This window comes from Ranitomeya imitator, chromosome 10 (assembly GCF_032444005.1).
Source record: "Ranitomeya imitator isolate aRanImi1 chromosome 10, aRanImi1.pri, whole genome shotgun sequence".
Classification (NCBI taxonomy): Eukaryota; Metazoa; Chordata; class Amphibia; order Anura; family Dendrobatidae; genus Ranitomeya; species Ranitomeya imitator.
This window is the reverse complement of record NC_091291.1, coordinates 49,534,095-49,606,183: the sequence shown is the minus strand read 5'-3', so window position 1 is coordinate 49,606,183 and position 72,089 is coordinate 49,534,095.

Genomic DNA, 72,089 nt, shown 5'->3' with positions numbered 1-72,089 from the left:
AGTGCTCAATATGCATCTAGATAAGTTCCTTGGGGGGTCTAGTTTCCAAAATGGGGTCACTTGTGGGGGAGATCCAATGTTTAGGCACACAGGGGCTCTCCAAACGCGACATGGTGTCCGCTAACAATTGGAGCTAATTTTCCATTCAAAAAGTCAAATGGCGCGCCTTCCCTTCCGAGCCCTGCCGAGTGCCCAAACAGTGGTTTACCCCCACATATGAGGTCTCGACGTACTCGGGAGAAATTGCCCAACAAATTTTATGATCCATTTTATCCTACTGCCCATGTGAAAATGAAAAAATTGAGGTGAAAAGAATTTTTTTGTGAAAAAAAAGTACTTTTTCATTTTTACAGATCAATTTGTGAAGCACCTGAGGGTTTAAAGTGCTCACTAGGCAACTAAATAAGTTCCTTGGGGGGTCTAGTTTCCAAAATGGGGTCACTTGTGGGGGAGCGCCAATGTTTAGGCACACAGGAGCTATCCAAACGCGACATGGTGTCCGCTAACGATGGAAATAATTTTTCATTCAAAAAGTCAAATGGCGCTCCTTCCCTTCCAAGCCCTGCCGTGCGCCCAAACAGTGGTTTACCCCCACATATGAGGTATCAGCGTACTCAGGACAAATTGGACAACAACTTTTGTGGTTCAGTTTCTCCGTTTACCATTGGGAAAATAAAAAAATTGTTGCTAAAAATTAATTTTTGTGACTAAAAAGTTAAATGTTCATTTTTTCCTTCCATGTTGCTTCTGCTGCTGTGAAGCACCTGAAGGGTTAATAAACTTCTTGAATGTGGTTTTGAGTACCTTGAGGGGTGCAGTTTTTAGAATGGTGTCACTTTTGGGTATTTTCAGCCATATAGACCCCTCAAACTGACTTCAAATGTGAGGTGGTCCCTAAAAAAAATGGTTTTGTAAATTTCGTTGTAAAAATGAGAAATCGCTGGTCAAATTTTACCCCTTATAACTTCCTAACAAAAAAAAATTTTGTTTCCAAAATTGTGCTGATGTAAAGTAAACATGTGGGAAATGTTATTTATTAACTATTTTGTGTCACATATCTCTCTGGTTTAACAGAATAAAAATTCAAAATGTGAAAATTGCGAAATTTTCGCCAAATTTCCGTTTTTATCACAAATAAACGCAGAATTTATTGACCTAAATTTACCACTAACATGAAGCCCAATATGTCACGAAAAAACAATCTCAGAACCGCTAGGATCCGTTGAAGCGTTCCTGAGTTATTACCTCATAAAGGGACACTGGTCAGAATTGCAAAAAACGGCAAGGTCTTTAAGGTCAAAATAGGCTGGGTCATGAAGGGGTTAAGACAAGGTTGTCCTAGTGGGAGACAATCCCTTTAAGCAGTGGACTCTTTATTAGCCCATATTCTCGGCCCTATTCTCGGAGTCTACCGCACACACACAGGGAACCGTGGAATTACCGGGGCTCTGGCCTGTCACAAAATGGCATCGCCGGACACCCACGCAGCACTGCTGGCCACCGGAGACACCGGCAGCACCGGCCAGCAACCGCCAGGCACCCAGAGACACCCGGCAGCAGCACCGGACATGCACCAGCACAAGTCCCCCCACACCATCACACCGCACATCAGAGCCCTCCTCATCCTGGCCTGCAGCATCACCCCACTCCTGCCTCCTCCAGCAACGACCCTGAGACCCCCCTTCACTGCACCCACAACCCCAGGTAAGCAATAAGACACATGGATTGTAAGAAGCATCACCATTTTATTAAAAAAAAAAAATTTCTTATTTTTCTCCTCAAAATTTGGGGTGCGTCTTATAACCCGGAGCGTCTTATAATCCAAAAAAATAAGAGTGTGTAAAATTATATATATATATATATATATATATATATATATATATATATATATATATATACATATTGTAGGGATTTCACTCACTCGGGTGCGACGTCTGAGACTCAGGAGGCACGTTTCTTGAAAAGTTCATAGGGTTTATTGCATCATAAACCACGTGGCGAAATAACAGAAAACAAATAGCCTTTGGCTCAGGAAAAGAAAAACAAATGTCCAGTCCTTCCGGCTCAGTCCTGGAGCCTTGACACACACAGGAGGGTTTCACCTCCTCACATATCTATCTGTGTTAAGCATTAGGCTTTCTTTTATATGTCTAACCACACCCAGAACCCATCACATGACCAGACATGTGGTTGTGACATCACCACAGGTCCTGAAACACATATAGGTAGCTATGGTTACATCACAGCAGCAAGCCATCTATAAGACACATATCTCCCATCGATTAGACATCCTTTAGCCACGCTACATACCTCCCCCCTCTGCCTAAAGCCGTGGGGCTTGGCACTTTCCCCCACTAGACAAGGGATTCTTGACAGGGCATCAGCATTACCGTGCAGCTTTCCGGCCCTATGTTCCACATGGAAACAGAAGTCCTGCAGGGCTAAGTACCAACGGGTGACCCTAGCATTTCTAGCCTTCGTTTCCCTCATCCACCTAAGTGGGGCATGGTCGGATATCAGTCTAAATTTACGTCCCAGCAAATAGTACTGTAATGTGTCGACTGCCCATTTTATGGCCAAGCACTCCTTTTCAACGACAGAGTAGTTCTTTTCAGACGAGGACAGCTTCCTACTCAAATAGAGAACAGGATGCTCCTCTCCATGTAGTTCTTGGGAAAGGACTGCTCCCACCCCAACATCTGAGGCATCTGTCTGAAGAATAAACTCTTTCTTGAAGTTTGGGGCCATCAGAACGGGTTGCTTACATAAAGCCTCTTTCATTTCTTGGAAGGCTGAATCTGTTTCTTCGGACCACTTAACCATTACTGATTTTGTCCCTTTTAGCAGGTCAGTCAGAGGCGCCGCCATTGTGGCGAAGTTTGGGATGAACCTCCTGTAATATCCCACGATTCCCAGGAAGGCTTTAACTTGCTTCTTGGAAACTGGTTTTGGCCATGTTTGAATTGCCTCCACTTTACTGATTTGGGGTTTTATTTCTCCATGACCCACTATGTATCCAAGGTACTTAGCCTCTTCTTTACCCAATGCACACTTCTTCGGGTTTATTGTAAATCCGGCCTCTCTTATAGCATCAAACACCGCTTGGACTTTCTCCAGATGACTCTCCCAGTCCGGGCTAAAGATGACGATATCATCTAGGTACGCAGCAGCGTATGCCTTGTGGGGTGCAAGGACTCTATCCATAGCCCTTTGGAAAGTGGCCGGAGCTCCCTGTAGGCCAAATGGCATCCGGACATACTGGAAGCATCCATCTGGTGTAGAAAACGCCGTCTTCTCCTTGGCTTCCTGTGCCATGGGGATCTGCCAATACCCCTTCGTCAAATCCAAGGTGGTTATGTACCTGGCGGGCCCAAGCCTTTCGATGAGCTCATCAACGCGGGGCATGGGATATGCGTCGAACTTGGAGACCTCATTCAACTTCCGATAGTCGTTGCAAAATCTCCACTCCCCATCAGGTTTTGGGACCAGGACAATTGGGCTCGACCAACCGCTCTTGGATTCCTCAATGACTCCAAGCTTCAACATACGCTCCACTTCCTTGGAGACTATTTCTCGATGGGCCTCAGGAATTCTATAGGGCTTCACGTTCACGCGCACATGGGGCTCTGTCAGGACCTCATGCTCTATGACCTTCGTGTACCAAGGCAACTCGGAAAACAGGTCCCTCTTTTTCTGGAGTAACTCCCGGCATTGCTGTTTCTGGGACTCCGATAGCGTCTCCGCTATAGTAACCGCTCCAACCTCATCTTCTGGGTTGCTTAACAACGATGGAGTTACTGTCGGCTCTCTATCTTGCCACGGCTTGATAAGGTTGACATGGTATACTTGGAATGGTTTCCGTCGTCCTGGTTGGTGAATTTTATAGTTTACTTCACCAAGTTTCTATATGACCTCATATGGCCCTTGCCATTTGGCCAAGAACTTACTTTCCACCGTCGGAACCAACACAAGAACTCGGTCTCCCGGATTGAACTGCCTCACTCTTGCAGACCGGTTGTAGACCCTGGCCTGAGCTTCTTGTGCCTGGAGGAGGTGCTCTTTCACGATAGGCATCACCTTTGCAATCCTCTGCTGCATCAGGGCCACATGCTCAATGACGCTTCTGTGGGGCGTGACTTCGGCTTCCCAGGTTTCCTTGGCTATATCCAGGAGTCCTCGCGGATGTCGGCCATATAGAAGCTCAAATGGTGAGAACCCTGTGGAGGCCTGTGGAACTTCACGAATGGAAAACATCAGATAGGGTAAGAGACAATCCCAGTCTCTACCGTCTTTCTCAATAGCTTTTCTCAACATGCTCTTCAGAGTCTTGTTAAATCTCTCAACAAGGCCATCTGACTGGGGATGGTACACCGAGGTCCTCAACTGGGAGATTTTCAGGGCTTTGCATAACTCCCTCATCACCTTGCTCATGAAAGGTGTACCCTGGTCAGTCAGGATCTCCTTCGGCAGACCTGTCCGGGAAAAGACATGGACCAACTCGCGGGCTATGCTCTTTGAGGAAGAATTTCTCAAGGGAATTGCCTCAGGATAGCGTGTGGCATAGTCCAGGATGACTAATATATACTGATGGCCCCGAGCTGATTTAACTAAGGGACCGACCAAGTCCATGGCAATTCTCTCGAACGGTACCTCAATAATGGGCAGTGGCACAAGGGGGTTCCGGAAATGAGGAGTGGGAGCAGTTAGCTGACATGTAGGGCAGGACCTGCAATAGTTCACTATTTCCCGGTGACACCCAGGCCAATAGAACCTCTGCACAACCCGTTCCTGCGTTTTTTCCACCCCTAGGTGTCCACCCAAGATGTGTGAATGGGCCATGTCCAACACCTTCCGTCTATACGGACCCGGCACTACCAACTGCTCTACCAACTCCTCCCTTATTTTCGTGACTCGGTACAACAACTCCCCACTCATCAGAAAATGGGGAAATCTTGTGTCTGCACCCTGGCCATAGGGTAGTCCTTTGCATCACCATGTATGCATCGCACTCCGACCTTCTTTCCTGGGAGCAGGTGGAGAGGAAAAGTGGCCCTCACCAGGGTCACTAGGCTCCCCGAGTCTAACAGTGCCGTTACTGCTCGACCATTCACCTTTACGGGACACGCTTGAGGTCCCTCGTTGGATGGAGAGTTCACACTACAGGCTGGATACGCATAGTATGATTAACGGCGTCCCATGCTGCAGTCCATCTGCTCAGTGGTCTGGGAACAACGGGCAGCTATATGTCCCGGCCCGTGGCACCTCCAACAAATAATATCACCCGTAGGGACCTTGGGCACCACCTCCCCCGCCCTTTGTGACCTTGGACGCACCACCCCTTTTTGGGACTCAGCTCCCTTCTGGGACCCCCAGTACGGCATGGGCTGCCTCCCGAAGGAGCCTTCCAACCCTTGGTATCTCTCAACCAGTCCGATCAGCTCGTCGGCATTCTCGGGATCACCCTGGGCAACCCAAGACTGTATAGGCCTTGGGAGGGAATGGACAAACCGATCCATCATCACCCGTTCTACCATCTGTGCAGGTGTAGATGACTCTGGCTGCAGCCATTTCTGGACCAGGTGCAACACATCAAACATTTGGGAACGAGGTGGTTTGTCCCGGTGATAGGCCCAGCAGTGAACTCGCTTTGCCCTGACAGTGTCACCCCCAAACGTGCGAGAATCTCGGCTTTCAATTTGTGATACTCCTTGGCATCCTGCAAGGTCAAATCATAGTACGCCTTCTGGGGTTCTCCCGTCAGGTATGGCGCCAGTACCTCTGCCCACTGCTCTGGCGGAAGTTTTTCCCGCTCAGCGACCCTCTCAAACACCGTCAGGAAGGCCTCAACATCATCCCCGGGAGTCATTTTTTTGCAACGCGCGTCTTACCGTCTTCCGAACGTGGGTGTCATCAGCCAGACCTGGGGTTGGGGCGCTCGTCTTGCCCTGGATGGCGGTTACCAGAAGCTGCATCTGCTGCCGTTGCTCCTGCTGGCTCTGTTGTATCTGCTGCGTCAACAGCCTGTTGCTCTCTTGCTGCGACTGGAGCAAGTGTTTCAGCAGGTCCTCCATTTTCCCCGGCAAAGCTTGCTGGCTTACCACAGACTTGACCCAGGACATCCAATAACAGACTCTTCGTCTCCGCTGGGAACGCTGCCCGCACGTCTACCGCCAATTGTAGGGATTTCACTCACTCAGGTGCGACGTCTGAGACTCAGGAGGCACGTTTCTTGAAAAGTTCATAGGGTTTATTGCATCATAAACCACGTGGCGAAATAACAGAAAACAAATAGCCTTTGGCTCAGGAAAAGAAAAACAAATGTCCAGTCCTTCCGGCTCAGTCCTGGAGCCTTGACACACACAGGAGGGTTTCACCTCCTCACATATCTATCTGTGTTAAGCATTAGGCTTTCTTTTATATGTCTAACCACACCCAGAACCCATCACATGACCAGACATGTGGTTGTGACATCACCACAGGTCCTGAAACACATATAGGTAGCTATGGTTACATCACAGCAGCAAGCCATCTATAAGACACATATCTCCCATCGATTAGACATCCTTTAGCCACGCTACAATATATATATATATACAGTGGGGCAAAAAAGTATTTAGTCAGTCAGCAATAGTGCAAGTTCCACCACTTAAAAAGATGAGAGGCGTCTGTAATTTACATCATAGGTAGACCTCAACTATGGGAGACAAACTGAGAAAAAAAAATCCAGAAAATCACATTGTCTGTTTTTTTATCATTTTTTTTGCATATTATGGTGGAAAATAAGTATTTGGTCAGAAACAAACAATCAAGATTTCTGGCTCTCACAGACCTGTAACTTCTTCTTTAAGAGTCTCCTCTTTCCTCCACTCATTACCTGTAGTAATGGCACCTGTTTAAACTTGTTATCAGTATAAAAAGACACCTGTGCACACCCTCAAACAGTCTGACTCCAAACTCCACTGTGGTGAAGACCAAAGAGCTGTCAAAGGACACCAGAAACAAAATTGTAGCCCTGCACCAGGCTGGGAAGACTGAATCTGCAATAGCCAACCAGCTTGGAGTGAAGAAATCAACAGTGGGAGCAATAATTAGAAAATGGAAGACATACAAGACCACTGATAATCTCCCTTGATCTGGGGCTCCACGCAAAATCCCACCCCGTGGGGTCAGAATGATCACAAGAACGATGAGCAAAAATCCCAGAACCACGCGGGGGGACCTAATGAATGAACTGCAGAGAGCTGGGACCAATGTAACAAGGCCTACCATAAGTAACACACTACGCCACCATGGACTCAGATCCTGCAGTGCCAGACGTGTCCCACTGCTTAAGCCAGTACATGTTCGGGCCCGTCTGAAGTTTGCTAGAGAGCATTTGGATGATCCAGAGGAGTTTTGGGAGAATGTCCTATGGTCTGATGAAACCAAACTTGAACTGTTTGGTAGAAACACAACTTGTCGTGTTTGGAGGAAAAAGAATACTGAGTTGCATCCATCAAACACCATACCTACTGTAAAGCATGGTGGTGGAAACATCATGCTTTGGGGCTGTTTCTCTGCAAAGGGGCCAGGACGACTGATCCGGGTACATGAAAGAATGAATGGGGCCATGTATGGTGAGATTTTGAGTGCAAACCTCCTTGCATCAGCAAGGGCATTGAAGATGAAACGTGGCTGGGTCTTTCAACATGACAATGATCCAAAGCACACCGCCAGGGCAACGAAGGAGTGGCTTCGTAAGAAGCATTTCAAGGTCCTGGAGTGGCCTAGCCAGTCTCCAGATCTCAACCCTATAGAAAACCTTTGGAGGGAGTTGAAAGTCCGTGTTGCCAAGCGAAAAGCCAAAAACATCACTGCTCTAGAGGAGATCTGCATGGAGGAATGGGCCAACATACCAACAACAGTGTGTGGCAACCTTGTGAAGACCTACAGAAAATGTTTGACCTCTGTCATTGCCAACAAAGGATATATTACAAAGTATTGAGATGAAATTTTGTTTCTGACCAAATACTTATTTTTCACCATAATATGCAAATAAAATGTTAAAAAAACAGACAATGTGATTTTCTGGATTTTTTTTTCTCAGTTTGTCTCCCATAGTTGAGGTCTACCTATGATGTAAATTACAGATGCCGCTCATCTTTTTAAGTGGTGGAACTTGCACTATTGCTGACTGACTAAATACTTTTTTGCCCCACTGTATATATATATACATACATACACACACACACACACACACACACACATAGACATACACACATACATAGACACAGACACATATATATGTATATATAGACAAACACATACATACATAGACACACATACATACATGCGCACACACACACATACTGTATATATACACATACACACATACATGCACACACACATTTTATATATATATATATATATATATATATATACACACATACATAAGGACACAGACACACATACATACATGCACACACACACACACACACACTCTCTCACACATTATATAGGTGGAACTGCGACTGCGGTACGTACATTATATAGGTGATACCACTGTGTGTTTAATATACTGTGACCGCTATGTATAGCCCATATAGGCCAGGTGCTGTGTGTGTATGTGTATATATATATATATATATATATATATATATATATATACACACATACACTGTGGCTGACCTACATGGGCTATACATAGCGGTCGCAGTACATTACACACAATGGTTTATAGAAAAGATGTAGCGGCGCTAGTGAAAAAGCATAAAAAAGCAGCAAGTAAAATCCTTACCACATAGGGGGAAAAGTGTACGATGTAATTGCATTCTTATTACACACAATGGTATCACCTATATAATGTATGTACCGCAGTTTCACCTATATAATGTATATAGACTGCTGTACATACATTATATAGGTGATACTGCTACTGCGGTATATAATCGCAGTATCACTTATATATTGTATATACAATAGTCTATATATACATTAGACAGGTCAAACTGCAAATGCTGCATATATATAAAAAAGTTTTCATCTTGGTTCTCACCTGAGATAGGGGAGGATGAGGAGGGTCCACTGTCCAGCCAGCATCGTAGGTGCTGAGGATGTGGGGCGGATGCCGGCCGGGGATTGGTGAGGAGAGCACTGTTCTCTGATGCTGGTTCTGGCCAGCGTCAGACACAGTGAGGCTCGGGCGTCTGTGCACACAGTGGCGGCCTTTTCAAACCTTTGCACAGGCCCTGGTGCGTGCGCTCTCATGTTTGCCTTCACTGACAAAGGCTGCAGCTGTGTACGCAAGCACGCACGAGGGCCGTGCTCATGTGGGCCGCCACGGCCTTGGTCAGCGCGTTTACCAAGAGAGCACGCACCAGGGCCTGTGGAGAGGATTTTAAGGGTCCGGTGGCCCATTTTGTAGCTCAGCAGCCCATTTTGTAGCTCAGCGTGCTTAGGGGCCCCTTAGCACTCCGGGCCCTGCTGCAACCTCTGTAGTTACGCCCCTGATAGTGGTATACCATAGGCACAGATACAGGTCCTTCTCAAAAAATTAGCATATAGTGTTAAATTTCATTATTTACCATAATGTAATGATTACAATTAAACTTTCATATATTATAGATTCATTATCCACCAACTGAAATTTGTCAGGTCTTTTATTGTTTTAATACTGATGATTTTGGCATACAACTCCTGATAACCCAAAAAACCTGTCTCAATAAATTAGCATATCAAGAAAAGGTTCTCTAAACGACCTATTACCCTAATCTTCTGAATCAACTAATTAACTCTAAACACATGCAAAAGATACCTGAGGCTTTTATAAACTCCCTGCCTGGTTCATTACTCAAAACCCCCATCATGGGTAAGACTAGCGACCTGACAGATGTCAAGAAGGCCATCATTGACACCCTCAAGCAAGAGGGTAAGACCCAGAAAGAAATTTTTCAACAAATAGGCTGTTCCCAGAGTGCTGTATCAAGGCACCTCAATGGTAAGTCTGTTGGAAGGAAACAATGTGGCAGAAAACGCTGTACAACGAGAAGAGGAGACCGGACCCTGAGGAAGATTGTGGAGAAGGACCGATTCCAGACCTTGGGGAACCTGAGGAAGCAGTGGACTGAGTCTGGTGTGGAAACATCCAGAGCCACCGTGCACAGGCGTGTGCAGGAAATGGGCTACAGGTGCCGCATTCCCCAGGTAAAGCCACTTTTGAGCTACAGAGAAGCAGCACTGGACTGTTGCTAAGTGGTCCCAAGTACTTTTTTCTGATGAAAGCAAATTTTGCATGTCATTCGGAAATCAAGGTGCCAGAGTCTGGAGGAAGACTGGGGAGAAGGAAATGCCAAAATGCCTGAAGTCCAGTGTCAAGTACCCACAGTCAGTGATGGTGTGGGGTGCCATGTCAGCTGCTGGTGTTGGTCCACTGTGTTTCATCAAGGGCAGGGTCAATGCAGCTAGCTATCAGGAGATTTTGGAGCACTTCATGCTTCCATCGGCTGAAATGCTTTATGGAGATGAAGATTTCATTTTTCAGCACGACCTGGCACCTGCTCACAGTGCCAAAACCACTGGTAAATGGTTTACTGACCATGGTATTACTGTGCTCAATTGGCCTGCCAACTCTCCTGACCTGAACCCCATAGAGAATCTGTGGGATATTGTGAAGAGAAAGTTGAGAGACGCAAGACCCAACACTCTGGATGAGCTTAAGGCCGCTATTGAAGCATCCTGGGCCTCCATAACATCTCAGCAGTGTCACAGGCTGATTGCCTCCATGCCACGCCGCATTGAAGCAGTCATTTCTGCCAAAGGATTCCCGACCAAGTATTGAGTGCATAACTGAACATTATTATTTGTTGTTTTTTTTGTTTGTTATTAAAAAACACTTTTATTTGATTGGATGGGTGAAATATGCTAATTTATTGAGACAGGTTTTTTGGGTTATCAGGAGTTGTATGCCAAAATCATCAGTATTAAAACAATAAAAGACCTGACAAATTTCAGTTGGTGGATAATGAATCTATAATATATGAAAGTTTAATTGTAATCATTACATTATGGTAAATAATGAAATTTAACACTATATGCTAATTTTTTGAGAAGGACCTGTATACAATGTTATATAAACTGGATGGATCAATCCTGCACCTGGCCCAGGACATACATGCACTGTATATATACAGGGCCATGTATATAGCATGTGATGTCTGGTCACCAGGTTCAGGCTTGATCACTCCAGTGCTGGATTCTGTAGACAGTCTGTGCTCACTCTCGGTATAGGGAGATTTATTGCAGGAGACTGAACTTTCCTGCAGTCTGGTGACCCTGGAGCCGATGACCTGGCACTGACAGGGTGACAGTTCAGACTCCTGCAATAAATCTGTGAGCATCAGCAGAGCGGCTACTAATACTATAGAGGGACAGGGCCCTGGACTAATCGGGAGGTGAGCAGCAGCGTCTGCCTCCTCACCGCACACAGAGCTGAAGGTACTCACTGATGTCTGGGCCAACCAAATGCAGATCTCCAGCAGTTACATTCAGCAGTGTTCCCTCTACCTCTGCAGCCCGCCGCACACAGGGAGCAGGGGGCGTGTCTGCAGCTCCACTGTGAGGCAGATGCCAGGACATAGAGAACACAGCGCCGGACACCAGCAGCGCGAATCAGCTGCTGGGTGACTGGCCCGGGGGGCACATGCCCCTTTGCCACCTGGCCCAGCCCGCCCCTGGTGAGGACCTTATCTGAAGCCAGACAGTAAGGGTCTACAACACTACGGCGCTAGAGGAAGGCTTTGATTTCCACCTGGATAAGGGGACTCCTAACTTACCTCCAAGCCGGCCGGACCCTGCCTGCCCTGCGATCTGGTGCCCTGGACTGTGGTTGCCTGAAGTCTTCAGTAAACAAGGTAAAGAGACTGAAACCTTGTGTCCTCATTCTTTACTGCGTCATTCACCATCTTTCATCTACACACCGGGAGATCTGGGAATACACTTCACCTGTTGGAAGTTATACCATCTAGCTGCCATAACATCACCCCAGAGAACCCTTTAAAGCAGCGTCAGTCCCAACTGACCGAATACCATAGGTGGCGTCACAAACATAAACTTTATCCCTTTAAAGACCTTTCCCCTTTTACATGGGCACCCAGGGCCATGGACCGGGTTGCAGCCACCGTGACATCTCCCTGTGAACACAGGACCCGGTACCAAGTACCCCATGGCCCTGGCGGGCGACTCATGCATGCACGGAGGTAATGCAAAGGGGGAGAAAAATAGACAGAGACAAAAAAAAAGTTATGGAAAACGGCGAGCACGGATGTTGAACAGTGATTTGCCAAAAATCAAGCAATCAAGTACTGACCAGTGCTCGGCGGCAGAGGATGATGGGGAAGTGGTAGACTGGTACAGGGGCTAATTGGGAAAGGGTATTGGAGGGGATGAAGAGAGATCAGGAATTCTTTTTACTTTATATTTCTTTCTTTGTTCTTCAGCAGCTATGCACAGGCAGCAGCAGTAGCAGGATCTCTGATGTCACAGGCAATGGACAGAGTGACCGCCCTGTATAAATCTGAAGCTAGAATGAGGAATTACAGGGCAGTCACAAAAAGGTCAGATTGCGTCTATGCTCTCTGGTTGGTGGGATCGATGTCATCGTCGATCGCACCGATCAGAGCTGGCCCTGGTGATTCTGGCAATGCCATGCAACAGCCTATAATCAGTGCTCTTACAGCACTGATCCTAGGCTGTACATCAGTATTTCAGACAATCTGATTGCCTGAAACACCAAGAAATGCTGCGATTGGCTGTTCAAAATTGAACATGCAATCACAGCGATCACAGTAGTGGAGTGCATTGCAAATGCAGCGCCCCAGAGTCCTGGTCGTTGCAGTAATATCGTTCTCCCACCAGGGGGAGTGATGTTACTTCTGATGGCACCAAAGGAGTTTACCCTGCCAGGTATCACAGCCACACACACACTTCACACGCCGACCACAAGGGGGAGCAAAAGGTTCTATCTATTAGGCCACTCCTCACACTTGGGTAAAACGGGGGGTTGGTTAGGAAGTCAGACAGTTGGAGCCAGAAGGAGAGGAGAGGAGCAGACTGGGCTCGGCCCAGGAAAGGGAAAGAAGGACAATGGAGCTGCGCCTGCAACCCATGCGGCAGCCTCCTAAGAAAGGACAAGAGAGGAAGTGTGCTGAAGTGAGTGAGCACAGAAGTCATAGCAACAGGAGTAAAACATCAGTGGGAGACCAGCTAGAAGCAGGCTGCCTCCCTCTGAGCGCAGATCCGGTGGCCGGAACACCGTGGGAGTAATAGACTCTACACTTTACTTCAAAGACCGGTAGGGCAGTCGATTCCAAGTTGGCTGTCCGACCTAAGAACCTAAGCAGACAAGGTGGCAACACAGAGGAGGGGCGACACTAGGGTCCCTATAAAATAGCCTCAGGCCACCCCCGTCATACAGGTTATGTCCTATCCATCTGGGGGACAGAGAGAGAGAAGTAACAAGAGTGAGGACCTTATGGTAGCTAATGCAAGTAGGGACCTACTACGTTACTGTGTGCAAGGGGAAGGCTACTGATTTCCACCTGGATAAGGGGACTCTGGAATTGCCATCAGACCAGCCGGACCCTGCCTACCCTGTCATCCGGCAAGCTGGACTGTGGATGCTGAAGCCTTCAGTAAAGGTAAAGAGACTGCACCCATTGTGTCCTCGTTATTCACCGCGGCTTGCACCATCCACCATCACCGTCTACACTTCTGGGAAACCCTGGGGACATACTTCACCTGTGGGAAGGTACACCATCTAGCTGCCATACCATCACCCCAGCGGACCCCTAAGCAGCGTCGGTCACCCTGACCGAATACCACAGGTGGTGTCACGAACACTACCGTTATCTAGGAACTCTGCCTTTTATTGGTCGCCCCTCATAGGCCGGGTTTGGCCACCGTGACATCCTCGCTGAGGGAACTGAAGGACCCGGTACCGAGTACCCCATTGCCCTTACGGGTGGGCGATCCACAAACCCCCTGAGATCACAACTCCACGTACCCTGAGGTAAGATGGCGTCGGAACTTTAATCCCTTCCCGACATGTGCCGTACATGCATACCTCCCAACTTTTGAAGAAGGGAAAGAGGGACAAAGGTTGCCCCCAAACACACCCATTTAGCACTGCTGATCACACTGTTTCATAAACAATAATTCTAAACAGAAAAAAAATAAATGTATTTACAAGTAATGAATTAAAGTACATGCTACGCCCCCACAGTTTCTATTCTATGCCCATTCACTTTTCTCCCCCATACTGACTCCTCACACTATTCCCCTTCCTCTGTACATATACCCTCTACACCAGGGGTGTCAAACTGCATTCCTCGAGGGCTGCAAACAGGTCATGTTTTCAGGAATTCCTTGTACTGCACAGGTGATAATTTAATCACCAACTCATTATTTGTGCAGGTGATTAAATTATCACCTGTGCAGTACAAGGAAATCCTGAAAACATGACCTGTTTGCAGCCCTCGAGGAATGCAGTTTGACAACCCTGCTCTACACTATATATAAAACTACTACTCCCAGCATGCCACGTCCATAATCTGTGGTAAAGCTACTACTCCCAGCATGCTGTGCTTGTAATACATGATAAAACTACTACTCCCAGCATGTTATGTCAGTATTCTGTGGTAAAGCTACCACTCCCAGCATGCTAGGTCAGTAATCTGTGGTAAAGCTACTACTCCCAACATGCTGTGCTTGTAAACCATGATAAAACTACTACTCCCAGCATGCTATATCAGTAATCTGTTGTAAAACTACTACTCCCAGCATGCTAGGCCAGCAATCTGTGGTAAAGCTACAACTCCCAGCATGCTCTGCTTGTAAACCATGATAATATTACTACTCCCAGCATGCAGGCTCAGTAATCTGTGATAAAGCTACTACTCCCTGAGTAGTTTTACCATGCTGTGAATTGTAGTTTTATCATGTATTACAAGCACTGCATTCTGGGTGTAGTAGCTTTACCACAGATTACTGACCCTGCATGCTGGGAGTAGTAGTTTTACCACAGATTACTGACACTGCATGCTGGGAGTAGTAGTTTTACCACAGATTACTGACACTGCATGCTGGGAGTAGTAGATTTATCACAGATTACTGACACTGCATGTGAGTCGCCCCACGGGCTAGGGGTTACTCGGTACTGGGTCCTGCTGTTCACAGGGGGATGTCACAGTGGCTGCAAGCCGGTCCGTGGCCCTGGACACCGATGTAAAAGGGAAAGGTCTTTAAAGGGATAAAGTTTATGTTCATGATGCCACCTGTGGTGTTTGGTCAGGGTGACCGACGCTGCTTTAAGGGGTCCACTGGGGTGATATTATAGCAGCTAGATGGTATATCTTCCCACAGGTGAAGTATATCACCAGGGCTCCCGATGTGTAAATGGTGATATGGTGAGAGGTGCAGTGAAGAACGAGGACACAAGGTTGCAGTCTCTTTACCTTGTTTACTGTTGGCTTCAGCAGCCACAGTCCAGGGCACCAGACCACAGGGCAGGCAGAGTCCAGTCGGCTTAGAGGCAACTTAGGCGTCCCCTTTGGCCAGTTGAAAATATAAGCCTTCCTTTGCGCTGTAATGGTGTAGTTCCTTACTGCTTAGCTTCAAAAAAGGTCCTCACAGCTGTTATCTCTCTCTCTCTGTCCCCCGTATAGGATAGGGCAAAACCCGTATGACTGGTGACTTGAACCTGTTTATTGGGTCTCTTAGATAACCCGGCTATGTGGGGTGTCACCGTGCCTCCTGGGTGTAGGTGCGGACAGGTAATGTGCAATTAGCTGTCCTGCCGGTCTCTGAAGTAAGGCGTAGAGGTCCTTACTACCTCGGTGTTCTGGTTACCGGTTATCTGCGTCTCAGAAGGAGGCAGCCTGCTCGGGGATGGTCCCCTTCTGGTATCCTCTCCTGTTCTTTTCTTTCCTTCACGCTCACTGCAATCAATTCTGCTTTCAAAATGTCTCTTTCTGGGAACTGCAGCCCTGGGGGCATGCTCAGCTCCGTTAACCCTCTGTCCTCCTCAGACGGATGTCTGGAACTAACTAACTTTCCCTACAGACTGCCAGTTATATATATATGGGGAGTCACGGTCACCTAGTAAATAGGATCAAATGCTCCTCATGGTGGCCTGGAGTGTGACTGTGCTGCATGTTTGTGGTACCTGGATGAAGTTATCCTTCCTTGCCTCCAAACGTAGCATCACTCTCCCCTGCAGGAAAGCAATACCACTGTGACGACCAGGATCCTGAGGCGCCATACATGCTGGGAGTAGTAGATTTATCACAGATTACTGACACTGCATGCTGGGAGTAGTAGTGAACCACAGATTATTTACACTCCATGCTGTGCTAGTAATCTGTGGTAAAACAACACTGATGTTTACAACACGAGACCCCAGACATGCCCACATACCTCACTCCAGGTTGTAAGCTTCTTCTTTGCAGGTGGAAGCGCGTCAGGAGTGGCTCCAGTAACTACACAGAACCCCTGGTAACAGAGACAAATGCCACAGGATGGGCAGACCAGGCACCGTGTGAGGAGAATGAAGACTCCTCTTCAGTGACTCTGAGCTTCTGTAGCTTCCAGATGTGGTGGAAATAGGTGAGTGATGTCACTAGAGGGGACGGTGTTCAGGTTCCCGACTAGACAAGTTCTGATTAATTGCAGTCTGACTCATGTGACCCATGTGTTCGTGCGCACTGCGCTGCTTCTGTAGTTTCTCCTGAGGCTGGTACAACCTCAGTGCACTGCGGGAAAAGTAAGATCCCGGCCCAGACCGTGGGACAGAGTCTCAAAATCGGGACTCATATAATAAGTAAATAACTTGGCACTCAACTAAGTGGATAGTGATAATAAAGAAAATTATTTTATTACTTGAATAGCAGCCCAGTATAAACGTTTTGGTCAAACATTTAGACCTTCTTCAGTAAACCAACTGCTGGTATAATGGTGAGTATGGGGCCAAGTTATTTACTTATTATATGATAACTGGTGTGGGAAACCTTTCTTGAGCACCGACACAGTTGTGCCACGATATACTTCACTACTCAAAATCGGGACTGTCCCGCTGGATCTGGGATGGTTGGGAGGTCTGCATACATGTACTGCTCTGTGGGAGGTGCCTTCCCGCAAAGAGCAGTACATGTATGGCCGCACAATTGCGAGGTCTCACACTGAGCACTGCGGCGATCGTGTGCATGTGTCAGCATGTGTCAGCTCTGTGTGAGAGCTGACATCCCACAGCAATGTCCACGATCAGTGCTAGCACCAATTGTGGGCATTTAACCCATCTGATGTCATTGTCCCTGCGCGCTTCCATCAGGACAACACAATGAAATCGTGTTGTCCTGATGGTCTCCATAGAGACCCCCGGTCCCAAGATGGTCACGGATCCTTCCGGGTCCTGCAGGGAAGGTGGCTTCCCAGTGACAGGACCTGAGAAGCATCCTTCCCTGCCTGTCAGTCGCTGCTCTGATGTTCTGCAGTGCAGATGCAATACAGAACATCAGATCAACGATATGATGTACTACAGTGATGTTCCAGGATAGGACAATGTAAAAAAGTAAAAAGAAAAAATATTAACAAGTGTTAAAATATTTTTCACAAAATCCCCAATAAAGAAAAAAAAATAAAATATTTTTTCAAATAAATACATTTATGTATATAAATAAAAATAGAAACAATAAAAGTACACATATTTGGTATTGCCACGTCCGTAAAGACCTGCTCTAGAAAACTATAGTTTGCCCCTTCAGTAAACAACATAAAAAATATATTAAAAAAAGAGGAAAAAACAATGCTTTATCATCATACTGCTGAACAAAAAGTGTAATAAAACGCAATCAAAAAGACGAATGTAAGTAAAAATGGTACCGCTGAAAACGTCATCTTGTCCCACAAAAAACAAGCCATCACACTGCTCCGTTAGCAGAAGAATAAATAAGTTATAGCTCCCAGAATAAAGTGATGCAAAAATATTTTTTTCTATACAATAGTTTTATTGTGTAAAAATGCCAAAACATAAAAACATATAACTATGGTATCACTATAATAGTATAATAGTAATAGAATAAAACTGCCTTACCAATTTTACCACAAGCGGAACGGTATTAAAAAAAAACAACCAAAAATCAATTCCTGAATTGCTGGTTTTTGTTCATTCTGTCCCCAAAAATCAGAATAGAAAGAGATCAAAAAATATCATGTGCCTGAAAATGGTACCAATAAAAACGTCAGCTCGTGCCGTAAAAAACAAGCCAAAACATGACACTGTTGGCCGAATTAGGGAAAAATTGTAGCTCTCAAAATATGGTGATTAGTGTTGAGCATTCCGATACCGCAAGTATACTTTTGTGGTATCGGGTATCGGTATCGGATCAATAGGGATGTGTAAAATAAAGAATTAAAATAAAAAATATTGATATGCTCACCTCTCCGGCGGCCCCTGGACATCACGCTGGTAACCGGCCGGCTTCTTTGTTTAAAATGAGCGCGTTTAGGACCTGCGAATGACGTCGCGGCTTCTGATTGGTCGCGTGCCGCTCATGTGACCGCCACGCGACCAATCAAGCCGCGACGTCATTCTCATTCACTAAACTCCTAATTCTAGGAATTTAGGACCTGCGAATGACGTCACGGCTTCTGATTGGTCGCGTGGCGGTCACATGAGTGGCACGCGACCAATCAGAAGCCGCGACGTCATTCGCAGGTCCTAAACGCGCTCATTTTAAACAAAGAAGCTGGCCGGTTACCAGAGTGATGTCCAGGGGCCGCCGGAGAGGTGGGCATATCAATATTTTTTATTTTAATTCTTTATTTTACACCTCACTATGGATCCCAGGGCCTGAAGGAGAGTTTCCTCTCCTTCAGACCCTGGGAACCATCAGGATACATTCCGATACTTGATGTCCCATTGACTTGTATTGGTATCGGATATCGGTATCGGCGATATCCGATATTTTTCGGGTATCGGCCGATACTATCCGATACCGATACTTTCAAGTAACGGACGGTATCGCTCAACACTAGTGGTGATACAAAAACTAGTTTTCACCATCAAAAGCATCTATTAGTATGTGACAGAAGCCAAACATAAACATTGTCAGGACTTTGAATATTTTTGATTACTTTTTGGGCATTTTTGCCCTCTTTCAAGATGGTGTCCTTCGCCTCATACGCTTTTTGTCTTCCTGCTTTATAACTCCACCACAGCCTCTAGTCAGTGCTAGAGTATTCTGCCTGTGCCCTGTTCCTGGTTTCCTGTCTGCTCCTGCAAACCTGTGAGGCTATCCAGTTTTCCCTCCCTCAGAGATTCTGCTGTATACACCTGTTACCAATATTCCTTCTGCTTCTGGCTGCTCATGCTGCTCGCTCCGTGCCTCTGACCCCACCTGCATTTGCTAAGCATGTAAGCTAGTTACTACTCTGACTCTTCCTTCTACTAAAGTAGATGCAGAACACTATGCTGTCCTGCACTATCTGAGACTTCCTACCCAGGCCTTCCTGGATTATCTGCTATACTATATGGACTTATTTCTTAAGCTTGTTAATTTTAATTTGCTTTATAATAATAGTTAGGCATTGAAAACAGGGGGTCATTTGGCTAAAGTTGTGGGGGTTTAGGGCTGGCTCAAGATTTTCGTGGGCCCAGGAAATGTGGAATATGTCATTTTGGGGGAGCAGGGAGAGGTAAGTATTTCAACTTTGCAAGTGCTGTGATCCTGAGCAAGCAGTGGGGGCCCACTCGTTGGCACTTGGCACTGGCACAGGGCCCCTCATAGTACGGCGGTGTGTTTGATGGCGGGTGGCGTCTCCCTGTGCCAGAGACACTTTTGCTTACTATGAGGGGCCCTGTGCCAGTGATGTCGCCAACGAGTATACCCCCCCACCTGATGAAGGAACCTGCACTTTCATCTGCACCTTCCTCTTTGTCCCCGTGTAAGGTGGTATAGTATGCGGGAAGGGGAACCTGACTTTCAGCAGGGTCAGATTCAGGCTTTGTAGAGTGCAAGGGAAATGTAGTGGTCTGGGTCAATGTACCAGCAGACTCATCTAGCAGTGGCTGGGCAATGGGCAGGATGAGGAGGAAACACAGATATAGGCCCAGATAATAGAGTGGGCTAAATGCAGTTCAAAATTGGTAACAGGACTAAACAGGCGGCATAGCTTTGTTCAGTGGAGGACAACTGTAATGAGTGGTGCAGACACAGTTAGTAGGCTAAAATAAAAAAAGTAGGCTAAAAGCAGTTCAAAATTGGTAACAGGACTAAACAGGTGGCCTAGCTTTGTTCAGTGGAGTACAACTGTAATGAGTGGCGCAGACAGTTAGTAGACCCTAAATAAAAAAGTAGGCTAAATGCAGTTCAAAATTGGTAACAGGACTAAACAGGCGGCATAGCTTTGTTCAGTGGAGGACAACTGTAATCAGTGGCACAGACACAGTTAGTAGGCCCAAAATAAAAAAGTAGGCTAAAAGCAGGTCAAAATTGGTAGCAGGACTAAACAGGCGGCATTGCTTTGTTCAGTGGAGGACAACTGTAATGAGTGGCGCAGACACAGTTAGTAGGCCCAAAATAAAAAAGTAGGCTAAATGCAGTTCAAAATTGGTAACAGGACTAAACAGGCAGCCTAGCTTTGTTCAGTGGAGGACAACAGTAATGGTTGGCTGAGACACATTTAGTAGGCCCAAAATAAAAAAGTAGGCTAAAAGCAGTTCAAATTTTGTAACAGGACTAAACAGGCGGCATTGCTTTGTTCAGTGGAGGACAACTGTAATGAGTGGCTCAGACACGGTTAGTAGGCCCAAATACAAAAGTAGGCTAAAAGCAGTTCAAAATTGGTAACATGACTAAACAGGCGGCATAGCTAGGTACTGGGGTGGGCTCCTCTGCTGAGTAGCAGACAGTGGTAGTAGGCGCAAAGTATTAACTGGTCAAAATGGAGGCCAGGGCCCCTGTATATTTTAACTATCATCTATTATTTCAACAAATTTGTATTGGCAGTGCTATTGAAGGATTTAACAGCACAGACTACACAGTGGTGGAGCAGGGAGACGTAAGTATTGCAAGTGGTAGAGCACTGTTCGAGCTGGGGGGAAATACTCACACGTGGGCGGCGGTACTGGCACAGGGCCCCTCATATTATGATGGTGTGTCTGACGTTGGTTGTGCACCACCACCGTCTGAGACACTTCATTGTACTATGAGGGACCCTGTGCCAGTGCCGTCGCCCAAGAGTGGGCGCACCCACCTGTCCAGGCAAATGGCACTCGCACGGGTGCTTGCGCCAGGTGGTGACCACGGCCCTGTGGGGGGAGTCAGCCCATTTAGGGATGTATAAAAATGGCCTACGATGGACATTCAGCAGCTGCAAATGGCGGAATTGGAGAAGTCAGTAAGAATAGGCCAAAAGCAAGACATTTTTCCGGCAAGCTACGTGTCAGCAGGAGAAGGTGGGGCAAAATAATTTGAAATCCATGATTGGTTCATTTTAATGAAGGTTAGATCATCAACATTCTGGGTAGCCAGACGTGTCCTTTTTTCGGTCAGTATTGAAACAACAGCACTGAAGACTCTTTCTGATAGCACACTAGAAGCAGGGCAAGCGAGCTCCTGTAATGCATATTCTGCCAATTCAGGCCAGGTGTCTATTTTAGATGCCCAGTAATCAAAGGGGAATGACCTGTGAGTGAGAACATCGATAAGGGAGGAAAAGTAGTTCGTAACCATACTGGACAAATGCTGTCTCCTGTCACTTTGAATCGATACAGCACAACCTGTCGTGTCTGCAGTCATTGCGAAATCACTCCACAACATGGTCATAAAACTCCTCTGTCCAACGCCACTTCCGATTTGTGCTCCTCTAACACCTCTGGAATGTTGCCCCCTACGGCTCGTGTGAGAACCATCACCGCCGCTGTGTGCTGAGAATTCCTGAACCAAACGGTCTACAAGAGTTGCTTGTTTGGTAGCCAATATTTGCTCAAGGTTCTCATGTGGAATGATATTTTGTAATTTTCCTTTATATCATGGATCCAGGAGGCTGGCCACCCAGTAATCGTCATCGGTCATCATTTTGATAATGCGGGGTCCCTTTTTAGGATACGCAATGCATACTCAGCCATGTGGGCCAATGTTCCAGGTGTCAATTGACTGCTTGTGCTGGGTTGAGGAGCACTTTCTTGCAAATCAACATCACTTGTGTCCCGCAAAAACCCTGTACCTGACCTTGCAACGCCACCAGTTTCTATTGCCCTCTTTGAAGCATCCTCCTCCCATAAATATTCATCCCCATCATCCTCCTCCTCCTCCTCTTCATCCGCCACCTCGTCCAGGAGAGTTCCCTGAGCAGACAATGGCTGACTGTCATCAAGACTTCCCTCCTCCTCGGCTGCAGACGCCAGCTCCTTAATGTGCATCAAACTTTGCATCAGCAAACGCACTAGTCGGATTCTCATGCTTATGATGGCGTCATCTGCACTTACCAGCCGTGTGCATTCCTCAAAACACTGAAGGACTTGACAGAGGTCTTGGAGCTTCGACCACTGCACACCCGACAAGTCCATTTCTGCCATCCAAGTGCTTGCCCGTGTATGTGAATCCTCCCGCAAATTAATTACAGCACGCCTCTGTTCGCACAGCCTCTGAACCATGTGCAGTGTGGAGTTCCACCTTGTTGCAACGTCGATTATTAGGCAGTGCTGGGGAAGATTCAGCAATCGCTGATGGTTCAGCATACGGCTGGAGTGTACGGGCGACCGGCGGATGTGCGAGCAAAGTCTTCGCACCTTCAGGAGCAGGGCTGGTAACTTAGGATAATTTTTCAGGAAGCACTGCACCACCAGGTTCAAGGTGTGAGCCAGGCAAGGTATGTGTTTCAGTTCTGAAAGGGCTATGGCAGCCATAAAATTCCTTCCATTATCACTCACTACCTTGCCTGCCTCAAGATGTACACTGCTCAGCCATGACTGAGATTGTTGCTGCAAGTACTCGGCCAGTACTTCCGCGGTGTGTCTGTTGTTGCCCAAACACTTCATTTCTAACACAGACTGCTGACGCTTACCACTAGCTGTTTGATAATGAGATACCTCGTGTGCAACACTGGCAGCTGCGGATGGAGTGGTCATGCAACTGCGCTCTGTGGATGAGCTTTTGCTTCTGGAGGAGGAGGAGGAGGAGGAGGGGTGGCGAACGCCTACAGCTAACTGTTTCCTAGACTGTGGGCTAGGCAGAACTGTCCCACTATGGCTGTCCCCTGTGGACCCTGCATCCACCACATTAACAAAGTGTGCCATGATGCACACGTAACGTCCCTGGCCATGCCTTCTGGTCCATGCATCTGTTGTGAGGTGCACCTTTCTACTGACTGATTGCCTCAGTGCATGGACAATGCAGTCTTTGAAATGCTGGTGGAGGGCTGGGATGGCTTTTCTCGCAAAGAAATGTTGATGGGGTAGGTCATAGCGTGGTACTGCGTAGGCCATCAGGGCTTTGAAAGCTTCGCTTTCAACCAACCGGTAGGACATCATCTCTAACGAGATTAGTATAGCAATGTGGGAGTTCAAACCCTGTGCACACGGATGAGAGGATGAGTACTTTCTTTCCCTAACGAGAGTCTCTTGTAGGGTGAACTGGACTGGAGAACTGGATATGGTGGAACTAGCGGTGTTGGTGGTTGGACATGGTGGATTGAGAGAGGGTTGGTGAGGGTATTCTTGATGTTGGCCTACATACAGTGTTTCCTACCAAAAACCTTGTGATTCCCTGACTGCTTTGGCCTTGCGACGATAACTCCAACTTTGCTGCTGGTGGTGTCCTAACCGGTGGGCTTACAGTGAGGAAAGCAATGTAGCGTTGCTGACTACCTTCATTCTGAGCAGGTGCACCAACGGTACGGGACATTTGGTAGTTAGTCCAGGCTTGCAAGTGCATGCTGGTTAAATGTCTAAGCATGCACGTTGTGTTTAAATTTTGAAGATTCTTCCCTCTGCGAAAGGTCTTTGAGCATTTCTTACAGATAACTTTTGACTGATCATTTGGATCTTGGTTAAAAAAATTGCCACACTGCACTCTTCCTACTATGGAATACCTTTTCAGGCATTGCACGTTGTGCTACTTTCACCGGATGGCCACGCTGTCCTAAAACTGTTTTTGTTTTTGACAAATGTTTTTGGTCTGATACGGGCTTTCCAGATGACAGCTGTTGCAATGTAGATAGCTGCTATGGATCATCCTCCTCCGCTTCTGAGCTACTGGCAGCGGCACCCTCTTCCCCCAATAGCTGCCAATCTGTGTCAACAACTGGGTCATCTATCACCTCCTCTTTAATTTCATGTGCACCTTCCTCTGTGTCACCGTGTAAGGTGCTATAACGCTCGGGACGGGGTACCATAGTCTCATCAGGGTCTGATTCTGGCTTAGTACGCTGTGAGGGCAATGTAGTGATCTGAGTCAATGGAACAGCATAATAATCTAGCTGTGGCTGTGCATCAGTGCACTCCATGTCCGGTTCATTTTGTAATGGGCAGTTAACAATTTCCCTTTCTAACCCTGGCACGATATGTGTAAAGAGCTCCATGGAGTAACCTGTAGTGTCGCCTGACGCATCCTTCACTTTTGGTTTGGGTGAAGGACACAAGGAAACGTCTTGTTCCTGACCGAGAGCATCCACTGACGACTCGCTGCTTTTATATTTGGAACTTTCTGAAGAGGATGCGAAAGAGCTAGAGGCTGAGTCAGCAATGAAAGCCAAAACTTTTTCCTGCTGCTCCAACCTTAAAAGCTGTTTTCCTACTCCCAGATAAGGGAGCCTTCGAGGCCTTGTGTAGCCAGACGATGACGCTGTCTCAACATCTCCAGCCTTAGGTGCTATTGTGCTTTTGCCACTACCACCAGATGCACAACCACCATCACCATCGGTACCAGCTGCCAACCACCGCCCATGGGCTCTTCCACCAGACTTCCTCATTTTTTGGAAAATCTAACCAAAATAACAACCGTTATATGGTACTGTAAAACAAGGTAATCTCTTTATTTTTTAATAATCTTTATTAAGGTGTATATAAACTTGTTAAGAATTTAAATCTCCCTTTTTTTGGGGAGAGACTGAACCAAAACTCAGGCCCAGTGTATATAACAATGCAATCTAAGTTGCAGAAAGTGGCTGGCTGACATATGACAAACTAACAGGACTGAAGTATATCCACTTTGTGACAATTTGAATCTCACTTTTTGGGGGGAGACTGAACAATAACACAGGCCCTGTGCATAAAACAACACAATGTAAGGCTGCTGTCACACTAGCAGTATTTGGTCAGTATTTTACATCAGTATTTGTAAGCCAAAACCAGAAGTGGAACAATTAGAGGAAAAGTATAACAGAAACATATGCACCACTTCTGCATTTATCACCCACTCCTGGTTTTGGCTTACAAATACTGATGTAAAATACTGACCAAATACCGCTAGTGTGATGGCAGCCTAAGTGGCAGAAAGTGGCTGGCTGATATACCACAAACTAACAGGACTGAAATAGATCTACTTTATGATAATTTTAATCTCATTTTTTTTTTTTTTGGGGGGGGGGGGAGACTAAACCAAACCTCAGGCCTGTGCATTAAAAAAAAACACAATGTAAGTGGCAGAAAGTGGCTGGCTGATATACCACAAACTAACAGGACTGCAGTATATCCACTTTGTGATAATTTGAATCTCACTTTTTTTGGGGGGAGACTGAACCAAACCTCAGACCCTGTGCATAAAACAACACAATGTAAGTGGCAGAAAGTGGCTGGCTGATATACCACAAACTAACAGGACTGCAGTATATCCACTTTGTGATGATTTGAATCTCACTTTTTTTGGGGGGGAGACTAAACCAAACCTCAGACCCTGTGCATAAAACAACACAATGTAAGTGGCAGAAAGTGGCTGGAAGATATATGAAAAAATTCAATGACTGTAGTACAATTTCAATCTCCCTACAATGATTTCAGGACAAGTGTTGCAGCAATAAAAAGGACTGCTGCACACACAAGTGTGGACAAATAAGCAAGATAACTGTGCAGAAAGGAGCAACAGGATTTTTGCTTTTAAAAAAGCAGTTGGTTTGCACAGCGGCGTGCAAACAGCAATGCAGCTATCAGGGAGCCTTATAAGGCAGCCTAATAAGCTACAGAGCTGATGCACACAAATATATAGCCACCACTGTCCCTGCAAACAAATGGTGGTGTTGGACAGTGGAAATCGCTACAGCACAAGCAGTTTCGGGGTTAATCTTCCCTCCCTAACTATATCCCTTCTTCTGATGAAGCTGCAGCAACCTCTCCCTATGCTACGATCGGCAGAAGTAAGATGGCGGTCGGCGTGCACGCCCCTTTATAGCCCCTGTGATGCCGCAGAAAGCAAGCCAATCACTATCATGCCCTTCTCTAAGATGTTGGGGACCGAGACCTATGTCAACACGCTGCCCACACTGTGCGTCCTCCTTCATTGGCTCAAAAATGGCGCTGAGAGCGTCATACGAAATGCGACTTTGGCGCGAAGATCACCGACCTCATGGCCGATCCCACATCAGGATCGGGTCGGGTTTCATGAAACCCGACTTTGCCGAAAGTCGGCGATTTTTGAATTTGTTCGATCCGTTTCGCTTAACCCTATTCAAGGACTTACTTGCTTCATTCATCCTCAAGTAAACTGCGCTTCACAGACTGCTCCGCTGTTTGCATTTTTCTCGGAGGTTTCCAACAGACTTTGTTAAGTTTTCATTCAATATTAACACTGAGTTTTTATGGACTTTGAGTTTTCCTCTGCACTTGTTTTGCAACACGGTGTGTTTATAATAAAGATTTTCTCACCTTTAAAATGTGTTCTGTAGTGTCTTTGCTCCACGCAAGAAGACTCCTGGCCCTGGGTCATCCATTATAATTTTTATAAAACCCAATATAAATCTGGTATCGCTGTAATCGCACCGACCCAAAGAATAAAGTCATCTAATCATTTAACCACATGAGGAACGGAGTAAAAAAAGGAAAACCAATTCTTGACATGCTGTTGATTTTTTCATTCTGCCTCCCAGAGATCGCAGTATGGCTCGGCGCACATTTAACCTGCTCTCTCCGCTGAGTGCTTACACCCGTTTCTGTGTAAATCTCTGCAATACGTATAAAATTCTGTGAAACACCTGTGGTGTCAATATAATCACTGCACCTCTTGATTAATACATTGAGAGGTTTAGTTTGTAAACTGGGGTCACTTATGGAGGTTCTGCTGTTCTGGCACCTCAGGGGCTCTGCTAATAAGACATTGCACCCCCAAACTAGTGCAGCAAAATCTGCACTGTAATATGGCGTTTCTTCCCTTCTGAGCTTTGCACTGTGCCTCAAAACTAATGTTCAACTACATTTGGGATATCAGTGAACTCAAGGAGAAATTGCAAAACAATTTTTGGGGTCCATTTTCTCCTGTTCCCCTTGTGAAATTAAAAAATTTGGAGCTGAAAAATATATTTGCGGGAAAAATGTGATTTTCTAATTTTCACGGCTTAACGTTATACAGTGTGGGCAATTTATATGGATACACCTAAATAAAATGGGAATGTTTGGTGATATCAACTTCCTGTTTGTGGTACATCAGTATATGGGAGGGGGAAAACTTTTCAAGATGGGTGGTGACCATGGCGGCCATTTTCAAGTCGGACATTTTGGATCCAACTTTATTTTTTTCAATGTGAAGAGGGTCATGTGACACATCAAACTTATTGAGAATTTCACAAGAAAAACAATGGTGTTCTTGGTTTTAACGTAACTTTATTATTTCATGAGTTCTTTACAAGTTTATGACCACTTGTAAAATGTGTTCAAAGTGCTGCCCATTGTGTTGGATTGTCAATGCAACTCTCTTCTCCCACTCTTGACACACTGATAGCAACACCGCAGAAGAAATGCTAGCACAGGCTTCCATTATCCCTTGTTTCAGATGCTGCACATCTCGTATCTTCACAGCATAGACAATTGCATTCAGATGACCCCAAAGATAAAAGTCTAAGGGGGTCAGATCGGGATACCTTGGTGGCCATTCAACTGGCCCACGATGACCAATCCACTTTCCAGGAAATTGTTCATGTAGGAATGCTCGGACCTGACACCACCACATCCAATACTTTTACAATGATAACCTATCATTAGGATAGATCATCAATGTCTGATCGTCCGAGATCGGACATCCAACACCCCCATCGATAAGTTGTTATCAGTGTCGGCGGCGGACAGAAGTACTCACTTGCCAAGCTTCTCTGTCTACTTGTAGTGGCTGCCACGGGCTACTAAACATCCATCTGCTATTGATTTGAAAAGGAGGCAGATGTGTAGTACCCTGCCATGGCCAAACCAAGCAGAAGGAGCAGCTTGGCAAGTGCGTACTTCCGTCATCCACCGACACTGATAATAGCTGATTGTTGGGGATGCCAAGTGTCAGACCCTGCTATCACTTAACCCGTTGTCACTGCTCGGGATTCCTTTGCACTGTTGCTGCCTTTTACACCTACTGCAGGAGCACATAATACACATAAAGGATCACATATCTCCTATTTGTGCTCATGCATCATACACGGTAAACTATAATTCAGCATCTGCAAAAACTAAGTCACAGCTATGGACAGTGGAAACAATAATGCACGTTTGGATATTATATGTCTTCTCTTTCTCTTCTAATTTCACTTGGATAATGAAACCATAGATCACTATATTCGCACTGCTTCTTAGGAAAGCGAACTAGTTCCTGACAAAGAGGGATAATTGATAAATTATCTATCTGCATGTTTTACATTCGCTTAACACACTATAATAGAAACTATATAATCCCTTTAAATCTGTACGAAAGGCATAAAAAGAATCACAAGCCTTCCCTGCTAAGCTTCTGTAGTAGTAAGTGCATTGTAGGAAAGACTTCCGGCTTGCTACTTTTGTCTTTAGTAGAGGAATGCTTGCTCTGTCTCCTGGCATCAGATTCAAGTCTTTTGCGGCTGTAACATAATGCTATAAAAGGAGGTACAAATGAAGAGTCAAAGGCCACTCTGAGACATTTACTGGATGCAATTGTAATAACTAGCTCCGCTTTGATAAAACATTGTGCAGACTTCTATTTGGCTTTTATTATGGTTATGTTACATGTCATTCCATGAATACCTTTCCTGCAGAGTTGATTCTTCTTGTGGATTACGACCCAATTACAGTAATTCTTAAATATTTTACTAATAGCTTTGTTTTCAATCAAAATGTCTCTAGTTTTTTTCCAATAATCATTTTCTACTAATCAAGTGTCATATGGCATTTGAGCAATAAATTGGACCATATCAATATGATGTCAATGTGAATTTGATGTTAAATAAGGGACTGTCAATGTCATTTATCATCACTATGTAAATTGTCTCAAATGCATTTTGGAATTGGTTCAAAAATATAGTTTTGTGATGAGATAATTAGGGATGGGCGAACCCGAATGTTAATGTTCAGGGTCCGTGCCGAACACCTAGTGTAGGGGAACGTACCCCGAACATGGACTTCTCACTGTAGTCAATGTTGTTGTTCGAGTTCGTCAGAGCACTGCAGTTCTCAAACTGTCATGCAGAAGCTAGCGTGTAAGCCAGCAGCTGTGACCGGCGGTAAAAAGGTTACCGCCAGTCACAGCGCTATGGTTCCCATGCTGTCATACAGATGACAGCATGTGAGCCGACAGCTTTGACTGGTCGTAAAAAGGTTACTTCTGGTCACAGGCGTCAGCTGATGAGAGTACTGACAGCACCGAGAGAAAGCGTATGATCATAATAATAATAATAATAATAATTTTTATTTATATAGCGCCAACATATTCCGCAGCGCTTTACAAATTATAGAGGGGACTTGTACAGACAATAGACATTACAGCATAACAGAAATACAGTTCAAAACAGATACCAGGAGGAGTGAGGGCCCTGCTCGCAAGCTTACAAACTATGGGGAAAAGGGGAGACACGAGAGGTGGATGGTAACAATTGCTTTAGTTATTTGGACCAGCTATAGTGTAAGGCTCAGGTGTTCATGTAAAGCTGCATGAACCAGTATGTAGCAGTACAGACACAGAGGGCTAATACTGCATAAAGTGTATGAGAACATGATGCGAGGAACCTTTTTTTTTTTTTTTTATTATAAATAGGCCACACAGGGATCTTTAGGTTAATGCATTGAGGCGGTAGGCCAGTCTGAACAAATGAATTTTTAGGGTACGCTTAAAACTGTGGGGATTGGGGATTAATCGTATTAACCTAGGTAGTGCATTCCAAAGAATCGGCGCAGCACGTGTAAAGTCTTGGAGACGGGAGTGGGAGGTTCTGATTATTGAGGATGCTAACCTGAGGTCATTAGCGGAGCGGAGGGCACGGGTAGGGTGGTAGACTGATACCAGGGAGGAGATGTAGGGTGGTGCTGAGCCATGGAGTGCTTTGTGGATGAGGGTAGTAGTTTTGTACTGGATTCTGGAGTGGATGGGTAGCCAGTGTAATGACTGGCACAGGGTAGAGGCATCGGTGTAACGGTTGGTGAAGAATATGATCCTGGCTGCAGCATTCAGGACAGATTGGAGCGGGGAGAGTTTTGCAAGAGGGAGGCCGATTAGTAGAGAGTTACAATAGTCCAGACGAGAATGAATAAGTGAAACAGTCAGAGTTTTTGCAGAGTCGAAAGTAAGAAAAGGGCGAATTGTAGAAATGTTTTTGAGATGCAGGTAAGAAGAGCGAGCCAGTGATCGGATGTAGGGGGTGAATGAAAGGTCAGAATCAAGGATGACCCCAAGGCAGCGGGCATGTTGCTTTGGAGTAATGGTGGAACCGCACACGGAGATGGCAATGTCAGGCAAAGGTAGGTTAGTAGAGGGAGAGAACACGAGGAGTTCAGTTTTTGACAGGTTTAGTTTCAGATAGAAGGAGGACATGATGTTAGAGACAGCGGTAAGACAATCACTGGTGTTTTCTAAAAAGGTCGGTGTGATATCAGGAGCAGAAGTGTATAATTGGGTGTCGTCAGCATAGAGATGGTACTGGAAACCAAATCTACTGATTGTTTGTCCAATAGGGGCAGTATACAACGAGAAGAGTAGGGAGCCTAGGACTGATCCTTGAGGAACCCCAACAGTAAGGGGAAGGTGAGAGGAGGAGGAACCAGCAAAACATACAGTGAAGGATCGGTCAGAGAGATAGGAGGAGAACCAGGAGAGAACGGTGTCCTTGAGGCCGATGGAGCGGAGCATAGTGAGGAGGAGCTGATGATCCACAGTGTCGAATGCTGCAGAGAGATCCAAGAGAATTAGCATGGAGTAGTGAGCATTAGATTTAGCTGTTAGTAGGTCATTAGAGACTTTAGTGAGGGCAGTTTCAGTAGAGTGTAAAGAGCGGAAGCCAGATTGAAGAGGGTCGAGAAGAGAGTTATCTGAGAGATAGCGGGTAAGACGGGAGTGGACCAGGCGTTCGAGGAATTTAGAGATGAAGGGAAGATTAGAGACAGGTCTATAATTAGCGGCACAGTTTTGATCGAGGGATGGTTTTTTAAGTAATGGATGTATGATGGCATGCTTAAATGAGGAGGGAAAAATACCGGAAGTGAGGGAAAGGTTGAATATTTTTGTTAGGTGAGAGGTGACAGCCGGGGAAAGGGACTGGAGGAGATGTGATGGAATGGGGTCACTGGTGCAAGTGGTCGGGCGAGAAGATGCAAGGAGCCTGCTTACTTCTTCTTCTGTAACTGCTTCAAAGTCAGAGAGTGAACTAGATGCAGTGGGGGAGGGAGGACAGTGCATGGTATGAAGAGATTGGGAGATGATTTCCTGTCGAATGTGATCAATTTTTTCTTTGAAGTAATTGGCCAGATCGTCAGCACGGAGATCCGTGGTTGGGGCCTGCTCTCTTGGGTTGAGTAGGGACTGGAACGTGTCAAAGAGACGTTTAGGGTTATTGGACAGGGAGGTGATGAGGGTGTTGAAGTAGGTTTGTTTGGAGAAGTGAAGGGCAGAATTGTATGTCTTTAGCATGAACTTATAATGGATGAAATCTTCGGGTAGATTAGATTTTCTCCACAGACGTTCTGCGCACCTGGAGTACCGCTGCAGGAAACGTGTTTGCAGCGTGTGCCACGGTTGTTGCCGTCTGTGCCGAGTTGTTTTATATATAGGAGGAGCAGCTTCATCCAGAGCACTTTGCAGGGTTTCATTGTAATGCTTCAGAGCAGAATCAGGACATGAGATGGAGGAGATAGGGGCCAATGAGGACTGCAAGTTCTTCATAAGTTTCTGGGTGTTAATGGCCTGTATGTTTCTATAAGTGTGGAAAGTGGGGGTGACTTGAGCGGGATGGCAGTTCTTGATAGAGAATGAAAGAAGGTTGTGGTCAGAGAGCGGGAGAGGGGAGTTTGTGAAATAATCCACTGATCAAAGTCGGGAGAAGACCAAGTCAAGGGAGTTTTCATCTTCATGTGTTGGAGAGTTAGTATGCTGCGAGAGGCCAAAAGAGGAGGATAGCGATAAAAGGTGAGAAGCAGATGGGGAGAGGGGAGAGGCAATGGGGATGTTGAAATCACCCATGATAAGGGTGGGGGTGTCACAGGAGAGAAATTGTGGAAGCCAGGTGGCAAAGTGATCAAGGAACTGATGAGAGGGGCCGGGAGGACGATACACCACCGCCACTCGCATGGAGAAGGGGACGTAGAGTCTGACCACATGGACCTCAAAGGAAGGGAAGACAAGTGAGGGTACTTGGGGGATAACTTGGAAAGTACATTTGGGTGAAAGGAGCAGGCCAACGCCTCCACCTGCTCTGTTGTCTGATCTTGGGGTATGAGAAAAGTGTAGTCCACCATATGAAAGAGCAGCAGCAGTAGTGGTGTCTGACTGCTGGATCCAGGTTTCAGTAAGAGCCAGGAGATTAAGAGAATTAGAAAGGAAGAAGTCATGAATGAAGGAGAGTTTATTACACACAGAGCGAGAATTCCAAAGGGCACAATTGAAAGAGACAGAAGGCATGCAGGGAATATTAATAAGGTTAGAGGGGTTTCTGGGTGTAGCAATTGGGAGGTTTGACTGGCTATAACATGGGGGGCCGGGGTTTGGAGATATGTCTCCAGCGACTAGGAGAAGGAGGATCGAAAGAGTGAGCAGATGGTTAAGTGATTTGTGAGAGCGTCTCTTGTGTTGGATGGTGGGACTGAATGGATCTGTGCTGTTAAGCAATGTGAATAGAGCATGAGTGCTATACATAGGAGAGGCAAGGACAGAGGGGCCGATATGGATGGAGTGTAGAGAGTTAATGCGAGGGCGGTGAATGTGAGTGAATGCAGCAGCCAGAATATAGATTATACAAATAAATATGGTGAGTATTTGTGCTGTTTCAAGTGAATATGGATTAGATTTAGATTGTCTTACCTGTCTCCTGCCCTGTCTAACTGCCATGTTATAACTGTTATAACTGCCGAGTACTTAGAAAAAAAAAGTACTTTGAATAAAAAAAACACGAATAACAGTGCACGAATGCACCCCTGCACGAATGCATCCCCAAGCTAAAGATCATGAGAATATTCGTCAGCCAACACCTGTACAATAAATAAAATAAAAAATTGTTGTGGGATTTCCTCTATTTTTGCTAATCAGTGCAGGCAAAAGTGACATCTGCGGGCTACAGGTATTAGCTGTCAGAGTTATTTAGCTGGTTATCTAAAATAGAGGGCTCCCACCAGCCAGACGGTTTTCTGGCTGTGTCTTTATTGCAATAAGGTTAGCAATGGTGCCCTCTTATTGACGCCTCTCCATTACTAGCCTCAGGGTTTGATATCAGCTGGAATGTCAAAGCTGACATCAACCCCACAAATATTTCCCCACTTGCCATCATAAAAGGGCAAGTGGGAAGAGCAAGGCTAGAAGCTAGAATTGATGCATCTAATGCATGTGCCATATCTGGGTAGGTTGAGGGCTTATGTTATTAATCTGGGAGGGTGACAATATCCATGGCCCTTTCCTAAGCTATTAATATCAACCTGTAATGGTTTGTTTCCCTTTTCTGGTTATTTAATATGGGCGGATTCTACATCATTTTTGTTGGGGGGTCTCCCCTATGATTACCAGTAACGGCTAAGCAAACAGCTGTGAGCTGATATTAATAGCCTGGGAACCTATATAGATATCTGCCTTTTCTCAGAATATTAACATCAGCCCCCTGGCTATCAGCTTTCTATCAGCTGGTTATTAAAAATAAGAGGGAGCCCATATTTTGTTTCCATTTATTTATTTATATTAGCAAGAAATAAATGAAAAAAAGTTGTAGATTTCCCCCTAATAACCAGCTAAAGGAAAGCAGACATCTGAGAGCAGCAGCCCTGCAGCCTCAAATTATTATTTTTTTTAAATCCTTTTACATTTTGCCTTATATAAAAGTTACCATACAGGAAAAAATGTTTCTTAACATGTGTTTTTTTCCTGTAAACTCCAAGTTCTCTTCAATTTTTAATGTTTTATTGTCTGTTCTTAAAGTGGCGTAAAAGTGTGACACCATTATTCTCAACAATGATCTAGGAGTCAGGGATGCTTCCATGGGCCTTTCTCATGCTGTTCTCTAACTATTTTGCACTTTTTCCATTGTAGTGCAGCGGGGTTGGTGGAGTGTGACAAATAGGCAGGGACCCCAGGAAAGTTCACAGCAAATGTGTTCAAACAACTCATACAGTGAACAGCACAAGGTATCCTACGGATCAAAGCCGGGACATTGCAACAGTCCGTACACAAGACCGGTTGCCGAGGGTGACTGCACCACCATATCATGCTGCAGTGTGCCAGGCATTCGCTGCTCTTGGCTCTGTGCTATCTCACACAGGCTGGACGCCGCAGAGCCACCTGCTCTGCTACTTGCAAACAAACACTGACACACACAAACCCCATACTGCAAGGTTTTTAACTGGAATCTGTGTCCATGGGCCACTTCTGCGACTTGGCTTGGAGGAAGTGCACCATCCCAGTACCATCCTGTAGTCCGCTTCAAAAATAAAAACCCTTACCGGGTTTTCCTGAACATTACCTTGGCCAAATAGTTTGACCATGTCCACATTTACTTTTACTTTACCTTGTGACTCACAGGTATCCTGCTGTGAATACAAGGCACTCCAGCAGGCTAATAGGCCTCTGTCTACATCCTGGAGGATACATATCAACCCTCACATATGATCCCCGTCACTGCCTCACATATTCCCCCCTCTGTCCCTCAACATACAGGGGATCCGTAACAGGGCATCCGCATTTCCCTGTGATTTCCCCTCCCGATGTTCAACATAAAATTAAAATTCTGCAGGGATAGAAACCATCTGGTGACCCGAGCATTCCTCTCCTTGGCAGTCCTCATCCATACCAAGGGTAAATGACCTATTACCACGCGAAACGGTCGACCGAGTAAATAATAGCATAGGGACTCCAAGGCCCACTTAAAGGCAAGGTACTCCTTCTCCACTATGCTATACTTTTTCTCGGCCGGAGTGAGTTTCCTGCTTAGGTAGATGACTGGATGTTCCTCCCTGTTCACCTTGTGTGACAAGACCACTCCTAGGCCCACGTTAGAGGCATCCATCTGTACGATGAAGCATTTCTGGAAGTTGGGGCTAATGAGGATGGGCTGTCCGCACAGCGCCATCTTCATGGATTGGTACGCTTTCTCCACCTGGGGGTTCCACCGAACCATGACCGATTTCTTTCCCTTGAGGAGATTGGTTATGAGTGTTGTTCTCCCCAATAAAGTAGGTTTAAACATCAGGTAATACCTCACGAAGCCTAGAAACACTTTCACCTGTTTGGTGGTAACAGGTCGTTGCCAGTTTTGAATAGCCTCAATTTTATTTATTTGGGGGTTTGATAATCCCACAGCCAATGATGTATCACAAGTACTGGGCTTCCTCGAGCCCTACCGCACATGAGCTCTGAGCTATAATCTATTACCGCTTGCACCTTGGACAAATGGGTATGCCAGTCAGTACAAAAGATGATGATGTCATCCAAGAACGCTGATGGATACTTCCGATGGGGTTGCAGCACTAAGTCCATCAGCCTCTGGAACATGGCTGGGGCCCCATGTTGTCCAAAAGGCAAGACGACATAGTGGTACAGACCCTCTGGTGTTATGAAGGCGGTCTTTTTCTTTGCCGACTTGCCAACAATAACCCTTGGTCAGCTCGAGCGTGGTAAAGTAATGGGCCTGAACTAGACACTCGATCAGCTCGTCCACCTGGGGCATTGGGTACAGGTCGAACTTCGGCACCTCATTTACAGAAGTCATTACAGAATCATAATGATCCTTCCGGCTTCGGGATTAACACAATCGGGCTAGCCCAGTCACTCCGGGATTCCTCAATTACTCCCAGTTGGAGCATTTGTTTTGCCTCACTTGCGATCGCTTGTCTCCGGGCCTCAGGCACATGGTACGGTTTCATTCATACCCTTACATGAGGCTCAGTGACAATGTCATGCTGGATGACAGATGTATGACTGGGTAATCCTGAGAATACATACGTATTCTCATGTACCAATTTCCGCACCTCTCACCACTGCTGTTTCGAGAGGGTGTCTCCTTATCTTTACCGCTTCCTCGGCCTCCATCCGGACCAACATAGAAGGGTCCCCAGATGACATGTCAGGAGTCACCACCATAACCATACACTCCCAATACTTCCACGCTTTAAACAAATTAACGTGATATAACTGTTCGGGTTTCCTTTTCCCAGGCTGTTAAACTCGGTAGTTTACTTCCACCACTTTTTCCCGAACTTCATATGGTCCTTTCCACTTTGCCATAAGCTTGATTTCGGTGGTGGGCACCAAAACCAACACCCGATCTCCTGCTTTAAAGGAGCAGGCCGTGGCCTTTTTTATATATACGCGGCCCTTCGCTGCCTGAGCATCCACCAAATGCTCTTTTACAATAGGCATGACCGCTGCAATTTGGTCCTGCGTATTGGCCACCTGCTCAATGACACTCCTATGTGACGTAGGCTCCGGCTCCCACATCTCTCTTTCTACATCCAGCAGACCCCTAGGATGTCTGCCATACAGTAGCTGAAAGGGTGAAAATCCTGTGGAAGCCTGCGTTACCTCACGAATGGCGAAAATCAAGTAGGACAACAACAGGTCCCAATCCCTTCCATCCTTGGAGATTACCTCCTTCAACATGGATTTGATGGTTTTGTTGAAGTGCTCGACTAGTCCATCGGTCTGAGGGTGGTACACCGACATGTGCAACGGCTTTATCTTGAGGAGCCTGCACAGTTCCTTCATCACCTTGGACATGAAAGGAGTCCCCTAATCAGTGAGGTTATCCTTCGGTAGCCCAAGGTGACAGAACATGGCAAACAACTCCAGGGCGATAAGCATAGCTGAGGTGTGCCAAAGCCGAATGGCCTCTGGGTACCAGGTGGCGTAGTTTATGACTACTAATATGTGTTGGTGGCCCCTGGCAGATTTTACTATTGGCTCTATCAGATCCATTGCAATCCACTCATATGGTACCTCTATAATTGGCAGAGGCTCCAATGGACTCCAGTAGTTTGCGATGGGTGAGGTTAGTTGGCACTCCAGACACCTATCACCATACCTCTGGACATCAGCGTAGACCCCAGGCCCAAAACTATGTATGCGCTCCTGCATCTTTTTGGCCCGACGGTAAGCTTGGGACACTACCAGTTTTTCTACCATCTCATCCTGGATTTTGTCAACCCTGTAACTTCTGGTTGATCGCCATATGTGGGAACACCGTCTCCGCACCCGGGTGTTGAGCTACCCTATTAACCTCAATTACTCTTTCCTGTGCCCTGATCAGAGAGGGATGCTGGAGCTGAGCTGTCCGGAACTTACAAGGGGACACTTCCAGCTCGGGGATCGGTAGGTCTCCTCAACTTCTCTTGGCAATACTTCTAGGGGAAACCTATCTGGGTTACACTCTGTCCCTAGGTTGGTGATCCCTATGGCAGACATCCCTGACTCAGGATATTCATGTTCTGCACCCAGAATAACATTTACCCTGAGAGGGTTAACACTGGTCTCCCACAGGGACCAGAACAGGGGCAAGTCTCTCCACAGCGCAGTCCCATATGGAAGGGCCTTCACCACTCCCACCACATTTTTTATTTCTCCCCATGGTGTGTAAAATGTAACCTCTGCGATAGGGTAACCTCGGAGTTCCCCATGTATACACACCACCCCCTCTTTCCGTCCATTGGGGTTCTCCCGAGCAACAAAAGACCCATGGACCAGAGTCACTAACCTCCCCAAGTCCAAGAGAGCCTCCATTTGACACCCGTTGACAAGTACCTGGCACACTTGGGGTTCGCTGCTTGCATTGCCTGTAGTTATGATGCATACTGGCTGAGCATACATAGACACGCAATGAGTATACCCGCAGGGGGCAGTTGGCAGCCACATGTCTGGTGCCCTGGCACCACCAGCACTTGATAGCTGCGGTGCAATTGGACCTTGGAACCGACTTAGGGGACATGGGTCTGCTGTCACTCTCCCTTCAGGATACCCCCTCAGTATGGGCTTGGTCCTGATTAGCCCCATAAAAGGGTTATGGACTTTGGTGGAGCCCGACGTGACAGCAGTAGTGGAGTCATGTCCTGTATATAGTCCTGAGTGGCCGTGTACCGCTCAATCATCTCACCACCTTTTCCAGAGTGCCCAAGTCCCATTGCCCCACCCAATGCTGTATGGCTGCTGACAGAGCTCTCACCAGCTGGTCAACCACCCCCCTCTCCACCATCTCCACCATCTGGGCCAGCGTCAAAGTCTTAGGTTGGAGCCACATTTTCACAAGCTGCAATAAGTCATAAACCTGAGACTGAGCAGGCTAGCCTTCACAAAAGTCCATGAAAACACCTGTTGGGCTCTCACGTAGGTATTAACCCCCAGACAGGCAAGCATCTCACCTTTTAGCATGGCATAGTACTGGGTGTCCTCCTGACTAAGGTCAAAGTAGGCCTTTAGCGTGTCACCCCTCTGGAACAGAGCCACCACTTCAGCCCACTGGGAAGTTGGCAGGTTCTCCTGCTCTGCCATGCACTTATATATGGTGAGGAAAGCTTCCACATAATCTTCCAGACTCAGTTTCCTCAAAGCGAAGTGGTCCTTGTTTTGAGCCTCGCAACATTCCGGGGTCAGCGCTGGAGGTGCCTCACGCAGGGTTGCAATTTTCTGAAGGAACAGGTTATTGGTCTGTTGCTGTTGCTGAGTGAGGACCAGCTGCCTCAGGTTTTCTTCCACTTTGTCCGCAGGCCTGGGTTGCAGTGTGGCAGGCCTAATGACAGACATGCAGCTGACATTGGGGTATGCCTCAATTTAAACTGCCCACGTTCTCCAACCAAATGTAGTGCAGAGGGGTTGTTGCAGTGTGACAGATAGGCAGGGACCACAAGAAAGTTCAAAGCAAATGTGTTTAATATCCAAACAACTCACACAGTGCACAGCACACAGTATCCTCCGGATCGCAGTCAGGGCATTGCAACAGTCCGTAGGCGAGACCTGTTTCCAAGGGCAACTGCAACACCATATCACACTGCGGTGTGAAAGGCGCTCACTTCTCTTGGCTCTGTGTTACCTCACACAGGCTGGACGCTGCAGAGCCACCTGCTCTGCTACTTGCAAACAAACACTGACACACACAAACCCTATACTGTAGGGTTTTTAACTGGAATCTGTGGTCATGGGCCACTTGTAAGATCCGATTTGGAGGAATCACCCCACTACCATGCTGTAGTCCTCCTCAACAATAAAAGCCTTTACTGGGTTTTACTGAACATTGCCTTGACCAGATAGCGTGACCAGGTCCACACTTACTTTTACTTTGTCTTGTGACTCACAGGCATCCTGCTGCGATTACAAGGCACTCCAGCACGTCTAATAGGCCTCGGTCCGAATCTTCCAGGATACATATCGACCCTCGCATATGATCCCCCTCACTGCCTCACACAGAGGCGTATCCAGGAGAGGCAGCCGAGGATTGTGCTCTGGGTGCAGCCGGCAGGGAGGCGCAGTCAGGCCACCTAATGTGGAGGTCCACTGTATCTCCCCCGGCGGCTGCATTCTGACGCCCCCTGGACTGGGAGCCGGCTGTTTTCTGTGTTGGCAGTCAAATTGAGAGAAATTGGCACAGAGAAGCTGCAGCGCCGGATCCCAATTGTACTCGTGTCTGTAAGATGCGAGTGCAATTGAAGCTATGATGATAGAGACTAGAACAGAATTTATTTTTTGAGGCGATGATGTCACCAGAAGGGGTAGGGCCTCCTTCAGTCCAGTGAAGACCCGAGAGCAGGAAGCTGCTGAGGCTGCTGGAGAAGAGAAGCAGGAAATGAGGGGCTGTGTCATGGATCCATGTGAGGAGAGGACCGAGGGGCTGCATCATGAAGCTGTGTGAGGAGAGGACTGAGGGGCTGCACCATGGACCCTTGTACAAGGGAATCAGGACCCAGGACTCAGTGTGAATGCTCTGAGGATGGATTTTGGAAAGGGGTTGATGTTGCTTGAGTGGGGCTGCAAAGAGAAGATTATGATGAGGTGCTGTGTGGGGAATAGGGGGTGATGAGGTGCTGTGTTGGGAAAGGGGATGATGAGGGACTGAGTAGGAAATGGGGGGATGATGAGGGGCTGTGTGGGGAATGGGGAGATGAGGGGCTGTGTGGGGAGTGGGGGGATGATGAGGTGCTGTGTGGGGAATGGGGGGATGATGAGGGGCTGTGTGGGGAATGGGGAGATGATGAGGGGCTGTGTAGGGAATGGGGAGATGATGAGGGGCTGTGTAGGGAATGGGGGATGATGAGGGGCTGTGTGGGGAATGGGGGTGACGAGGTGCTGTGTGGGGGATGGGGGGTGATGTGGTGCTGTGTGGGGAATGGGGGAAGTTGAGGTGCTGTGTAGGGAATGGGGATGATGAGAGGCTGTGGGGAATGGGAGGATGATGAGGGGCTGTGTGGGGAATTGGGTGATGAGGGGCTATGTGGGGAATAGGAGGGATGATGAGGTGCTGTGTGGGGAATGGGGGATGATGAGGGGCTGTGGAGAATGAGAGGATGAGGTGCTGTGTGGGAAATTGGGGGGTGATGAGGGGCTGTGTGGGAATTGGGGAATGTTGACGGGCTGTATGGGGAATGGGGGATGATGAGGGGCTGTGTGGGAAATGGGATTTAATGTGTGTTGGGACATTTGGAGTGGGGATGGTTGGATTTAATGTGTGTGGGGAGATTTGGCGTGGGGATGGGGGATTTAATGTGTGGGGAGATTTGGAGTGAGGATGAGGGATTTCATGTGTGTGGGGAGGTTTGGAGTTGGGATGGAAGGATTTAATGTGTTTGGGGAGATTTGGATTGGGTATGGGGGTTTTAATGTGTGTGGGGAGATTTGAAGTGGGGATGGGGGATTTAATGTGTGTGAGGAGATTTGAGGACACAAAATGAGGAGCAAAAGGGGAGATGCAGGGCATGTATAAGAAAACAGTACAGGTGAATGGGAAGCATGTATGAGGAAACAGTATTGAAGAATGGGAGGCATGTATGATGAAATAGTATGGGGAGATGGGTGCAGACACAGTATGGTGAGTGGGGAGGGGTTCAGACAGTAAGGGGAGCGATCGGGGCAATGTATATGGACACAGTATAAGTAGTGATGTGAAAAATGTAGGTGGACAGAATACGGGAAGTGTGGGTGATGGGATGTGTGCAGACACAGTGGGGGGTATGTATGAACAGGCAGTATAGAAATTGAGGGGATAGATATATGAGGAGACAGTATGGTGAACAGGAGGAATGTGAGAGGAGGGGAATAGTGGGAGGAGACTGTATGGGGGAGAAAAGTGAGTGGGCACAGAATAGAAACTGAGTAGTGAAGGCGTAGCATAGGGGGGACACTGTAAGGGCACAGCCAAGGAGGGAACAGTATACCAAGGAGGTGGGAGTGTAATGAGGGAGTACAGAATAAATACTGGGCCCTATAGGGGGGACACAGTGTGAGAGGACACTGTGAAGAACATGTACCATAAGGGGGACAGCATGGGGGGGGTCATATTTTGTACAGACAATATACACCAATATAGTGAGGGGCAACTTTCTATTCAGGAGCATTATAATATCACTTCTATCTTTAAGGGCATTGTGTGAGGATGTGCTGCAGAAGACTGGAGAAGATAGAAGTCTGCAGAGATGGTTGTGGATGAGAAAACTCATCATAGGGTCTGGACGAGATGAAGAAAAGAAGGAGAATGACTCCAGAGACGACATCATCTATAAGGTACCTGGACGTAAATATTATTTGTGATACTAACTAACTCTCATGTGTTTTTTTATGTTAGGAGCATTAAAGGGAATGTCCAGGTTTGTAATGAGTCTGCAGTCATTCTTTGTGACTGCAGACTTCTCAATTCTCACAATGTGCCCTGCACGCTGTCAGGATTCTCTGGTGCCAGTGGTAACATGCGGTCACGTACCGACTAGACATGTGTGGCCTCACTCAATGAAAATGAACTGAGCGAGGTCGGGCACATCTAGTCGGAGCATGGTCAGAAGGAATCAAATCACATGCTTGTGCTGACATGACCATCTGCCGGCAAGGGAGAATCCAAAAAATGTGCATTAGATGTGAGAATTCAGAAGCTGCGATGCCAGGATTCAGCTCTGCAGGTTCCAGTAGTCATCATATGGACACTTCACTCATATGCGATTTTCATACTTATGGTCCTGCGACAACGAGCTTTTCTTCCTTCTTCTTTCAGTTTTTCACTGATCATTGAGAGCATTAGGGAGAGGAGCTTGTCGGTACATGACTAACTGTGCAAATTGAATGTGTGCTGGGGGGTAAGGGGTGCGCCAAACTGAATTCTTGTCCGGGGTGCCAGAAATTTTTGATACACCTCTGGTCTCACATCATTCATTCCAACATTTTCACAGCCACCCCCAGACCTCCATTTTGGGTTTGCCGGAAAAATTCTCAGATTTCCTATTGACTCCCATTATACTTGTTACTTGAAACGGGCATATGAGCATAAGGAAATGCTTGGTTCGAGTAATAAGCATCCAAGCATTTTAGTGCATATGTTTTACCAGTGTAGACCTACTCCTTAATAATGGGAAAAAATGCTTTTCTGTGGATGCTCCTTCGATTTGAGAGAACATTTTTTTGAACCAATAGGTTCTATTAGTATATGATCCAGTGCCTTCTTGTGGGCCGTCAGGTGGTCATCACAAAGGGAGTTCTCACGCTGCATACAGGATTTCACAGCTGGGACAGGAGAGTTTGTACATTAAGTAGAGAAGATCCTGGTCTCCTCCACATCAGGCTGAGTAGATGTGAAACACTTTACTATATTTCCCAGCAGGTTTGATGAAATAATAGTCCTTGATGCTGCTATGTTAAACTAATCGCTTTTTTCAAAGCTACAGTGGGTACTGAAAGTATTCATACCCCTTTACATTTTTCACTCTTTGTTACATTGCAGACGTTTGGTAAATTCAAAAAAGTTCATTTTTTTTATCATTAATGTACACTCTGCACCCCACCTTGACTGAAAAAAATAGACATGTAGTAATTTTTGCAAATGTATTAAAAAAGAAAAACAGAAATATCAAATGATGATAAGTATTCAGACCCTTTGCTCAGTATTGGGTAGAAGCCCCTTTTGATATAGTACAGCCATAACTCTTCTTGGGAATGATGCAACAAGTTTTTCACACCTGGATTTGGGGATCTTCTGCCATTCTTCCTTGCAGATCCTCCCCAGTTCCATCAGGTTGGATGGTGAACGTTGGTGGATGCCATTTTCAGGTCTCTACAGAGATGCTCAATTGGGTTTAGGTCAGGGCTCTGGCTTGGCCACTCAAGAATGGTCACAAAGTTGTTCTGAAGTCACTCCTTTGTTATTTTAGCTGTGTGCTTAGGGTCATTGTCTTGTTGGAAGGTGAACCTTCGGCCAAGTCTGAGGTAAAGAGCACTCTGGAAGAGGTTTTCATGCAGAATGATTCATTCAATGACAACCAGTCGTCCTGTCCCTGCAGCTGAAAAACACCCCTATGGCATGATGCTGCCACCACCATGTTTCACTGTTGGCATTGTATTGGGCAGGTGATTAGCAGTGCCTGGTTTTCTCCACACATACCACTTAGAACTATCACCAAAAAGGTCTATCTTTGTCTCATCAGACCAGAGAATCTTATTTATCATACTCTGGGCGTCCTTCATGTGTCGTGTAGCAAACATTATGAGGGCTTTAATATGTCTTGCCCTGAGGAGAGGCTTCGGTCGGGGTACTCTGTCATAAATGCCCAAATGGTGGAGGACTGCATTGATAGTTGACTTTGTAAAACTTTCTCCCATCTCCCTACTGCATCTCTGAAGCTCAACCGAAGTGATCTTGTGGTTCTTCTTTACCTCTCTCACCAAGGCTCTTCTCTCACGATTACTCAGTTTGGCTGGACGAGCAGGTCTAGAAAGACATCTGGTGGTCCCAAACTTCTTCCATTAAAGGATTATGGCGGCCACTGAGCTCCTAGGAACTTTGAGTACTGCAGAAATTCTGTTGTAACCTTGGCCAGGTCTGTGCCTTGCCACAATTCTGCTTCTGAGCTCCATGGTCAGTTCCTTTGACCTCATGATTCTCATTTGGTCTGACATGCACTGTGAGCTGTGAGGTCTTATATAGTCAGGTGTGTGCCTTTCCAAATCAAGTCCTATCAGTTTAATTAAACATAGCTCAACTCAAATGAAGGAGTAGAACCATCTCAAGGAGGATCACAAGGAAATGGACAGCATGGGACTTAAATATGAGTGTCTGAGCAAAGGGTCTGAATACTTATGACCATGTGATTTTTCAGTTTTTCTTTTTTATTAAATTTGCATAAATTTCTACATTTCTCTTTTTTTATTCAAGATGGGGTGCAGAGTGTACATTAATGTGTAAAAATGAACTTTTTTAATTTACTAAATGGCTGCAATGAAACAAAGAGTGAAAAATTTAAAGGGGTCTGAATATTTTCCTTATCCACTGTAATTCTAATAAATTCTATTCTGTTATAATAATGCGACTCTTACTGTATCTGCAATTCGTCTACAGTGATGTGTGCCAGTAGGGATAGCCTATTACAAACATCTAGTCGGGGATGATTGCCTTATAAATTATAATCCTTGCTGATGCAGCCTAAAAGAAAATCAAGGTAACATTTATTCTATTCCCTATTAATACCACAGTTAGCTGTGTTTAGTGTAGGGATAGGTGTAAGTTATCATCTGCTTGAAATGAGTGTTCATTCTGGTCACATACATCTCTTCTACAGTCCATAACTTGGTTGTGTTTTTCCATACATTCATTGACATAATCATATTTTTTACAGTGATCTGTACTGACAAATTCATCAGAGCAGGCAAAATTAACTGATTTAATGTGCCCATTCAAAATTTCTCTGTAGCATCTGTATATAACAGGTAGTGGTGAGAGACTACGCTACTAGAGCTGGAATTACCATTTCTGAACTTTTCAGTGCTTTGATTCCATCCATTTCTGGATGCTTATTGAAAAATGTTGAATACATGATCCTGCTGAAAGACCCATGACCTAGGATACAAACCCACTGACACTGGGTACTACATTGTGACCATATTTGATTGTCTCCACTGTGTTCTTTTATTTGCAGACCTAATTCCATTTACAGTAAACAGAAGAATGATGTGCTTTACCAAAAAGCTCTATCTTGATCTCATCTATCCATAAGACGCCTGCTGGAGACGCCTGCTGGCCCTCTAAAAATAGTGAGAGCCGCCTTCTGTCCCTCTTTAAATTGTGAGGGCCACCTGCTAGCTTTTCAAGTTTAAAACTTCACAGTATTAATACGAAAAATAAATTTTGCCCACCTCAGATGTATGAATTATATTGCAGTAGCAATATACAGATATGAAAAGCATAGACGTCTGCTTGCCCTCCAAAAATGCATAGTGAGGGCTGGCTACTGACCCTCTAAAACTGATGAGAGAGGGCCGGCTGCTGGCACTTTACTATTAAGGTACCGTCACACAGACAGCTCTCCAGCGACCAACTATGCGAAGTCCCCTGGTAACCAGGGTAAACATCGGGTTACTAAGCGCAGGGCCGTGCTTAGCAACCCGATGTTTACCCTGGTTACCAGTGTAAATGTAAAAAAAAACAAACACTACATACTTACATTCCGGTGTCTGTCCCCCGGCGCTCTGCTTCCCACACTGATTGTGAGCGCCGGCTGGCTGTAAAGCACAGCGGTGACGTCACCGCTGTGCTTTACGGCCGGCCGGCCGGCGCTGACAGTGCGGGAAGCAGAGCGCTGGGGGACAGACACCGGAATGTAAGTATGTACTGTTTGTTTTTTTTTACATTTACACTGGTAACCAGGGTAAACATCGGGTTACTAAGCGCGGCCCTGCGCTTAGTAACCCAATGTTTACCCTGGTTACCAGTGAAGACATCGCTGAATCGGCGTCACACACGCCGATTCAGCGATGTCTGTGGGAGATCCAGCGACGAAAGAAAGTTCTGGCCTTTCCGACCAACAATGTCACAGCAGGATCCAGATCGCTGCTGCGAGTCAAACACAACGATATCGCTATCCAGGACGCTGCAACGTCACGGATCGCTAGCGATATTGTTGTTAAATTGTTCAGTGTGAAGGTACCTTTAGAGTGAGAGGTGCCTGATGGCCCTCTGACAATAGTGAGGCCTATAACAATAGTGAGGTCCGACTGCTGGCCCTCTAACAATAGTAAGGGCCACATGATGGCACTCTACAAATAGTAAGGGCTACCTGATGGCCCTGAAAAATAAAACATTGTGTATTTGAGTCCTTCTTTCATAAGTTAAACAGGATGTGTCTGATCATGTCTCACACACTGAATGGCCATATAAGGTAGTAACATGTTAAAATAACTTTTCCTGGTGAATGTTTTTTTTTACCATTGAAAACAATGCAAATGTGCAAAAACGCAGCAAAAACACTATGTGTGAACATAACCCAAGGTGAGGAGGAGCATTTCTTCACTCTTATTTATTTTGACTTATACATAAGTCATTATCCTGGAAAGAATGTTTCTTAACATTTATTATAGTATAATCCATTTTACTTTTGGTTTTACATGTTTTATTGTCAGTCTGTAAAAGTGGTGTAATACTCTGACAATATTGTTCCCAGCAGCAGCCTGGGGATTATAGTTGCTTCCAGGGGTCTTCCCCATTCCCCTGCCATTTCAGCACTGTTTCCATTGAATGAGAAATTATTAGACCCATTCCAACCTCGGCAAAAAATGCTTGATTTTCCCATTGACCTCCGTTGAGCACCCGAGCATTGCAATTTGCTGAACTCAAATAATGAGCACCCAAGCATTTTAATGCTCGCTCATCATTAGACAGAAGAATTGATGCCTTAAAAAAAGGTGCTGGAGAAGGATGTTATCAATACCATGGATGGCAAGGAGAAAATACAAATCAATTTTGGGACAAGACAAGGCAGACACCAGACATGCCACTTGAAGCGAGGATCACCAAGCTACAATTTGCCTTCTTTTAATAATACAAAGAGATCAATCACTCAAGAAGGATATAATGGTGGGAAGAATAGAAGGAACAAGGCAAAGAGGAAGACCAGTAACCTGATGGCTTGATGCAATCAAGATAATGGTGGAGAAGACACTGGCAAACCTATCTAGGCTTGTACAAGATTGGTCTTCCTGCAGGTCTTTAATCCATGAAGTCACCATGGCTCGAGATTGAGCATAAGGCTAGGGTCACATTGCGTTAGGGCAATCCGTTTAGCGCTAGCGGATTGCGCTAATGCAATGTTTTTAAGGGGCCGCATTTCGGGGTCGCGTTAACGTCCCCACTCTCGCAGATCCCCGATCTGCGAGAGCGGGGAACGGACCTCGGGCGCACCGCGGACACTGCAAACAGCGTCCGAGGCGCGCTGCAAAAGACCGGCACATCGCTAGCGCGTGCCGAAAAGGACACGCGCTAACAATGCGCTGGTTACATTGCGGGCTATGGGAGCGCTAACGGGCGCGTTAAATGGCGTTAATTTCGCCGTGCAACGCTGTCCGTTAGCGCTCACACTAAAACGCAATGTGACCCTAGCCTAAGGCCTTTAAATGTAATAAATAAATACCAAACTGTATATTTCTCAAAAACATTATAGTCAGGTATACAATGTGAAATTGTGTCATTCAGCCAAAAAGATCTACTTGAAGCCTGTCAAACATAGAATAGGAATCAAAGGTCTCAGCTATGAATCACTGGGCCATGATGGCATTCCATTAGAGATGTATTCAAGATTTAAGGCAATCTTACTGCCAGCACTTTTGAAGACTTTAAAATTGGCCTTTGGGAGTGAATCACTTCTCCCCTTTATGTCAGAGGTGGTGACCATTCTACTCATTAACCCCTTTCTGACATGTGACGTACTATCTCACCGAGGTGGGGTGGGCCCGTATGACCACCGATGGGAAAGTACGTCATAGCGATCGGTGGTGCTCACGGGGGGAGCACGGCCGATTGCGGCTGGTTGTCAGCTAACTATCGCAGCTGACATCCAGCACAATGTGCCAGGCGCGGTCACCGACCGCCCCCGACACATTAACACCTGGCACACTGCGATCAAACATGATCACAGTGTTCCGGCGGTATAGGGAAGCATCGCGCAGGGATGGGGCTCCCTGCGGGCTTCCCTGAGACCCCCGGAGCAACGCGATGTGATCGCATTGCTCGGAGGGTCTCTTACATCCTCATCCCTGCAGCAGGCCCGGATCCAAGATGGCCGCGGGGCTGCATCCGGGTTCTGCAGGGAGGTGACTTACCAGCGCCTGCTCAGAGCAAGCAGTGCACAGTGCACAGCGAAGTGTCAGATCAGCTATCTTACGCTACAACATGATGTCCCACTCCGGTGCAATGTTATAGTGTAAAAAAAAATATTCACATGTGAAAAAAAAATTACAAAAAAGACAAGGCAAAAAAAAACAACGTTTTATTATCATACCGCCAAACAAAAAGTGGAATAACACGCGATCAAAAAGACGGATATAAATAACCATGGTACCGGTGAAAACGTCATCTTGTCTCGCAAAAAACAAGCCACAAAACAGCGTCATCAAAGAAAAAATAAAAAAGTTATAGTCCTCAGAATAATGCAATGCAAAAATAATTATTTTTTCTATAAAATAGTTTTTATCGCATAAAAGCTCCAAAACATAAAAAATGATATAAATGAGATATCGCTGTAATCATACTGACCCGAAGAATAAAACTGCTTTATCCATTTTACCAAATGCAGAACGGTATAAACGCCTCCCCCAAAAGAAATTCATGAATAGCTGGTTTTTGGTCATTCTGCCTCACAAAAATCGGAATAAAAAGCGATCAAAAATTGTCACATGCCTGAAAATTTTACCAATAAAAACGACAACTCGTCCCGCAAAAAACAAGACCTCACTTGACTCTGTGGACTCAAATATGGAAAAATTATAGCTCTCAAAATTTGGTAACGCAAAAAATATTTTTTGCAATAAAAAGCGTCTTTCAGTGTGTGACGGCTGCCTATCATAAAAATCCGCTAAAAAACACGCTATAAATAGTAAATCAAACCCCTCTTCATCACCCCCTTAGTTAGGGAAAAAAAAAAAAAAAAATGTATTTATTTTCATTTTCCTGTTAGGGCTAGGGTTAGGGCTGGGGTTAGGGCTAGGGTTAGGGCTAGGGTTAGGGCTAGTGTTAGGACTAGGGTTAGGGTTAGGGCTAGGGTTAGGGCTAGGGTTAGGGCTAGGGTTAGGGTTAGGGCTAGGGTTAAGGCTACAGTTAGGGTTGGGGCTAAAGTTAGGGTTAGAGTTGGGGCTAAAGTTAGGGTTAGGGTTTGGATTACATTTACTTTTGGGAAAAGGGTTGGGATTAGGGTTAGGAGTGTGTCAGGGTTAGGGGTGTGGTTAGGGTTACCATTGAGATTAGGGTTAGGGGTGTGTTTGGATTAGGGTTACAGTTAGAATTGGGGGCTTTCCACTAGTTGGGCAAATCAGGGGCTCTCCACAAGCGACATGGCGTCCGATCTCAATTCCAGCCAATTCTGCGTTGAAAAAGTAAAACAGTGCTAATTCCCTTCTTGCTCTCCCGTGCGCCAAAACAGGGGTTTACCCCAACATATGGGGTATCAGCATACTCAGGACACATTGGACAATTTTTGGGGTCCAATTTCTCCAGTTACCCTTGGATAAATACAAAACTGGGGGCTAAAAAATAATTTTTGTGAAAAAAAAAGATTTTTTATTTTCACGGCTCTGCGTTATAAACTGTAGTGAAACACTTGGGGTTCAAAGTTCTCACAACACATCTAGATAAGTTCTTTGGGGGGTCTAGTTTCCAATATAGGGTCACTTGTGGGGGGTTTCTACAGTTTAGGTACATTAGGGGCTCTGCAAATGCAATGTGACGCCTGCAGACAATCCCATTTAAGTCTGCATTCCAAATGGCGCTCCTTCCCTTCCGAGCTCTGCCATGCACTCAAACGGTGGTTCCCCCCACATATGGGGTATCAGCGTACTCAGGACAAATTGGACAACAACTTTTGTGGTCCAATTTCATCTGTTACCCTGGGAAAAATACAAAACTGGGGGCTAAAAAATAATTTTTGTGGAAAAAAAATATTTTTTATTTTCACGGCTCTGCGTTATAAACTATAGTGAAACACTTGGGGGTTCAAAGTTCTCACAACACATCTAGATAAGTTCTTTGGGGGGTCTAGTTTCCAATATGGGGTCAATTGTGGGGGGTTTCTACTGTTTAGGTACATTAGGGCCTCTGCAAACGCAATGTGACGCCTGCAGATCACTCCATCTAAGTCTGCATTCCAAATGGCGCTCCTTCCCTTCCGAGCTCTGCCATGCGCTCAAACGGTGGTTCTCCCCACATATGTGGTATCAGCGCACTCAGGACAAATTGGATAACTACTTTTGCATCCAATTTTACCTGTTACCCTTTGGAAAATACAAAAATGGGGGGCTAAAAATTTTTTATGTGGGAAAAAAAATTATTTTCACGGCCCTGCGTTATAAACTGTAGTGAAACACTTAGGGGTTCAAAGCTCTCACAACACATTTAGATGAGTTCCTTAGGGGGTCTGCTTTCCAAAATAGTGTCACTTGTGGGGGTTTCAAAGTTTAGGCACATCAGTGGCACTCTAAACGCAACATGGCGTCCCATCTCAATTCCAGTCAATTTTGCATTGAAAAGTCAAATGGCGCTCCTTCCCTTCCGAGCTCTGCCATGCACCCAAACAGTGGTTTACCCCCACATATGGGGTATCAGCATACTCAGGACAAATTGTACAACAACTTATGCAGTCAAATTTCTTCTCTTACCCTTGAGAAAATAATAAATTGGGGTCGAAAAGATCATTTTTGTGAAAAAATATGATTTTTTATTTTTACAGCTCTGCATTATAAACTTCTGTGAAGCACTTGGTGGGCCAAAGTGCTCACCACACATCTAGATAAGTTCCTTAGGGGGTCTACTTTCCAAAATGGTGTCACTTGATGGGGGGTTTCAATGTTTAGGCACATCAGTGGCTCTCCAAACGCAACATGGCGTCCCATCTCAATTCATGTCAATTTTGCATTGAGAAGTCAAACAGCGCTCCTTCCCTTCCGAGCTCTCCCATGTGCCCAAACAGTGGTTTCCCCCATATATGAGGTATCAGCGTACTCAGGACAAATTTTATAACAACTTTTGGGGTCCAATTTCTTCTCTTACCCTTGGGAAAATAAAAAATTGGGGTCAAAAATATCATTTTTGTGAAAAAATATGAGTTTTCATTTTTACGGCTCTGCATTATAAACTTCTGTGAATCACTTAATGGATCAAAGTGCTCACTACACATCTAGATAAGTTCCTTAGGGGGTCTACTTTCCAAAATGGTGTCACTTGTGGGGGGTTTCAATGTTTAGGCACATCAGGGGCTCTCCAAACGCAACATGGCGTCCCATCTCAATTCCAGTCAATTTTGCATTGAAAAGTCAAATGGCGCTCCTTCCCTTCTGAGCTCTGCCATGCGCCCAAACAGTGGTTTACCCCCACATATTGGGTATCAGCATACTCAGAACAAATTGTACAAAAACTTTTGGGGTCCATTTTCTCCTGTTACCTTTGGTAAAATAAAACAAATTGGAGCTGAAATAATTTTTTTGTGAAAAAAAAGTTAAATGTTCATTTTTATTTAAACATTCCAAAAATTCCTGTGAAACACCTGAAGGGTTAATAAACTTCTTGAATGTGGTTTTGAGCACCTTGAGGGGTGCAGTTTTTAGAATGGTGTCACACTTGGTTATTTTCTATCATATAGACCCCTCAAAATGACTTCACATGAGATATGGTCCCTATAATAAATGGTGTTGTAAAAATGAGAAATTGCTGGTCAACTTTTAACCCTTATAACTCCCTAACAAAAAAATGTTGGTTCCAAAATTGTGCTGATTTAAAGTAGACATGTGGGAAATGTTACTTGTTAAGTATTTTTTGAGACATAACTCTGTGATTTAATTGCATAAAAATTCAAAGTTGGAAAATTGCAAAATTTTCAAAATTTTCGCCAAATTTCCATTTTTTTTCACAAATAAACGCAGGTAATATCAAAGAAATTTTACTACTGTCATGAAGTACAATACAGTTAGGTCCATATATATTTGGACAGAGACAACATTTTTCTAATTTTGGTTATAGACATTACCACAGAGAATTTTAAACAAAACAATTCAGATGCAGTTGAAGATCAAACTTTCAGCTTTCATTTGAGGGTATCCACTTTAAAATTGGATGAAGGGTTTAGGAATTTCAGCTCCTTAACATGTGCCACCCTGTTTTTAAAGGGACCAAAAGTAATTGGACAATTGTCTCCAAGGCTATTTCATGGACAGGTGTGGGCAATCCCTTCGCTATGTCATTCTCAATTAAGCAGATAAAAGGCCTGAAGTTGATTTGAGGTGTGGTGCTTGCATTTGGAAGGTTTTGCTGTGAAGTAAACATGCGGTCAAAGGAGCTCTCCATGCAGGTGAAACAAGCCATCCTTACGCTGTGAAAACAGAAAAAACCCTTCTGAGAAATTGCTACAATATTAGGAGTGGCAAAATCTACAGTTTGGTACATCCTGAGAAAGAAAGAAAGCATTGGTGAACTCATCAATGCAAAAAGACCTGGACGCCCACAGGAGACAACAGTGATGGATAATCGCATAATAATCTCCATGATGAAGAGAAACCCCTTCACAACAGCCAACCAAGTGAACAACACTCTCCAGGAGGTCGGCGTATCAATATCCAAATCTACCATAAAGAGAAGACTGCATGAAAGTAAAAACAGAGGGTTCACTGCACAGTGCAAGCCACTCATAAGCATCAAGAATAAAAAGGCTAGACTGGACTTTGCTAAAAAGCTTCTAAAAAAGCCAGCACAGTTCTGGAAGAACATTCTTTGGACAGATGAAACCAACATCAACCTCTACCAGAATGATGGAAAGAGAAAAGTATGGCGAAGGCATGGTACAGCTCATGATCCAACGCATACCACATCATCTGTAAGACATGGCGGAGGCAGTGTGATGGCTTGGGCATGCATGGCTGCCAGTGGCACTGGGTTACTAGTGTTTATTGATGATTAGTGTTGAGCATTCCGATACCGCAAGTATCGGGTATCGGCCGATACTTGCGGTATCGGAATTCCGATACCGAGATCCGATATTTTTGTGATATCGGGTATCGGTATCGGAAGTGTAAAATAAAGAATTAAAATAAAAAATATTGTTATATTCACCTCTCCGGCGGCCCCTGGACATCAGCGGGAGGATCCGGCGTCCGGCACGGCTTCTTTCTTCAAAATGCGCGCCTTCAGGACCTGTGGAATGACGTCCCGGCTTCTGATTGGTCGCGTGCCGCCCATGTGACCGCCACGCGACCAATCAGAAGCCGCGACGTCATTCCTCAGCTAAAGTCCTAGAATGAGCGCCTTCTAGGACCTGAGGAATGACGTCGCGGCTTCTGATTGGTCGCGTGGCGGTCACATGGGCGGCACGCGACCAATCAGAAGCCGGGACGTCATTCCACAGGTCCTGAAGGCGCGCATTTTGAAGAAAGAAGCCGTGCCGGACGCCGGATCCTCCCGCTGATGTCCAGGGGCCGCCGGAGAGGTGAATATAACAATATTTTTTATTTTAATTCTTTATTTTACACTTTAATATGGATCCCAGGGCCTGAAGGAGAGTTTCCTCTCCTTCAGACCCTGGGATCCATGAGGATACATTCCGATACTTGATGTCCCATTGACTTGTATTGGTATCGGATATCGGTATCGGCGATATCCGATATTTTTCGGGTATCGGCCGATACTATCCGATACCGATACTTTCAAGTATCGGACGGTATCGCTCAACACTATTGATGATGTGACACAGGACAGAAACAGCCGAATGAATTCTGAGGTATTCAGAGCTATACTGTGTGCTCAGATCCAGCCAAATGCAGCCAAACTGATTGGTCGTTGTTTCATACTACAGATGGACAATGACCCAAAACATAAAGCCAAAGCAACCCAGGAGTTTATTAAAGCAAAGAAGTGGAATATTCTTGAATGGCCAAGTCAGTCACCTGATCCCAACCCAATTGAGCAGCATTTCACTTGTTAAAGACTAAACTTCAGACAGAAAGGCCCACAAACAAACAGCAACTGAAAACCACCGCAGTGAAGGCCTGGCAGAGCATCAAAAAGGAGGAAACACAGCATCTGGTGATGTCCATGAGTTCAAGACTTCAGGCAGTCATTGCCAACAAAGGGTTTTCAACCAAGTACTAAAAATGAACATTTTATTTAAAAATTATTGAATCTGTCCAATTACTTTTGGTCCTGTTAAAAGCAGGGTGGCACATGTTAAGGAGCTGAAACGCCTAAACCCTTCATCCAATTTTAATGTGGATACCCTCAAATGAAAGCTGAAAGTCTGAACTTCAACTGCACCGGAATTGTTTTGTTTAAAATTCATTGTGGTAATGTCTATAACCAAAATTAGAAAAATGTTGTCTCTGTCCAAATATATATGGACCTAACTGTATGTCTTGAGAAAACAATGTCAGAATCACCGGGATCCATTGAAGCGTTCCAGAGTTATAACCTCATAAAGGGACAGTGGTCAGAATTGTAAAAATTGGCTTGGTCATTAAAGTGCAAACCACCCTTGGGGGTAAAGGTGTTAAAATTGTGAAAAACTCACTTATGATGGATTCATACTATCCTTTTTCATCATTAAACTGTTATGTGACACTATTGGCAAAAGTTCTAGCAACCAGATTATTTGAGATCATCATTGGTCTGGTCCATGAAGATTAGCCTGAGTAATATGTTGGCAATTTTATAATCTTCAGCAGTATGGGGCAAAGAAGGACTACTCTCTTCTGTATTCTGATGCTCTTAATAATTTTGAAAGAATGGAGTAGTCCTTCCTGTGGGCAGTTCTAAAGGAAAGCAGTTTTGGTGGCTTTGATGACTCAGCCTCGCTAATAGCTGTAAATCATTCAGCTGAGGGGATGAAAACTTAATCTTCGAACACTAACAAATACTTGGAGGTCACCGGAGCGAGCTCGGGAAAACCCGAGCAATGAGTATACTCGCTCATTACTACTTAGCACAAACTACATGAAAAATTGATAATTCTGGTACTGCAAAATTGTAAGAATTAATCATGCACGTTTCAGACTAAAACTTAGTCCTTACTCATTTTGTCGGTTTCATTTTTGCTGCCAGTGTTGTCTCCTATTCTTCCTGCTGTTTGTGCTGACTATGCAGGCTCTACAAATTTTTGCACCTCAGATTCATGGATTTAGACATGTGGAGAGGGAGGACAAAACTCGTTGTATGCAGTTAATGCATTGCTTTATCTCTCTTAATTCCCCAGATGATTTGCCAATTTTGTTGGATAAGGTAACCAGATTTGAAATATTTTTAGGTATTGAAATCAAGTATCGGAAGTTTTCATTAGTTCTGTTGTTTTCCCTGTTAGTCAAAGATGATTTGATATTAATAAAAATAATTGAACCAGGCAGCTTTTATTGTTATTTAGGAATTATCATCTGAACTTGGCCTGGAGAGTATTTAGAACTTAATGCTAGGCCACTGCTTAACTTATTTCAAGTAAAGATCAAGACTTGGAGGATTCTTCTCCTATCAAAGATTGAGAGATTAGCCTGCCTGAAATTATGAAATTATTTTATTTCCATACATCCTTTTTATTCATAGGAATTACTCATTTTGGCGTGAGGACAAAGTTTTTACATTTTTCAATTGTCTTCTCAGTTATTTAATTTGAAGGAGGGAAAGACCCGAATAAAGATTTTTTTTTATTTTACCACATCTTTTAAATTTGTAATCATTGATATTGTCAATCTTTTACTTTTTGGCTTCTCAGATCAAGCGTTTGATGAATGACTTACCTTCATTCTGTTTAAGTAATCTCTGTAAAATTGTTCAGAAGGAGAATATTTGTCATGTCTTATAGCAGTGCAACTGAATTATGTAGAACTTAGAAATTATCCAGTTATGATGTTGATAATTTAAATATGGAAGAAAGTTAAATGCAATATTTCATTGAATCACTTTACATTTTTTCTCTTCAGTCTGGGATAATTTTCCACTATGGCAATTAATTAATCTTCCATGTAAAAATGGAGATATAAGTGCTCAATTTTTATAAAACACATTTTCTCCAAAGTTAAGCTCTTATCACTTGATGCCCTGTTGACTTGCATGTTCTTAGCCAAGAATGATATCTTAATGGGTGTTATGCTGTAACACATCTCACTTACCTTAAATAATATCTGGCCAACCTAAAAAAGGTTCATTTGTTGAATAAAATCATGAATGATCAGTTTTCTTCTGCACTCATATTTAAATCTAGAGCTTGTTGGTAAGGATGAGCTAACCTGTAAAGTTCTGGTTCGGAGAGTGCGGTCGAACTTGAGTCCAAAGTTCTGTTTGGATACCCCAACTTGACCCTGGACCTGAAACCATATAAGTGAACTTGACCCCACACCCACATTTTAGTGATGTAAAATAGTCATATTAAGGGCTAGGGTGTAGAAAAAGGTAGCAAAATGGGGGTAAAAGCAGCATAATTGCCCTGCAAACAAATGTCAATATGAAAATGACATAAAATAACATAGAATTATAAGAAAATAAAAAAAATAAAATTCAACCAGGAAGCGGAGGTCCAAGTGGAGCAATGCCTTACATTTGTTACATAGTTACATAGTTATTAAGGTTGACGTAAGACTATAAGTCCATCTAGTTCAACCCATAGCCTAACCTAACATGCCCTAACATGTTGATCCAGAGGAAGGCAAAAAAAAAACATGTGGCAAAGAGTTGCACCTTGGGGAAAAAAATTCCTTCCCGACTCCACATACGGCAATCAGACTAGTTCCCTGGATCAACGCCCTATCAAGGAATCTAGTGTATATACCCTGTAACATTATACTTTTCAAGAAAGGCATCCAGTCCCCTCTTAAATTTAAGTAATGAATCACTCATTACAACATCATATGGCAGAGAGTTCCATAGTCTCACTGCTCTTACAGTAAAGAATCTGCGTCTGTTATTGGGCTTAAACCTTTTTTCCTCCAAACGTAGAGGATGCCCCCTTGTCCCTGTTTCAGGTCTATGATTAAAAAGATCATCAGAAAGGTCTTTGTACTGTCCACTCATATATTTATACATTAAAATAAGATCACCCCTTAGTCTTCGTTTTTCCAAACTAAATAGCCCCATGTGTAATAACATATCTTGGTATTGCAGACTTATACACCGGAGACCAGAACTGTGCACAGTATTCTAAGTGTGGTCGAACAAGTGACTTGTATAGAGGTAAAATTATGTTCTCCTCATGAGCATCTATGCCTCTTTTAATGCATCCAATTACTTTATTTGCCTTTGTAGCAGCTGCCTGACACTGGTCACTGAATATGAGTTTGTCATCCACCCATACACCCAGGTCTTTTTCATTGACGGTTTTGCCCAGAGTTTTAGAATTAAGCACATAATTATACATCTTATTACTTCTACCCAAGTGCATGACCTTACATTTATCCCCATTAAAGCTCCTTTGCCATTTATCAGCTCAAGCTTCTAGTTTACATAAATCATCCTGTAATATAAAATTGTCCTCCTCTGTATTGATTACCCTGCAGAGTTTAGTGTCATCTGCAAATATTGAAATTCTACTCTAAATGCCCCCTACAAGGTCATTAATAAATATGTTAAAAAGAAGAGGGCCCAATACTGACCCCTGTGGTACCCCACTGCTAACCGCTACCCAGTTTGAGTGTGCTCCATTAATAACCACCCTTTGTTTCCTATCCCTGAGCCAGCTCTCAACTCACTTACACATATTTTCCCCTATCCCCATTATTCTCATTTTATGTATCAAACTTTTGTGTGGCACCGTATCAAAAGCTTTTGAAAAGTCTATAAACACTACATCCACTGGGTTCCCTTGGTCCAGTCCGGAACTTACCTCTTCATAGAAGCAGAGCAGATTAGTCTGACATGAACGGTCCCTAGTAAACCCGTGCTGATACTGGGTCATGAGGTTATTCCTCTTCAGATACTCCAGTATAGCATCCCTTAGAATGTCCTCCAGGATTTTACCCACAGTAGAGGTTAAGCTTACTGGCCTATAATTTCAGAGTTCAGTATTTGTCCCCTTTTTGAATATTAGCACCACATTTGCTATACGCCAGTCCTGTGGTACAGACCCTGTTATTATGGAGTCTTTAAAGATTAAAAATAAAGGTCTATCCATGACTGTACTTAATTCCTGCAGTACTCGAGGGTGTATCCCATCCGGGCCCGGAGATTTGTCAATTTTAGTGATTTTTAGACGCCGCCGCACTTCCTGCTGGGTTAAGCAGGTGACATTTAATTGGTAATTTTTATCACTAGTCATTTTTTCTGCCATGGGAATTTGTTTTGTAAATACTGATGAAAAAAAGTCATTTAGCATATTGGCTTTTTCCTCATCCTATTCCACCATTTCACCCAGACTATTTTTAAGGGGGACAACACTATCATTTTTTAGTTACTTACTATTTATGTAGTTAAAGAATATTTGGGGATTATTTTTACTCTCTCTGGCAATGAGTCTCTCTGTCTCAATCTTTGCTGCCTTGATTTGCTTTTTACAGAATTTATTTAATTTTTTGTATTTATTCAATGCCTCCTCACTACCTACTTACTTTAATTCTCTAAATGCTTTCTTTTTGTCACTTATTGCGCCCCTTACAGCTCTATTTAGCCATATTGGTTTCCTGCTATTTCTAGTATGTTTATTCCCATACGGTATATACTGTGCACAGGTTCTATCCAGGATGCTAATAAACGTCTCCCATTTTCTTTGTGTATTTTTGTGTCTCAGGACATCGTCCCAGTTAATTGCACCAAGATCCTCTCTCATCCGTTGGAAATTTGCCCTCCTGAAGTTTAGTGTCCTTGTAACCCCTCTACTACACATCTTTTTAAAGGATACTTGAAAACTTATTATTTTGTGATCGCTATTCCCCAAGTGACCCCCACCCCTTATATTTGCTATGCGGTCTGGCCTGTTGGTTAATATTAGGTCTAGCAGTGCCCCCCTTCTTGTTGGGTCCTGAACCAGTTGTGAAAGGTAATTGTCTCTCATAGTTGTCAAAAACCGATTACCTTTGCTGGAACTGCAGGTTTCTGTTCCCCAATCTATTTCAGGGTAGTTGAAGTCCCCCATAATAATGACTTCTCCTTGAGTCGCAGCTTCATCTATTTGCTTTATGAGGATATTCTCCATTGCTTCCATTATTTTTGGAGATTTATAACAAACTCCTATCAGTAATTTATTATTTTTTCCCCCTCCCCTTATCTCCACCCACAGGGATTCAACATTTTCATTAAATTCACCTATATTATCACACAGGATGGGTTTTAAGGATGATTTTACATATAGACACACACCACCCTCTCGCTTATCTGTACGGTCATTTCTGAACAGGCTATAGCCCTGCAAGTTAACAGCCCAGTCATGGCTCTCATCCAGCCATGTTTCAGATATGCCCACCTGTTGTGAATTCTGTTGATAAGCTCCCTCCTGTGGTCATGAATGGTACTTCGGCTGGTTCTGTCCATGGGCTTCCTCTGGTGGTTGTGAGTGGGGCTGCGGCTTCTGAGGTTCCTTCCACAGGTGACGAAGTTAATTCGTTAGCTGGCTGCTCTATTTAACTCCACCTAGATCTTTGCTCCATGCCACCTGTCAATGTTCCAGTATTGGTCTAGTTCGCTCCTGGATCTTTCTTGTGACCTGTCTTCCCAGCAGAAGCTAAGTTCCTGCTTGTTTTTCTCTGTTTGCTATTTTTTCTGTCCAGCTTGCTATTTTGATTTTTGTCTTGCTTGCTGGAAGCTCTGGGACGCAGAGGGAGCGCCTCCGCACCGTGAGTTGGTGCTTAGGGTCTTTTGGCGCCCTCTGTGTGGTCTTTTTGTAGTTTTTTGTGCTGACCGCAAAGTTACCTTTCCTATCCTCTGTCTGTTCAGTAAGTCGGGCCTCACTTTGCTAAATCTATTTCATATCTGTGTTTGTAATTTTATCTTAACTCACAGTCATTATATGTGGGGGGCTGCCTGTTCCTTTGGGGAATTTCTCTGAGGCAAGGTAGGCTTTATTTTTTTATCTTTAGGGCTAGCTAGTTCCTTAGGCTGTGACGAGTTGCATAGGGAGCGCTAGGAGCAATCCACGGCTATTTCTAGTGTGTTTGATAGGATTAGGGATTGCGGTCAGCAGAGTTCCCACGTCTCAGAGCTCATCCTGTATTATTAGTAACTATCAGGTCATTCCGAGTGCTCTTAACCACCAGGTCCATTATTGTCCTCACCACCAGGTCATAACAGTACAGGTGGCCCAAAGTACTAATGCATCTCAATAGAGGGAAAAAAGAGAAGTTCTGAGACCATTTTTTTTTCTTTGCAGTGTGTTTTGTCTTTCTTTTCCCCTTTACCTCTGGGTGGTTCAGGATACAGGTGTAGATATGGACATTCAAGGTCTGTTCTCTTGTATGGATAATCTCACTGCAAGGGTACAAAACATTCAAGATTTTGTGGTTCAGAATCCGATGTTAGAGCCTAGGATTCCAATTCCTGATTTGTTTTTTGGGGATAGATCTAAGTTTCTGAATTTCAAAAATAATTGTAAATTGTTTCTTGCTTTGAAACCTCGCTCCTCAGGTGACCCTGTTCAACAAGTGAAAATCATTATTTCTTTGTTACGTGGCGACCCTCAAGACTGGGCATTTTCCCTTGCGCCAGGAGATCTGGCATTGCGTGATGTTGATGCGTTTTTTCTGGCGCTTGGATTGCTTTATGATGAACCAAATTCAGTGGATCAGGCAGAGAAAATCTTGCTGGCTCTGTGTCAGGGTCAGGATGAGGTAAAGATATATTGTCAGTAGTTTAGGAAGTGGTCTGTACTCACTCAGTGGAATGAATGTGCGCTGGCAGCAATTTTCAGAAAGGGTCTCTCTGAAGCCCTTAAGGATGACATGGTGGGATTTCCCATGCCTGCTGGTCTGAATGAGTCTATGTCTTTGGCCATTCAGATCGATTGACGCTTGCGTGAGCGTAAAGTTGTGCACCATTTGGCGGTATTATCTGAGCATAGACCTGAGCCTATGCAATGTGATAGGACTTTGACCAGAGTTGAACGGCAAGAATACAGACGTCGGAATGGGCTGTGTTTTTACTGTGGTGATTCCACTCATGCTATCTCCGATTGTACGAACACCCCTCATGCGAGATCGAACGTGTTTGGGCTTGGCTGCACCCCGAAAAATAGTGCAAAAATATACAAAAATAGTGAGGTATTGGTTGATATTTTGGCCAAAATACGCAAGCTCGTAACCCACGCCAAGGGTCCTCACGCTTACGAGTCCTACACTAAACTAAATAGCAAAGCCACTAGAGAGAGACTCAAGGTCTACAAAAATTCAATTTTCAACAGCAGAAAAAAAAGACAGCAACACTTACCTGCCCAGATCTTGGAACAAATGCACTGCAGGGTGCAGCCAGCCCATAAAGCAAGATGTTGGCAACACAGGTGCAAAATACCAGATCAACAGCCACTCTCCACATACCCACTCCTGGAGGGGGTGACTGCCCAGTATGCAATTGCACAATAAAGGCCCACATAGGGCGTTGTTCACACAATGGTACTGCATAGTGTCTGGTTCACAGCCTATTAGTCACGCCCCTACTTTTCGATTAGGCGGGCTGGCCAGTACACTCTCAATGCCTCCCAGTACGAACACCCCTCATGCGAGACCGAACGTGTTTGGGCTTGGCTGCACCCCGAAAAATAGTGCAAAAATATACAAAAATAGTGAGGTATTGGTTGATATTTTGGCCAAAATACGCAAGCTCGTAACCCACGCCAAGGGTCCTCACGCTTACGAGTCCTACACTAAACTAAATAGCAAAGCCACTAGAGAGAGACTCAAGTCTACAAAAATTCAATTTTCAACAGCAGAAAAAAAAAGGCAGCAACACTTACCTGCCCAGATCTTGGAACAAATGCATTGCAGGGTGCAGCCAGCCCATAAAGCAAGATGTTGGCAACACAGGTGCAAAATACCAGATCAACAGCCACTCTCCACATACCCACTCCTGGAGGGGGTGACTGCCCAGTATGCAATTGCACAATAAAGACCCACATAGGACGTTGTTCACACAATGGTACTGCATAGTGTCTGGTTCACAGCCTATTAGTCACGCCCCTACTTTTCGATTAGGCGGGCTGGCCAGTACACTCTCAATGCCTCCCAGTACGAACACCCCTCATGCGAGATCGAACGTGTTTGGGCTTGGCTGCACCCCGAAAAATAGTGCAAAAATATACAAAAATAATGAGGTATCGGTTGATATTTTGGCCAAAATGCGCAAGCTCGTAACCCACGCCAAGGGTCCGCACGCTTACGAGTCCTACACTAAACTAAATAGCAAAGCCACTAGAGAGAGACTCAAGGTCTACAAAAATTCAATTTTCAACAGCAGAAAAAAAAGGCAGCAACACTTACCTGCCCAGATCTTGGAACAAATGCACTGCAGGGTGCAGCCAGCCCATAAAGCAAGATGTTGCTTGGCGTGGGTTACGAGTTTGCGTATTTTGGCCAAAATATCAACCAATACCTCACTATTTTTGTATATTTTTGCACTATTTTTCGGGGTGCAGCCAAGCCCAAACACGTTCGATCTCGCATGAGGGGTGTTCGTACTGGGAGGCATTGAGAGTGTACTGGCCAGCCCGCCTAATCGAAAAGTAGGGGCGTGACTAATAGGCTGTGAACCAGACACTATGCAGTACCATTGTGTGAACAACGCCCTATGTGGGCCTTTATTGTGCAATTGCATACTGGGCAGTCACCCCCTCCAGGAGTGGGTATGTGGAGAGTGGCTGTTGATCTGGTATTTTGCACCTGTGTTGCCAACATCTTGCTTTATGGGCTGGCTGCACCCTGCAGTGCATTTGTTCCAAGATCTGGGCAGGTAAGTGTTGCTGCCTTTTTTTTTCTGCTATTGAAAATTGAATTTTTGTAGACCTTGAGTCTCTCTCTAGTGGCTTTGCTATTTAGTTTAGTGTAGGACTCGTAAGCGTGAGGACCCTTGGCGTGGGTTACGAGCTTGCGTATTTTGGCCAAAATATCAACCAATACCTCACTATTTTTGTATATTTTTGCACTATTTTTCGGGGTGCAGCCAAGCCCAAACACGTTCGATCTCGCATGAGGGGTGTTCGTACTGGGAGGCATTGAGAGTGTACTTGCCAGCCCGCCTAATCGAAAAGTAGGGGCGTGACTAATAGGCTGTGAACCAGACACTATGCAGTACCATTGTGTGAACAACGCCCTATGTGGGCCTTTATTGTGCAATTGCATACTGGGCAGTCACCCCCTCCAGGAGTGGGTATGTGGAGAGTGGCTGTTGATCTGGTATTTTGCACCTGTGTTGCCAACATCTTGCTTTATGGGCTGGCTGCACCCTGCCGTGCATTTGTTCCAAGATCTGGGCAGGTAAGTGTTGCTGCCTTTTTTTTTCTGCTGTTGAAAATTGAATTTTTGTAGACCTTGAGTCTCTCTCTAGTGGCTTTGCTATTTAGTTTAGTGTAGGACTCGTAAGCGTGAGGACCCTTGGCGTGGGTTACGAGCTTGCGTATTTTGGCCAAAATATCAACCAATACCTCACTATTTTTGTATATTTTTGCACTATTTTTCGGGGTGCAGCCAAGCCCAAACACGTTCGGTCTCGCATGAGGGGTGTTCGTACTGGGAGGCATTGAGAGTGTACTGGCCAGCCCGCCTAATCGAAAAGTAGGGGCGTGACTAATAGGCTGTGAACCAGACACTATGCAGTACCATTGTGTGAACAACGCCCTATGTGGGCCTTTATTGTGCAATTGCATACTGGGCAGTCACCCCCTCCAGGAGTGGGTATGTGGAGAGTGGCTGTTGATCTGGTATTTTGCACCTGTGTTGCCAACATCTTGCTTTATGGGCTGGCTGCACCCTGCAGTGCATTTGTTCCAAGATCTGGGCAGGTAAGTGTTGCTGCCTTTTTTTTCTGCTGTTGAAAATTGAATTTTTGTAGACCTTGAGTCTCTCTCTAGTGGCTTTGCTATTTAGTTTAGTGTAGGACTCGTAAGCGTGAGGACCCTTGGCGTGGGTTACGAGCTTGCGTATTTTGGCCAAAATATCAACCAATACCTCACTATTTTTGTATATTTTTGCACTATTTTTCGGGGTGCAGCCAAGCCCAAACACGTTCGGTCTCGCATGAGGGGTGTTCGTACTGGGAGGCATTGAGAGTGTACTGGCCAGCCCGCCTAATCAAAAAGTAGGGGCGTGACTAATAGGCTGTGAACCAGACACTATGCAGTACCATTGTGTGAACAACGCCCTATGTGGGCCTTTATTGTGCAATTGCATAATGGGCAGTCACCCCCTCCAGGAGTGGGTATGTGGAGAGTGGCTGCTGATCTGGTATTTTGCACCTGTGTTGCCAACATCTTGCTTTATGGGCTGGCTGCACCCTGCAGTGCATTTGTTCCAAGATCTGGGCAGGTAAGTGTTGCTGCCTTTTTTTTTCTGCTGTTGAAAATTGAATTTTTGTAGACCTTGAGTCTCTCTCTAGTGGCTTTGCTATTTAGTGTAGTGTAGGACTCGTAAGCGTGAGGACCCTTGGCGTGGGTTACGAGCTTGCGTATTTTGGCCAAAATATCAACCAATACCTCACTATTTTTGTATATTTTTGCACTATTTTTCGGGGTGCAGCCAAGCCCAAACACGTTCGGTCTCGCATGAGGGGTGTTCGTACTGGGAGGCATTGAGAGTGTACTGGCCAGCCCGCCTAATCGAAAAGTAGGGGCGTGACTAATAGGCTGTGAACCAGACACTAGGGTTGAGCGACCTTGACCTTTTTAGAGTCGAGCCGTGTTTCGCGAAACCCGACTATCTTAGAAGTCGAGTCGAGTGGAATCGGCCGATTATCGCGAAAAGTCGGGTATCGCCCGAAACACGAAACCCAATGCAAGTCAATGGGGGAGCATAGTCGGCAGTGAGTGGAGGCCAGGAAAACACCTACACTGCCCATTTTAATGGCAAAAACATCCATTCTTGTTAAAGAAGCTTGTCAATCGTAATTTACCTTATAATAATTGGAAGGCATTTGAAATTGGGGGTCATTTGGCTAAAGTTATGGGGGGTAGGGCTGGTTCAAGTAATTAGTGGGCCCAGTAAATCTGGACCACGTCACGGCAGTGGAGCAGGGAGAGGTAAGTATTTCAACTTTGCAAGTGCTGTGATCCTGAGCAAGCAGGGGGGGCCCACTTGTTGGCATTGGCACTGGCACAGGGCCCCTCAAAGTACAGCGGTGTGTTTGCACGGCGGGGGCGCCTCCCACCGGCAGCAACACTTTTGTGTACTATGAGAGGCCCTGTGCCAGTGACGTCGCCAACTAGTATTCCTCCCCCCACCTGATGAAGGAACCTGCACTTTCATCTGCACCTTCCTCTTTGTCCCCGTGTAAGGTGGTATGGTATGCGGGAAGAGGAACCTGACTTTCAGCAGGGTCACAATCTTGCTGTGTAGCGTGCACGGGGAATTTTGCGTTATGGGTCAATGTACCAGCAGACTCATCTATCACTGGCTGGGCAATGGGCAGGATGAGGAGGAAACACAGATATAGGCCCAAAGAATAAAGTGGGCTAAATGCAGTTCAAAATTGGTAACACAGGACTAACCAGGGGGCATTGCAGTGGAGGACAACTGGAATGAGAGGCTGACACAGAGAGTAGGCCCATATCAGTAAGTAGTCGACATGCAGTTCATAATTGGCAACCGTAGTAAACAGGCGGCCCAGCTTTGTTCAGTTGAGGAGAACAGCAAGGAGTGGCAGACACCGATAGTAGGCCCCAACCCAACTAGTAGGCCAAATGCAGTCTAACATTAACAACTACTTAACAAAAGCCTGAAAATGGAATTTCAGGACAGGAAACCAGGAGAACAGCAAGGAGTGGCAGACACCGATAGTAGGCCCCAAACCAATTAGTACGCCAAATGCAGTTGTTCCATTTAACTACAATTTAATGAGAGCCTGAAGATAGAAGTTCAGGAAAGGCAACCTGGAGAACACCTTGGAGTGGAACACACCATCTCTCTACACCCCATACCCAATTTGTAGGCCTAATGCAGTGTAGTTTTCAACAACTACTAAACGAGAGTCGGAAGATCGAAGCAATGTGGACGAAACCTGGGGAACACCTTGGAGTGTAACACACCGTCTCTCTACACCCCATACCCAATTTGTAGGCCTAATGCAGTGTAGTTTTCTACAACTACTAAACGAGAGTCGGAAGACCGAAGCAATGTGGACGAAACCTGGGGAACACCTTGGAGTGGAACACACCATCTCTCTACACCCCATACCCAATTTGTAGGCCTAATGCAGTGTAGTTTTCTACAACTACTAAACGAGAGCATGAAGATCGAAGCAATGGAGAGGAAACCTGCGGAACACCTTGGAGTGGAACACACCATCTCTCTACACCCCATACCCAATTTGTAGGCCTAATGCAGCGTAGTTTCCAACAACTACTAAACGAGAGCATGAAGATCGAAGCTCAGGAAAGGCAACCTGGAGAACACCTTGGAGTGGAACACACCATCTCTCTACACCCCATACCCAATTTGTAGGCCTAATGCAGCGTAGTTTCCAACAACTACTAAACGAGAGCATGAAGATCGAAGCAATGGAGAGGAAACCTGGGGAACACCTTGGAGTGGAACACACCATCTCTCTACACCCCGTACCCAATTTGTAGGCCTAATGCAGTGTAGTTTCCAACAACTACTAAACGAGAGCATGAAGATTGAAGCTCAGGAAAGGCAACCTGGAGAACACCTTGGAGTGGAACACACCATCTCTCTACACCCCATACCCAATTTGTAGGCCTAATGCAGAGTAGTTTCCAACAACTACTAAACGAGAGCATGAAGATTGAAGCTCAGGAAAGGCAACCTGGAGAACACCTTGGAGTGGAACACACCATCTCTCTACACCCCATACCCAATTTGTAGGCCTAATGCAGCGTAGTTTCCAACAACTACTAAACGAGAGCATGAAGATTGAAGCTCAGGAAAGGCAACCTGGAGAACACCTTGGAGTGGAACACACCATCTCTCTACACCCCATACCCAATTTGTAGGCCTAATGCAGCGCAGTTTCCAACAACTACTAAACGAGAGCATGAAGATTGAAGCTCAGGAAAGGCAACCTGGAGAACACCTTGGAGTGGAACACACCATCTCTCTACACCCCATACCCAATTTGTAGGCCTAATGCAGCGTAGTTTCCAACAACTACTAAACGAGAGCATGAAGATCGAAGCAATGGAGAGGAAACCTGGGGAACACCTTGGAGTGGAACACACCATCTCTCTACACCCCATACCCAATTTGTAGGCCTAATGCAGCGTAGTTTCCAACAACTACTAAACGAGAGCATGAAGATCGAACCAATGGCGATGAAACCTGGGGAACACCTTGGAGTGGAACACACCATCTCTCTACACCCCATACCCAATTTGTAGGCCTAATGCAGCGTAGTTTCCAACAACTACTAAACGAGAGCATGTAGATTGAAGCTCAGGAAAGGCAACCTGGAGAACACCTTGGAGTGGAACACACCATCTCTCTACACCCCATACCCAATTTGTAGGCCTAATGCAGAGTAGTTTCCAACAACTACTAAACGAGAGCATGAAGATTGAAGCTCAGGAAAGGCAACCTGGAGAACACCTTGGAGTGGAACACACCATCTCTCTACACCCCATACCCAATTTGTAGGCATAATGCAGCGTAGTTTCCAACAACTACTAAACGAGAGCATGAAGATTGAAGCTCAGGAAAGGCAACCTGGAGAACACCTTGGAGTGGAACACACCATCTCTCTACACCCCATACCCAACTTGTAGGCCTAATGCAGCGTAGTTTCCAACAACTACTAAACGAGAGCATGAAGATTGAAGCTCAGGAAAGGCAACCTGGAGAACACCTTGGAGTGGAACACACCATCTCTCTACACCCCATATCCAATTTGTAGGCCTAATGCAGCGTAGTTTCCAACAACTACTAAACGAGAGCATGAAGATTGAAGCTCAGGAAAGGCAACCTGGAGAACACCTTGGAGTGGAACACACCATCTCTCTACACCCCATACCCAATTTGTAGGCCTAATGCAGCGTAGTTTCCAACAACTACTAAACGAGAGCATGAAGATCGAAGCAATGGAGAGGAAACCTGAGGAACACCTTGGAGTGGAACACACCATCTCTCTACACCCCATACCCAATTTGTAGGCCTAATGCAGCGTAGTTTCCAACAACTACTAAACGAGAGCATGAAGATCGAACCAATGGCGATGAAACCTGGGGAACACCTTGGAGTGGAACACACCATCTCTCTACACCCCATACCCAATTTGTAGGCCTAATGCAGCGTAGTTTCCAACAACTACTAAACGAGAGCATGACGATTGAAGCTCAGGAAAGGCAACCTGGAGAACACCTTGGAGTGGAACACACCATCTCTCTACACCCCATACCCAATTTGTAGGCCTAATGCAGAGTAGTTTCCAACAACTACTAAACGAGAGCATGAAGATTGAAGCTCAGGAAAGGCAACCTGGAGAACACCTTGGAGTGGAACACACCATCTCTCTACACCCCATACCCAATTTGTAGGCCTAATGCAGCGTAGTTTCCAACAACTACTAAACGAGAGCATGAAGATTGAAGCTCAGGAAAGGCAACCTGGAGAACACCTTGGAGTGGAACACACCATCTCTCTACACCCCATACCCAATTTGTAGGCCTAATGCAGCGTAGTTTCCAACAACTACTAAACGAGAGCATGAAGATTGAAGCTCAGGAAAGGCAACCTGGAGAACACCTTGGAGTGGAACACACCATCTCTCTACACCCCATACCCAATTTGTAGGCCTAATGCAGCGTAGTTTCCAACAACTACTAAACGAGAGCATGAAGATCGAAGCAATGGAGAGGAAACCTGGGGAACACCTTGGAGTGGAACACACCATCTCTCTACACCCCATACCCAATTTGTAGGCCTAATGCAGCGTAGTTTCCAACAACTACTAAACGAGAGCATGAAGATCGAACCAATGGCGATGAAACCTGGGGAACACCTTGGAGTGGAACACACCATCTCTCTACACCCCATACCCAATTTGTAGGCCTAATGCAGCGTAGTTTCCAACAACTACTAAACGAGAGCATGAAGATTGAAGCTCAGGAAAGGCAACCTGGAGAACACCTTGGAGTGGAACACACCATCTCTCTACACCCCATACCCAATTTGTAGGCCTAATGCAGCGTAGTTTCCAACAACTACTAAACGAGAGCATGAAGATTGAAGCTCAGGAAAGGCAACCTGGAGAACACCTTGGAGTGGAACACACCATCTCTCTACACCCCATACCCAATTTGTAGGCCTAATGCAGCGTAGTTTCCAACAACTACTAAACGAGAGCATGAAGATTGAAGCTCAGGAAAGGCAACCTGGAGAACACCTTGGAGTGGAACACACCATCTCTCTACACCCCATACCCAATTTGTAGGCCTAATGCAGAGTAGTTTCCAACAACTACTAAACGAGAGCATGAAGATTGAAGCTCAGGAAAGGCAACCTGGAGAACACCTTGGAGTGGAACACACCATCTCTCTACACCCCATACCCAATTTGTAGGCCTAATGCAGCGTAGTTTCCAACAACTACTAAACGAGAGCATGAAGATTGAAGCTCAGGAAAGGCAACCTGGAGAACACCTTGGAGTGGAACACACCATCTCTCTACACCCCATACCCAATTTGTAGGCCTAATGCAGCGTAGTTTCCAACAACTACTAAACGAGAGCATGAAGATTGAAGCTCAGGAAAGGCAACCTGGAGACACCTTGGAGTGGAACACACCATCTCTCTACACCCCATACCCAATTTGTAGGCCTAATGCAGCGTAGTTTCCAACAACTACTAAACGAGAGCATGAAGATCGAAGCAATGGAGAGGAAACCTGGGTAACACCTTGGAGTGGAACACACCATCTCTCTACACCCCATACCCAATTTGTAGGCCTAATGCAGCGTAGTTTCCAACAACTACTAAACGAGAGCATGAAGATCGAACCAATGGCGATGAAACCTGGGGAACACCTTGGAGTGGAACACACCATCTCTCTACACCCCATACCCAATTTGTAGGCCTAATGCAGCGTAGTTTCCAACAACTACTAAATGAGAGCATGAAGATTGAAGCTCAGGAAAGGCAACCTGGAGAACACCTTGGAGTGGAACACACCATCTCTCTGCACCCCATACCCAATTTGTAGGCCTAATGCAGAGTAGTTTCCAACAACTACTAAACGAGAGCATGAAGATTGAAGCTCAGGAAAGGCAACCTGGAGAACACCTTGGAGTGGAACACACCATCTCTCTACACCCCATACCCAATTTGTAGGCCTAATGCAGCGTAGTTTCCAACAACTACTAAACGAGAGCATGAAGATCGAAGCAATGGAGAGGAAACCTGGGGAACACCTTGGAGTGGAACACACCATCTCTCTACACCCCATACCCAATTTGTAGGCCTAATGCAGCGTAGTTTCCAACAACTACTAAACGAGAGCATGAAGATCGAACCAATGGCGATGAAACCTGGGGAACGCCTTGGAGTGGAACACACCATCTCTCTACACCCCATACCCAATTTGTAGGCCTAATGCAGTGTAGTTTCCAACAACTACTAAACGAGAGCATGAAGATTGAAGCTCAGGAAAGGCAACCTGGAGAACACCTTGGAGTGGAACACACCATCTCTCTACACCCCATACCCAATTTGTAGGCCTAATGCAGAGTAGTTTCCAACAACTACTAAACGAGAGCATGAAGATTGAAGCTCAGGAAAGGCAACCTGGAGAACACCTTGGAGTGGAACACACCATCTCTCTACACCCCATACCCAATTTGTAGGCCTAATGCAGCGTAGTTTCCAACAACTACTAAACGAGAGCATGAAGATCGAAGCAATGGAGAGGAAACCTGGGGAACACCTTGGAGTGGAACACACCATCTCTCTACACCCCATACCCAATTTGTAGGCCTAATGCAGCGTAGTTTCCAACAACTACTAAACGAGAGCATGAAGATTGAAGCTCAGGAAAGGCAACCTGGAGAACACCTTGGAGTGGAACACACCATCTCTCTACACCCCATACCCAATTTGTAGGCCTAATGCAGCATAGTTTCCAACAACTACTAAACGAGAGCATGAAGATTGAAGCTCAGGAAAGGCAACCTGGAGAACACCTTTG